This window comes from Cnephaeus nilssonii (genome assembly GCF_951640355.1).
Source record: "Cnephaeus nilssonii genome assembly, chromosome: X".
NCBI lineage: Eukaryota > Metazoa > Chordata > Mammalia > Chiroptera > Vespertilionidae > Cnephaeus > Cnephaeus nilssonii.
In genome coordinates, this window is record NC_137071.1 from 106,223,379 (window position 1) to 106,295,467 (window position 72,089).

A 72,089-nucleotide genomic window follows, 5' to 3' on the forward strand; every position below is an offset into this window, starting at 1 on the left:
AAAGGATATATGTACCCCTATGTTCATTGCAGCACAATTCATCATAGCTAAGATTTGGAAACAGCCTAAGTGCCCATCAGCAGATGAGTGGATTAGAAAACTGTGGTACATCTACACAATGGAATACTATGCTGCTATAAAGAAGAAGGAATTCTTACCATTTGCAATAGCATGGATGGAACTGGAGAGTATTATGCTAAGTGAAATAAGCCAGTCAGTGAAAGAAAAATACCACATGATCTCACTCATTTATGGATAATTAAGAACATTATAAACTGATGAACAAAAATAGATACAGAGGCAGAGAAGCATCGAACAGACTGTCAAATGACAGCAAGAAAGCTGGGGAGGGTTGGGGGGTGGGGGGAGGTAAGAGATCAACTGAAGGACTTTTATGCATATAAGCATAACAAATGGACGCAAGACACTGGGAGGGGGGGTGAGGGTATATGCCAGGGGGTAGGGGAGGCCGGGGAAAGGTCAATTCGGAAAAAAAAGGAAACATCTATACTACTATCTGTAATACTTTAAACAATAAAAAAGAAAAAAAAGAATCAATGTGAAGGACAGTGTTTAGAGTATGATACTTTCGTGTAACAAAGGGGGAGAGAAAATATATATCAGAAACACTAAAAAATATAGTAGAAATGGGGTGAAAGGGGAGAGAGAGTGGGACTTTTCAATATATATCCTTTTTGCACTTCTGATTTTTGAACCATGTATTACCTTATTAAATACTAGAGGCCTGGTGCACAAAATTCGTTCACGGGGGGGTGGGTGTTGTCCCTCAGCCCAGGCTGCACCCTCTCCAATCTGGGAACCCTTGAGGGGTGTCCACCGGGATCTGGCCTAAACGGGCGGTCGGACATCCCTCTCACAATACAAGACTGCTCGCTCCCAACCGCTCGCCTGCCTCTGCCTGATTGCCCCTAACCACTTCTGCCTGCCAGCCTGATCACCCCCTAACCACTCTACTGCCAGCCTGATCAATGCCTAACTGCTCCCCTGCCGGCCCGATTGCCCCTAACTGCCCTCCCCTGCCAGCCTGGTCACCCCTAACTGCCCTCCCCTGCTGGCCTGGTCACCCCTAACTGCCCTCCCCTGCAGGCCTGGTCCCCCCCAACTGCCCTTCCCTGCTGTCCTGGTCCGCCTCAACTGCCCTCCACTGCAGGCCTGGTCTCCCCCAACTGCCTTCCTCTGCCAGCCTGGTCACCCTGAACTGCCCACTACTGCCATCCCCTGCCAGCCATTTTGTGGTGGCCATATTGTGTCCACATGGGGGTGGCCATCTTGTGTCTTGGAGTGACAGTCAATTTGCATATTACTCTTTTATTAGATAGGATTGTATTATTAAACTAGTAAATAAAATAGGGAAAAAGGACAGGAAATTGATTACTCTGGAGGTGCAGAAATAGAGTGGATGTGTCAGAAGACTGATGTTTTGCATTATAAGCATTTTGTGTAAAATTTCAGTTTTTTAAACAATGTGTGTGCTATTTAGAATTAAGTGGATAAAACCAGAAGAATTAAAAAGAGTAATGGTTAAAAATGGTTACTTCTAGGAAGTAACATAGATGCCAATGTCTGAAAATAGAGAAGAGTGGGACAGAGGACTATTGCATGTCATTAAAGCCTGTATACTTTTCCTATGTTTAAACTTTGCTTGTGTTACTTTGATAAAAATTAAAATAGAACACCTTCCATCCCCTCAAATAGAAAGCAGCAAATGGAAGCTTTATTGATAAAAAAAAGAAAAAAGATCTACCATTCACAAAGAGGGACTATGTTTACTCTGTAAATTTTCCTACTCCAAACTCTAGTTCTGGGTTAAGATGATGTCTTTTTGACTAAAGCAATCAAAATGTAGCCTCTGCAACAGGAAAACAATGTCCAATTGTGGTAAAGATACAATTAATTTTAAAGAAATATACACATTGCCTGGCCGGTCTGGTTCAGTGGTTGAGCATCAACGTATGAACCAGGAGGTTATGGTTCAATTCCTGGTCAGGGCACATGCTCGGGTTGCGAGCTTGATCCCCAGTGTGAGGTGTGCAAATGGCAAATCAATCAATGATTCTCTCTCATCCCTGATGTTTATAGCTCTCTTCCTCTCCATTTCTCTCTGAAATTAATAAAAATATATTTTAAAAAATAAAAAAAGAAAAGAAATATATACATCAAAAACTATTCCATGTCAGTTCATATAGATTAACCTCATTTTTAAAGCTGCTGCATTTTTTAAGCTGCTGGAGATACCGTAATTAAACTGTTGTTTCCAGTGTTTTACTGTTACAAACAATGCTATAGTAAGCATCCATGCACATCACAAATTATTGAGCCCATGTGCAAAGGACAGATTCCTAGAAATGGAATTGGTGGGTCAAAGGGCATATTTTATTTTTTAGATTTTCTATAATGAATATGTATTAGTTTTATAACCAGAAAAATATAAACCTAAAATATTAACTGTAATGTGAAGGTCTTGTTTTTCTAGTATCTTGTAGTATGTACAATACAAGGTTTTAACTTTCAGATCCACGTGAGCCAAGGGAAGAGGGCATGGCCTGAAATAGATCATGGTGATTTCTCATGACTGGCTTATTGTAAACTATAGTCACTGCCACCTGAGATATACAGACATGTCTAGGAGGAAGCTGCTTAGTAGAAAACATTTCACTTTATTTTACTAGAATTTTATTTAATTTTAATTTTTTATTGTTTAAAATATTACATATATTAGTACATATATCTCCTTTCCCCCCCAATTGATGTTCCCCCAGCCTCCCCTAACCCCTGTCGCATGCCCTCATCCCACCGCACCCCCAGTGTCTTGTGTCCATTGGTGTGCTTATATGCATGCATACAAGTCCTTCGGTTGATCTCTTTCCCTCCCTCCCCAACACTCCCCAGCCTTCCCCCTGTAATTTGACAGTCTGTTCGGTGCTTTACTGCCTCTGTATCTATCTTTTTATTCATCAGGTTATAATGTTCTTTATTTTCCATAAATGAGTGAGATCATGTGGTATTTTTCTTTCATTGCCTGGCTTATTTCACTTAACATAATGCTCTTCAGGTCCATCCATGCTGCTGCAAATGGTAAGAATTTCTTCTTTTTTACCGCAGCATAGTATTCCATTGTGTAGATGTACCATGGTTTTCTAATCCACTCATCTGCTGATGGGCATTTAGGCTGTTTCCAAATCTTAGCTATGGTGAATTGTGCTGCAATGAACATAGGGGTGCATATATCCTTTCTGATTGGTGTTTCTAGTTTCTTGGGATATATTCCTAGAAGTGGTATTACTGGGTCAAATGGGAGTTCCATTTTTAGTTTTTTGAGGAAACTCCATACTATTCTCCACAGTGGCTGCACCAGTCTGCATTCCCACCAGCAGTGCACTAGGGTTCCTTTTTCTCAGCATCCTCGCCAGCACTTGTCGTTTGTTGATTTGTTGATGGTTGCTATTCTGACAGGTGTGAGATGGTACCGCATTGTCGTTTTGATTTGCATCTCTCAGATAATTAGTGACTTTGAGCATGTTTTCATATGTCTCTTGGCCTTCCTTCTGTCTTCTTTAGAAAGGTTTTATTTAGGTCCATTGCCCATTTTTTTATTGGATCATTTATCTTCCTTTTATTAAATTGTATAAGTTCCCTGTAGATGTTGGAGATTAAACCTTTATCAGTGATAACATTTGCAAATATGTTCTCTCATACAGTGGGCTTTCTTGTTGTTTTGTTGATGGTTTCTTTTGCTGTGCAAAAGCTTTTTATTTTGATGTAGTCCCATTTGTTTATTTTCTCTTTAGCTTCCATTGCCCTAGAAGCGGTATCGGTGAAGAAATTGCTGCGGCATATGTCTGAGATTTCTCTGCCTATGGATTCCTCCAGTATTTTTATGGTTCCCCATCTTACGTTTAAGTCCTGTATCCATTTTGAGTTTATTTTTGTGTATGGTGTAAGTTGGTGGTGTAGTTTCATTTTTTTGCACGTATCTGTCCAATTTTCCCAACACTATTTATTGAAGAGACTGTCTTGACTCCATTGAATGTTCATGCCTCCTTTGTCGAATATTAATTGAGCATAGTGGTTTGGGTCGATTTCTGGTTTCTCTATTCTATTCCATAGATCTATATGTCTGTTCTTGTGCCAGTACCAGGCAGTTTTGAAAACAATGGCTTTGTAATACAGCTTGATATCTGGTATTGAGATCCCACCTACATTGTTCTTTCTCAGGATTGCTGCAGCTATTTGGTTGTTTTTTTTTTATTCAAGATGAATTTTTGGAAAGTTCATTCTAGATCTGTGAAATATGCCATTGGTATTTTAATTGGGATTGCATTGAATCTATGGATTGCTTTGGGTAGTATGGACATTTTGATGATGTTGATTCTATCAATTCATGAACATGGTATGTTCTTCCATCTGTTTATGTTTTCCTCTATCTCTTTTTTTAGTGTCCTGTAGTTTTCTGCATATAGGTCTTTTACATCCTTAGCTACATTTATTCCTAGGTATCTTAATTTTTTTGGTGCGATGGTAAATGGGATTGCTTTTTTAGTCTCTCTTTCTGTAAGTTCATTGTTGGTGTATAGAAATGCCATAGATTTCTTGGCATTAATTTTGTATCCTGCTACATTGCTGAATTCATTTATTAAGTCTAATATTTTTTTATGGAGTCTTTAGGATTTTCTATGTACAGTATCATGTCATCTGCAAGTAAGGACAGTTTTACTTCTTCTTTTCCAATTTGGATGCCTTTCATTTCTTCTTATTGTCTTATCGCAATGGCTAGTACTTCCAGTACTATGTCGAACAGGAGTGGTGAGAGTGGGCATCCCTGTCTTGTTCCTGTTCTTAGGGGAAATGGTTTTAGTTTTTTCCCATTGAGTATGATGTTGGCTGTGGGTTTGTCATATATGGCTTTTATTATGTTGAGGTATGATCCTTCTATTCCCACGTTCCTGAGAGTTTTTATCAAGAAATGGTGTTGGATTTTGTCAAATGCTTTTTCTGCGTAAATTGATATGACTATGTGATTTTTATCTCAATTTCTTTATATGATGTACCATGTTTTTTGATTTGTGGATATTGTACCATCCTTGCATCCCTGGGATAAATCCTACTTGGTCATGGTGTATGATCTTTCTGATGTACTGCTGGATTCGATTTGTTAGAATTTTGTTGAGGATTTTGTCATCTATGTTCATGAGGGATATTGGCCTGTAATTATCTTTCATTGTGTTATCTTTATCTGGTTTTGGTATTAGGGTGATGCAGGCTTCATAGAAGGATCCTGGAAGTGTTCCTTCCTCTTGAATTTTTTGGAATAGTCTGAGGAGGATAGGGTTTTTGTTTGTTTGTTTGTTTGTTTTTTACACAGTTATTTCTTTTATTGACTTCTGAAAAATACTGAAAGCATAATATTCAATTTTAGCTCAATGACAACTGTTCTGCCATAATCTAAATACAATACAGTATTGCGATTAACACTAATCTTGAAGATTTCTTTGCATTTATTTTATCTGTTAATCCATTCTCAGCATCCTTTTTTCTTTTGCAAAAAACATAAGATGATTTATTGCCTAGAATCCTATGGAGTCTATTGTTTGAATCTTCAAATTCCAATACCTTCTCATTTTTTAAAAATTTCTTTATTGATTAAGGTGTCACATATTTGTCCTCATCCCCCCATTACCATGCCCCACCCCCCTGTTGTCCTTAACCATTGGTTAGGCTCGTATGCATGCACACAAGTCCTTTGGTTGATCTCTCCCCGCTACCCCCACCCTCCCCTACCCTCCCTCTGAGGCCCGACAGTCCGATCGATGCCTCCTTGTTTCTGGGTCTGTTCTTGTTCATCAGTCTATGTTGTTCATCATTTTTCCTAGATGAGTGAGATCATGTGTTACTAGAAATATACTTATAAGAACCGAATGTGAGATGAGCAATAATAGTTATGCTGACAGGCAAATGAATCAGTCTGTAGTAAGTTTCTTTCTGGACCAACAGTTCTTTTGAGACCCAATTTCAATGTCCACCAGTTCCTTATGTGTACATGTCGGCACTGACTTTTCAGCTCTGGATGGTGGACAAATGGTGGTAATGCAGGTCCGACTCCCTCTGGTATGGTCTCACCTGGACCCAGGGGCACGGCTTCATCGGGACTCAGGGGTGCGTGGCATCACCGGGACCTGGGACCCAGCATCACCCAGGCCCCGGGGCGCGTTGCCTCACCTGGACCCAGGGGCGCACGACCTCACCCGGACCCGGGACCCAGCTTCACCTGGACCCAGGGGCACGCGGCCTCTCCCGGAACCAGGGGCGCACGGCCTCACCCGGACCCGGGACCCAGCCTCACCCAGATCCAGGGGCGCATGGCCTTACCTGGACCCGGGATCCAACTACACCAGGACCCAGGGGCGCGTGGTCTCACCTGGACCCAGGGGCGCGTGGCCTCTCCCGGACCCAGGGGTGCGGCCTCACCCGGACCCTGGACCCAGCCTCACCTAGATCCAGGGGAGCACGGCCTCACCTGGACCCGGGATCCAGCTTCACCTGGACCCCGGGGCACGTGGCCTCACCCGGACCCCGGGGCGCACGTCCTCACCCGGACCCGGGATCCAGCTTCACCCGGACCCAGGGGGCGTGGCCTCACCTGGACCCGGGGGTGAACAGCCTCACCCGGCCCCGGTACCCAGCCTCACCCAGATCCAGGGGTGCATGGCCTCACCCGGACCCAGGATCCAGCTACACCCGGACCCAGGGGCGCGGCCTCACCCGCACCCAGGACCCGGCCTCACCTGGATCCAGGGGCGCACGGCCTCTCCCGGACCCGGGATCCAGCTTTACCCGGACGCAGGGGTGCACGGCCTCGCCCAGACCCGGGGGCGCGCGGCCTCACCTGGATGCGGGACCCAGCCTCACCCGGATCCAGGGGCGCACGGCCTCACCCGGACCCGGGATCCAGCTACACACGGACCCAGGGGCGCGTGGCCTCACCCAGACCCAGAGGCACGTGGCCTCTCCCGGACCCAGGGGCGCGGCCTCACCCGGACCCGGGACTCAGCCTCACCCAGATCCAGCGGCGCAGGGCCTCACCCGGACCCGGGATTCAGCTTCACCCGGACCCAGGGGCTCGTGGCCTCACCCGGACCCCGGGGCACATGGCCTCTCCCGGACCCAGGGACACATGGCATCACCCGGACCTGGGATCCAGCTTCACCCGGACCCAGGGGGGCACGGCCTCGCCCGGACCCGGGGGCGCGCGGCCTCACCCAGACCCCGGACCCAGCCTCACCCGGATCCAGGGGCGCACGGCCTCACCCGGACCTGGGATCCAGCTACACCCGGACCCAGGGGCGCGTGGCCTCACCCGGACCCAGGGGCGCGTGGCCTCTCCCAGACCCAGGGGCGCGGCCTCACCCGGACCCGGGACCCAGCAGGGCTTCGTCGTCTTGATCCCAATTCCTGTTGGTTCATTCCCTCTCAGCAATTCCTTTGGCCATTTTCTCAAAGCTCCGGGGCGGCTGCCGTGGAACTCTCTGGGCGGCGGGCTTGGCGAAGCTCCAGTGCGCCCGGTGTGTGGCAGCAGGCTGGTCCGAGGTCGCTGTGGTGGCACTCGGGTCTGCAGCAGCGACCAGTCGCCGGGCGAGCACACCTGGATCCGGGACCCAGCGGGGCCTCGTCTTCCTGATCCCAACTCCCATTGGTCAATTCCTTCTCAGCAATTCCTCCGGCCATTGTTCTGGATGGTGTCTGCTCTGTTTTCCAGTTGTTTCAAAATTGTTGTGGTAGGCAACAATCAGGTGTCTGCCCTATGCCGCCATCTTGGTCCTCCAGAAGATTCTTAAGTAACCTTATAAATGTGGTTCTGAACACTGTGTCGTCCATTAGTTTACTTTCCTTCATCCCTTCTATTCGTGACCTGCTTCGGTGTCTTCACCTTTTGGCTGCCTCCCTATAGCTCAGCTTCCCCAATCTCCCTAGGTGGTCGCTCTTGATACCCCCCTTTGTGGGCTGAGTGAAAAGTCTTGGTGTTGTTAAGCCTTGATTGCTGTTGGTACACTGGGAGGATTTGACCTCCAGTCCAATTGGCTGTGAGGATCAGCTGTGTCTATGCCGGGAGACAGTCTTATTCCCAATTCCTTCTCATTTTTGAATAGCTTCACTCCTACTAGTTGAAATACCTTATGGTTCATTAGAACTTGGCAAAGATGAACTCCTTTAAGACGAGAGAGATCATTACTACTTAGGCACATATTTTGCATAAGATGACTTACTACACCAACAACATCAGAACCAGTAAAACAGTCTTTGTATGTTCGAAAATGATGCCTCCTTCTTTTTATTTCCACTTGAGTCTGAAGGGAATGAATAATATCATCCCATAGCTGAGTAGCTTGAAAAGGACCAGAACATCCTGTCCTCCTTTTCTGGCAGAAGCCACTTCCACGGCTTACGAAACTCGGACCCGCTCCGCCCTGGGCCGGAAAGCTCACTCTGGCTGTCAAGGCTACGAAACCGCAGAGTTAAAGGAGCCGCCATTCGCTCTCGCGCCGGCCCCACCCCTGGCCCGAAGCCCCGCCCCTGGCCCCAGGAGGATAGGTTTTAGTTCTTCCTTGAATGTTTCGTAAAACTCTCCTGTGAAGCCATCTGGCCCCGGGCTTTTGTTTGCTGGAAGCTTTTTGATGACTGCTTCAATTTTTTCCATAGCCTATTGAGATGTTTAGATACTTCCTGATTGAGTTTTGGAAGGTTGTATTTTTCTAGGAATATGTTCATTTCCTCTAGGTTGTCTAGTTTGTTGGAATAGAGTTGTTCATAGTATTTTTTAACAATCCTTTGTATTTCTTTGGGGTCTGTTATTATTTTGCCTCTTTCTTTTCTGATTTTGTTTATTTGGGTCCTTCCTCTTTGCTTCTTGGTGAGCCTGGCTAGAGGTTCATCAATTTTGTTTATCCTTTCAAAGAACCATTGATCTTTTGTATTTTTTTTTTGTCTCTATGTCATTCATTTCTGCTCTGATCTTTATTATTTCCTTCCTTCTGCTCACTGGGCTTTTCTTGTTGCTCTCTTTCTAATTCTTTGAGTGGTAGAGTTAGATGATTTATTACCATTTTTTCTTGTTTTTTGAGGTAGGCCTGTAGAGCTATAAACTTCCCTCTGAGGACTGCTTTCCTTGTCCCATAGGTTTTGGATTCTTGTGTTTTTATTGTCATTAGTTTCCAGAATGTTTTTAATTTCTTCTTTGATCTCATTGGTAACCCAATCAATATTTAACAATATGCTATTCAGCTTCCAAGTGTTTGAGTGTTTTGGATTGTTTTTATTGTAGTTCATTTCTAATATTATGCCATTGTGGTCTGAGAAGATGCTTGGTATGATTTCAATCTTCTTGAATTTGGGGAGACTTTGCTTGTGACCCAATATGTGGTCTATTTTTGAAAATGTCCCATGTGCACTTGAGAAGAACGTATATTCTGCGGCTTTGGGGTGAAATGTTCTGAAGATGTCAATTAAGTCCACCTGATCTAGTGAGTCATTTAGGATTGCTGCTTTTTGCTGATTTTTTTGTCTAGAGGATTTATCCAGTGATGTAAGTGGTGTATTAAAGTCTGCTACTATGATTGTATTATTGTCGATCTCTCCCTTGATATCTTCCAGGAGTTTTTTTTATGTATTTGGGTGCTCCTGCATTGGGTGCATATATGTTTATCAGGGTTATAGCCTCTTGTTGTATCGATCCCTTTAGTGTTATGAAGTGGCCTTCCTTATCTCTTATTATGGCCTTTACTTTGAGGTCTATTTTGTCAGATATAAGTATTGCTACCCTAGCTTTTTTTATTTCTATTTGCCTGAAAGATATTTTTCCATCCCTTCACTTTCAGTCTGTGTGAGTCCCTTTATCTGAGGTAGGTCTCTTCTGGACAGCATATACACTGAGTGACCAGATTATTATGATCTCTGGATGCATAATAATCTGGCCACTCAGTATATATATATATATATATATATATATATATATATATATATATACATATTAGAGGCCCGGTGCATGAATTCGTGCATGGGTGGGGTCCGGCCAGACTGGCCAGGGGGAGGGGACAAGGGTGGTTGGGCAGCCTGCCTGCTGGTTGAACTTCTGGTAGAGGGGACAATTTGCATATTAGAATGTTATTATACAGGATATACACTGAGTGGCCAGTTTATTATGCGTTCAGAGATCATAATAATCTGGGCACTCAGTGTATATGGGTCATGTTTTTCATTCATTCAGCCACTTGATGTCTTTTGATTGGAGCATTTAGTCCATTTACGTTTAAAGTTATTATTGAAAGGTACTTGTTTGTAGCTATTTTTAGTTTTTGTGCCTGTGTTCTGTCTTGCCTTTTTTTGTCTTATTTGTACACCAGTCCCTTTAGCATTTCTTGCATTGATGGCTTGGTAGTGATAAACTCCCTTAGCCTTTTTTTTTGTCTGTGAAGCTCCTTATTTCCCATTCAATTTTGAATGATAGCCTTGCTGGATAGAGTATTCTTGGATTCAGTCCCTTGCTTTGCATCACTTTGTAAATTTCCTTCCATTCTTTTCTGGCCAGATGTGTTTCTGTTGAGAAATCATTTGATAATCTAATGGGAGATCCCTTGTAAGTAACTTTGTCTCTCTCTTGCAGCCTTTAAGATTTTCTCTTTGTCCTGAACATTTGCCATCATAATGATGATGTGTCTTGGTGTGGGTCTTTTTGGGTTCATCTTGTTTGGGACTCTGTGTGTGTGTGACTTTTTTCTTCCCCACATCAGGGAAGTTTTCTGACATTATTTCTTCAAATAGGATTTCTAATCCTTGTTCCTCTTACTGTTGTTCTGGCACCCCTATTATTCATATGTTGCTTCGTTTCATGTTGTCCCATAGCTCCCTTAGGCTCTCCTCCTGTCTTTTAATTTTTTTCTCCAATTCCAGTTCAGTTTTGGTGTGTTTTGCTTCCCTGTCTTTTATTTCGCTAATTCATTCTTCTACTTCTCCTAGTCTACTGTTGAAACTTTCCATGGTATTTTTTTTATTGCAGCTATATCACTCTTCATTTCTTCTTGACTCTTCCATAAGTTGTTGATTTTTTCATCCATCCAGTTTATGAACTGTGTGAACCTTGTTCTGAATTCTTTTTCTGACATATCGCATGCCTCTGTTTCACTTAGCTGCTTTCCTGGCAATGCCTCCTTTTCTTTTCTTTGAGGGTTTCTTTGTCTACCAATTTTTGGTGTCACTGACTGATCTAGATGTTGAGTCATGCAGGGGCTGCTCCTTGGGTGGCAGTGGCTCCTCGGGTTGCAGCTGCTCTTCAGGTAGTCGCAGAAGCGGCTGCTCCTTAGTTGGCAACAGCTCCTCTGGTGTGTGCTGTTCACAGCAGTGGTGTCTCCTCTGGCTGGTGGGGGAGGCTGCTCGCACAGCTGCTACTCCTTGGATGGGGGTGGGCTGATCACAAGGCTGCTGCTCTTTGGATAGGGGTGGGCTGCATGCAGCTGCTGTTCATTGGATGGGGACGGGCTTCTCACGTGGCTGCTGCTCCTCGGATGGGGGCGGACTGCTCACATGGCTGCTGCTCCTTGGATCGGGGCTGGATGCACGCTGCTGCTGTTCCTCAGGTGGGTCAGGTTGCTCATGAGGCTGCCGCTTCGTGGACAGGGGCAGGTTGCTTGCAGGGCTGCTGCTCCTTGGGCAGGACTGAGCTGCACGTGCAGCTGCTGCTCCTCACACAGGGGCAGGCCACTCACCCAGCTGCTGCTTGTCAGTTAGGTGCAGGCTGCATGTGGCTGCTGCTTCTCTGACCAGTGCCGGCTGCGCAGGGCTGCTGCTCCTCAGATGTGGGTGGTCTGCTCGTGTGGCTGCTGCTCCTTGGACCAGGGCAGGCTGCTCGGGTGGCTGCTGCTCCTCGAATGGGGGCGGGCTGCTCGTAGTGCTGCTGTTCCTTGTACGCAGTCGGGCTTCTCAAACAGCTGATGCTCCTCGGATGGGGGCAGGCTGCTCATATGGCTGCTGCTCCTCGGACAGGTGCAGGGTGTGGGCTGTGTGCAGCTGCTGCTCCTCAGATGGGGTTGGGCTGTGTGGGGCTGCCACTCCTTAATCATGGGCAGTCTGGTCATCCAGCTGCTGCTCCTTGGATGGGGTGGGCTGCTCGTGTGTTTGCTGCTCCTTGTATGGGGAAGCAGGCCACTCACACAGCTGCTGCTCCTTGGACAGGGGCAGGCCACATGCGGCTGTTGCTCTTAGGCCTGGGATGGGCTGCTCGTGGGGCTGCTGTTCCTTGGACAGGAGAGGGCTGCTCACGTGTCTGCTGCTCACGTGGTTGCAGTGCCCTTGGCTAAAGCATTGGGCCGGTCAGAGGAGACCACGCTTCAGAACTCACAGGAGCCTGTGCCTGGGGTTGCTGGAGACTCGTTGACCATGGTACCACAGCCAAGGTAGCAGGTCCCTGGCAGGGGTGGCTTTAGAGTCCCAGGTGTTTCCTGAGGGCACCCTGGGTAGAGGTGAGGCTGGGCTCCCAGTTACAGCAGCTCTCCCCTTCCAAAAGGCTAGGCCTCTGAGGATGAGCTGACCTCCCGGTACTGTTTACAATCATAGTAGCAGAGGCTGCCTAGTTAGGCGAGCCTGGTTAGCCTGCTCCTGAAGGTCCTGTGGGATCTAACTGTGCCTCACTCACACACATACACACACCCCACATGACCACATACTCCTCTTTTGCTCCCTCCCTCCCTCACTCTCTCTCCCTCACTGCTGCCTTCTTCCTGCCTCTGTAGTTATTGACCCATTTGTGGATGGAGTTTCCTCTCCACGTGTCTGGTTATTTGGCGCTCTCTCTAGCACCTGGCCATACAGGGTAAAATTCACCTCTACAAGACACAACACAAAGCATGAATGTACTCATGACACCAATAACCCCACTATAAGTGACCACCTGACAAAAGAAAATTAGGGGAGAGAAAAGAGAGCACAAATGATATCGAAGAGAGAGAAAAATATAAGAGAGAAAAGAAAAAGGAGAATATATATATATATATATATATATATATATATATATATATGAAAACACCACAGAACCAATAGATAAACAAACAAACAAAAAATACAAACATCAAACACCCAGCAAAGAGGGTGGCGACAGTATCTATAGAGGCCGAGCTTCTATACAGAAAATAAGGTTAAGATTTGGATGAATATGGGGAGGACCTCAGTTCAGTATAGAGGAAGTATAAAGGGGATGGGTGGTAAGACGAAAGAGAACGAGAAGAAAATAATAATAATAATAATAATAATAATAATAATAATAATAAATTTCCAAAAAAATTGATTTCAAAAATGGTATAAAAATTAAAAATAAAAAATAAAAATAAAATAGAGTGATGGAAAATAATGCTAAAAGAAATAGAAAATAAAGCAACAAAAAAACCAGGAAAACAAAGAATAAAGAAGCCAAAAAAAAGAGATAACAAAATAATAATAAAAAAATTAAAATTAAAATTAAAAAGTGAAGTGTCGTTCCTTTGGCTGGCTTAACATCCCAGTCTTCTGTACTGTACTGTTTCTCAGTTTCCTATTGCTGGGACTGAAGGTCTCTCTTTAGGTCCTTGCCTGTGGACTCTCAGAGACTATTCAGATTTTTTTAAATCCTTTGTACCATTCAGGGTGGAATCTAGGTGTGTCTGTATTGGTTGCCTGGAGACTGGAGGAAGGGGCTATCTCTTCAAGACAAAATGGCTGTCCAGGTCCTAGGCTCAGGTATGACTCAGCACCAGTCTTGCTGCCACTTCTCCTGGACCCCCTCCTCTCCCCAAATTCCACAAGTCCGCACCTTCTCCCGCACCTCAGCCACAGGTAAGTGTCTGTATCTGAAAGGTTCTATGAACTAGGTTCAGTGAAGAAGGCACAGGCCACAGAGAGGGGAAAGACTGCACCTCTGTGTGCTCCTCTCCTGCCGGCACTGCGTGGTCTGATCAGCCCTTCAGGCTGCCCCCTCTGGGCTCAGCCTTTCGTGACTGTGGACCCAGATCTAGAATCCCCTGCCATCCAGCAGTCCTGTGGACCTTCTTTCCACAGTCAGAAGCTGTGTCTGTCCCCAAGGACGTGGCTTGGTGCTGTGTGAATTCCCTCTGACCCTCTAGACTCAGAGGTCAATCTAGAAGGGAGTGTTCATCAGTATGTGACCATGCTGGCACTTTCATCTGGACTTCCAGCTTCCTGAAGTGCGAGAAGTAAACTAGTTGGTTATAAGCAACATAGTCTGTGGTATTTTGTTATAGCATCCTAAATGTACTAAGACAGGTACAAACTCAACCCACCCAAATGAATTGAAGCATACCAACCAAGGTTCAACACCCAATCAAAACAAGGCCCTTGGTTGGGAAAATCTGGCATCCTGATGCATGGATGGAGTCTTCTAGGTGAGAATCCAAGATCTTGACTTTCTAGATTTTGACTCTCTAGATTTCCCTGAACTTTCTGCATTAGTAGACATGGGCCACCCCATTCCTATTAAGAGCTAATACCTTTTCACCCTCATGCTGGAAGACCATGGAACAGCCTCTCCTCACAGGTAACTTGTGTTCCCTCTCAGGACTCACTCCTACCTCCTTTTCTGGGCATTAGTCTGAGGGTGGGGGATAAAAAACCCACAAAGATTAAGAGGCTTACCAGATTCATAAAATTTTTAGAGGTCCAGTGGTCAAGGGTATGCTGGGAAATTTCTTTTAAAATAAAAGACAACTTGTACATTGCACTTCTTGCTAAAAGAAGAAATCACAACACCTAGTGGGCTTTGTTGGTTTCTAGAGGGAGTATATCCCACAGTGAGGGACTCTATACCATCCCTAATACCAGACAACAGGGAAGGCTGCCAGCTATGACTGGGGCCCAGAGAAGTACAAATCTCTTCAACAGGTTCACGCTGTCATACAAGCTGCCTTGTGACCTGGCACATACAATATGACAGATCATACGTAATGGAGGTGTCAGTGGTGGGAAAACATGCAGTTTGGAATGTGTGGCAAAATCCTGTGGCAGAATCACAATGCAGGCTCATGGAGGTCTAGAGCAAGGCCATGCCATATGCAGAAGAGAAGCATATGCCTTTTGAAAAACAACTTGTGATAAGCTACTGGGCCATGGTGACCATGGGAAAACAAGTAACCATGCAACTAGAACTTCCCATCAGACCCATCTTATATAATAAAGAGGTAATATGAAAATTGACCCTCACACCCTCGCACAAGATGGCTGCCCCCATGTGGTCAAAGATGGCCACCACAAGATGGCCAGCAGGGGAGGGTAGTTGTGGGCAATCAGGCCAGCAGGGGAGGGCAGTTAGGGGTGACCAGGCCGGCAGGGGAGGGCAGTTGGGGGTGACCAGGCCTGCAGGGGAGGGCAGTTGGGGGTGACCGGGCTGGCAGGGGAGGGCAGTTGGGGGCGACCGGGCCTGCAGGGGAGGGAGGGAAGTTGGGGGGGGGGGTCCAGGCCTGCAGAGGAGGGCAGTTAGGGGTGACCAGGCCTGCAGGGGAGGGCAGTTAGGGGTGACCAGGCCTGCAGGGGAGGGCAGTTCGGGGCAACTGGGCCAGCAGGGGAGCAGTTAGGTGTCGATCAGGCTGGAAGGGGAGTGGTTAGGGGTGATTAGGCTGGCAGGCAGGTGAGCGGTTGGGAACCAGCAGTCCCGGATTGTGAGATCGGGCCTAAACCAGCAGTCAGACATCCCCTGAGGGGTCCCAGATTGGAGAAGGTGCAGGCTGGGCTGAGGGACACCCTCCCCACCCAGTGCATGAATTTCGTGCACCGGGACTCTAGTTAAATCATAAGGTCATGGGGACCCAGTGACAATCTATCAAAAGATGAAATGTAGAGTATCCAGAAGTGATTATGAACATGACTAAAGGGTACAAGAAAATTTCAAAATCTGGTAGCTCAGATGCCCACAGCATGCACCATTGTTGTATAAAGGCACCTCCCTCAGTTCATGCCTACAGCTCTTTGGGGACCCTATCAGACCAGAAGCAGGAGGGAAATGCTTGGTTTATGGATGGGTTGGGTCAATGTGAGGGTGCAAGTCAAAAATGGACAGTGGCTGAATTATAGCCTCACTTAGGAAATGGGGAACTTGAAAGATGATGCCAAGTGAAAATTCTCCCAATAGGCAGAACTTTGGGTGATGCACTTGGATGGAAAGAGAAGTGGTCCAAGGTTAAAATATTTATGAATTTATGGTCAGTGGTGAATGGCCTGGCTAGCTTATTAGGAGTTTGGAACAAAAAAGACTGGATGATCTGAGGCATGTGAATGGACATGTGAAAGTGGTCCTTTTTTTAAAAAAAAATCCTCACCTGAGAATATTTTCCCATTGATTTTTAGATAGAGTAGAAGAGAAAGGGAAAGACAGAGAGAAATATCGATGTGAGAGAAGCACATCGATTGGTTGTCTCCTGCACAAGCCCTGACCTGTCCCTGGGCTGGGGAGGAACCTGCAACTGAGGTACGTGCCCTTGACTGGAATTGAACCTGGGACCCTTCAGTCTGCAGGCCAACACTCTATCCACTGGGCCAAACCAACTAGGTCTGAAAGTGGTCTTTAAGCATGAAGATATTTTCATCACATGTTAACACACACCATAGAGCATATAGCTCAGAGTAGGCACTGAACAACTAAGTAGGCAAAATGACTTGGACAGTTGACATTGGCCAGTCTTTGTCATTGACCACCCCAATGATAACATAATGGGCATAGTGGCAGAGATCAATACTATGCATGGACCCAACAAGATGTAATGCCACTTACCAAGGCCAGTCAAGCTATTATTCTTCAGAATATTCAACCTGCCAAGTACAGAGACCAACACAGAGCCCACAATATGGCACCATTCCTCAAGGAGACCAATTAGCAACTTGATGGCAAGTTCAAAACATTATGCCTCTTTTATGGGTCAATGGTTCTTCTTATAGGAAGAGACACATATTTAAAGTATGGGTTTGGCTTTTTTACCTGCAGGGCCTCAGCCAGTACCTCTTTTTCAGGACTTAGGGAGTATTTGATCCACTAGCATGAGCTCCCATATAACATTATGTCATACCAGGAAGACCAACTTTTACAACAAGGGGTTGCAAGAGAGGGTCCAGTAGCATGGGATCCACTGGTCATATTACATAGCACACCATCCAGAAATTGCTGGTCTGATAGAGCATTATGATAGGCAGCGGAAAGCATAGCTTCAGAGAGAGAGATGAGTGAGAGAAAAATATTTAAAGATATAACTATAATCAAGAAATAGGACTGTAAGACCCACACAGATCCAAGAAGATCAATGGACTCCAAATACAAGGAACATGAAGAAAACTACATCAAGGCACATCATAATCAAATTACTTAAAAGTAGTAACAACAGCTAGGAAAAACATTATATGTAAAGGAACATTGCACATGAGAAAACTGAAGCCATATCTTTAAAATGCTCAAAGGGGGAAAATCAAGCACAAATTCTTTAACCAGAAAAAATATCATTCAAAAATTGAGGCAAATAGGATTTGAAAAAGATGGCGACCGGCAGGAAGGTAGGGAGAGAGAGAGTGTGAGTGAGGAACCCATAGAGGAGAGTGTAGACGTGTGTGGTGTGTGTGTGTGTGTGTATGAGCTAGGGTCAGTTAGATTCTGCAGGTCTTCCAAGGGGCCCCCTAACCGGGCAGTCCTAGACGGCGGAGCCCCACGCACAAAGCGGACACTTCTCGGTGGCTGGTGCGGACGCGGAGACCACGCCATCTTGAGAAACAGAGCTGCCTGAGACTCGGATCCTGGCTTCCGACACAAACCAGGACCCTGCAGCCACTGGGGACAGAGAACTGCTATCACAGCTTCAGACCAACAAACAACAAGAATCCAGACTTCCCGGCAGATTTCCGTGAGTCAAAGAGCCTATCCCCCTCCCCGCAGGCGCGGAAAGCGCCATAGTAACTGATAGACCCGCCCCTCGCCCAAGCTGCCGAGCTTTGCGCAGGGATGCGCTCCCCCGTAGGGAATTTGGCGCGCAAGGAACAGAAGCAGCTCCCCCTTGGGGAAATCTGTCAGTTCGCACAGAGGGCTCCCCTTCGGGGAATTTGGGGGAATTTGGCTTGCGGGTCACAGCTCCCCCTTCAGGGAATCTTAGAGCATGCACAGAGGGGCTTCCCTTTGGGGAATTTGGCGCGCAGGACGGACTCTGCCCCCCTTCCAGGACTCTGGGAGAGTGCACGGAGCCAGCTCACCTTCAGGATTTTAAGAATGTGCGCTCTAGCCGGTTTGGCACAGTAGAGAGAGCACACACAGGATGCAGCTTCACTTCAGGGAATTTGGCACGCCAGACACAGCTGCCTGGGATCCCTGACTCACAGCGCATTCACACTAAGAGCCAGCGACCCCAATTGTTGGTGCATGCACACACAGGGACCCTGATTCTCAACGAGAAACCGCACAAGGCAACAGAGACTTGGACACTCGAGTCTTGATGCAGACACAGGGAAACTCTGACTCCTGGCACATGCTAAGGATCTCATTTTCGGCACATACCAACAGTGTGGTGCAGACAGGGCCCCTGATTCTAAGTGTGCACATGAGACCACACGGAACACTGGGGACACTGACCCTGGGCAAGTCTGGTTCCCGCCAACCAAAGGCAGCCACACGTCCTAGTGTCAGAGCACTTCAGTGAAACTCAGGTGGTGCGAAGTCACCACAGCACCCGGCCCAGGTACATGCAAACGGAAGCTTGAGCTTTCTGGTAATAGCCAGAATGGGGAAACGAAATAAGTCACAGAGGAAAGAAAATGTGGAGTCGCCAAGAAAGGAAATTAGTGAAACTGAAGCTTGCAACATGACCGAAAAGGAGTTCAGAGTAATGGTCGTGGAATTTATACATCGGATGGATGAGAAGATCAACAACTTATGCAAGAATCAGGAAGAAATGAAAAGTGATATAGCTACAATCAAAAACACCATGGAAAGTTTCAACAGGTGACTACAAGAAGCAGAGGACCGAATTAGTGAGTTAGAAGATCAGGTATAGAAACAAGCTCAATCTGAACAGCAATTGGAGAAAAAAACTAAAAAGCAGGAGGAAAGCCTAAGGGAGCTTCAGGACAACATGAAACGAAGTAACATGTGTATAATAGGGCTGCCAGAAGGACAAGAAGAGCAGCAGGGATTAGAAAATCTATTTGAAGAAATAATGACAGAAAACTTCCCGGATATGGGAATGATAAAAGTTATGCAAGTACAGAGAGTCCCAAGCAGGATCAACCCCAAAAGACCCACACCAAGACATGTCATAATTTCAATGGCAAATATAAATGATAAAGAGAGAATCCTAAAGGCGGCAAGAGAGAGACAGAGAGTTACCTACAAAGGAACACCCATCAGATTGTCAAATGATTACTCAACAGAAACACAACAAGCTAGAAGTGAATGGAAGGAGGTATACAAAGTGTTGCAAAGCAAAGGACTGAACCCAAGAATACTATATCCAGCAAGACTATCAATCAAAATTGAAGGGGAAATCAGGAGCTTTGCAGACAAAAAAAGGCTCAGGGAGTTTATCACCACCAAACCAGCAATGCAAGAATTGCTAAAGGGAATACTGTAAAAAGAGGAAATAAACAGGTAAGAAGGAATACAGACACAAAAATAGATATGACTACAAAGAAATACCTTTCAGTAATAACTTTAAATGTAAACGGACTAAATGCTACAATCAAAAGACATCGAGTAGCTGAATGGATAAAAAAACACAACCCATATATATGCTGTCTACAAGAGACCCACCTCAGAACAAGAGACTCACACAGATTGAAAGTGAAGGGATGGAAAAATATCTTTCAGGCAAATGGAAATGAAAAAAAAGCTGGGGTAGCAATACTTATATCTGACAAAATAGACCTCAAAGTAAATGCCATAACAAGAGATAAGGAAGGCCACTTCATAATACTAAAGGGAGAAATCCAACAAGAAGAAATAATTCTGGTAAACATATACGCTCCCAATATAGGAGCACCCAAATACATAAAAAAACTACTGGAGGATATCAAGGGAGAGATTAATAGCAACACAATCATAGTAGGAGACTTTAATACCCCACTATCACCACTGGACAAATCCTCTAAACAAAAAATCAGCAAAGAAACAGCAATCCTAAATGACTCACTAGACCAGATGGAATTAATTGACATCTTCAGAACATTTCACCCCAAAGCCACAGAATATACATTCTTCTCAAGTGCACATGGGTCATTTTCAAAGATAGACCATATGCTGGGTCACAGGCAGAGTCTCTTCAAATTCAAGAAGATAGAAATTATATCAAGCATCTTCTCAGATCACAGTGGCATAAAACTGGAAATCAACTACAATAAATACAATCCAAAGAAATCAAACACATGGAGACTAAACAGCATGCTATTAAACAAGGACTGGGTCACCAGAGAGATCAGGGAAGAAATAAAAAACATCATGGCAACAAATGACAATGAAAACACAACAATCCAAAATCTATGGGACACAGCGAAAGCAGTCTTGAGAGGGAAGTTCATACCTCTACAAGCCTATTGCAAAAAACAAGAAACAATGGTAATAAATTACTTAACCCTACAACTCAAAGAGCTAGAAAAAGCGCAGCAAGAAAAGCCCAGTGTAACCAGAAGGAAGGAAATAACAAAGATCAGAGCGGAGATAAATGACATAGAGACCAAAGAAACAATACATAAGATCAACAAAACCAAGATCTGGTTCTTTGAAAGGATAAACAAGATTGATGGACCTCTAGCCAGGCTCACCAAGAAGCAAAGAGAGAGGACCCAAATAAACAAAATCAGAAATGAAAGAGGTGAAATAACAACAGACCCCGCTGAGATACAAAGGATTGTTACAAAATACTACGAACAACTCTATTCCAACAAACTGGACAACCTGGAGGAAATGGACATATTCCTAGAAAAATATAACCTTCCAAAAATCAATCAAGAAGAATCTAAACAGCTCAATAAGCCAATAACTATGGACGAAATTGAAGCAGTCATCAAAAAGCTTCCGGTAAACAAAAGCCTGGGGCCTGATGGCTTCACAGGAGAGTTTTACCAAACATTCAAGGAAGAACTAAAACCTATCCTCCTCAGACTATTCCAAAAAATTCAAGTGGAAGGAACACTTCCAAGCTCCTTCTATGAAGCCAGCATCACCCTAATACCAAAACTAGATAAAGACAACACAATGGCCGAAACCGGTTTGGCTCAGTGGATAGAGCGTTGGCCTGCGGACTCAAGGGTCCCAGGTTCGATTCCGGTCAAGGGCATGTACATTGGTTGCGGGCACATCCCCAGTAGTGGGTGTGCAAGAGGCAGCTGATCGATGTTTCTCTCTCATCGATGTTTCTAACTCTCTATCCCTCTCTCTTCCTCTCTGTAAAAAATTAATAAAATATATTAATATATATATATATATATAAAAGACAACACAATGAAAGAGAATTACAGACCAATATCCCTCATGAACATAGATGACAAAATCCTCAACAAAATTCTAGCAAATCGGCTCCAGCAGTACATCAGAAAGATCATACACCATGACCAAGTAGGATTTATCCCAGGAATGCAAGGATGGTACAATATCCACAAATCAATAAACGTGATACATCACATAAACAAATTGAAAGATAAAAATCACATAGTCATATCAATTGATGCAGAAAAAGCATTTGACAAAATCCAACATCCTTTCTTGATAAAAACTTTCAACAAGGTGTGAATAGAAGGCTCATACCTCAATATAATAAAAGCTATATATGATAAACCCACAGCAAACTTCATACTCAATGGACAAAAACTAAAAACATTTCCCCTAAGAACAGGAACAAGACAGGGATGCCCACTCTCACCACTCCTGTTTGACATAGCACTGGAAGTATTAGCCATTGCAATTAGACAAGAAGAAGAAATAAAAGGCATCCAAATTGGAAAAGAACAAGTAAAGCTGTCTTTATTTGCAGACGACATGATATTGTACATAAAAAATCCGAAAGACTCCGTCAAAAAACTAATAGACTTAATAAATGAATTCGGCAATGTAGCAGGATACAAAATTAACGCCAAGAAATCTATGGCCTTTCTATACACCAATAGTGAACTTACAGACAGAGAGACTAAAAAGGCAATCCCATTTACCATCGCACCAAAAAAAATTAAGACACCTAGGAATAAACTTAACTAAGGAGGTAAAAGACCTATACACGGAAAACTACAGGACACTGAAAAAAGAGATAGAGGAAGACGTAAACAGATGGAAGAACATACCATGTTCATGGATTGGTAGAATCAACATCATTAAAATGTCCATACTACCCAAAGCAATCTATAGATTCAATGCACTCCCCATTAAAATACCAACGGCATATTTCACAGACCTTGAAAGAACTCTCCAAAAATTCATCTGGAATAAAAAAAGACCCCGAATAGCCACAGCAATCCTGAGAAAGAAGAATAAAGTAGGAGGGATCTCAATACCAGATTTCAAGCTGTATTACAAAGCCACTGTTCTCAAAACAGCCTGGTACTGGCACAAGAACAGACATATAGATCAATGGAACAGAATAGAGAATCCAGATATTGACCCAAACCACTATGCTCAATTAATATTTGACAAAGGAGGCATGAACATACAATGGAGTCAAGGCAGTCTCTTCAATAAATGGTGTTGGGAAAATTGGACAGATACATGCAAAAAAATGAAGCTTGATCACCAACTTACGCCATACACAAAAATAAACTCAAAATGGATACAGGACTTAAACATAAGACGGGAAACCATAAAAATACTAGAGCAATCCACAGGCAGCAAAATCTCAGACATATGCCAAAAGAAATTCTTCACTGACACTGCCCCTAGGGCAATGGAAGCTAAAGAGAAAATTAACAAATGGGACTACATCAAAATAAAAAGCTTTTCACAGCAAAAGAAACCATCAACAAAACAACAAGAAGGCCCACTGCATGGGAGAACATATTTGCAAATGGCATCACTTATAAAGGTCTAATCTCCAACATCTACAGGCACCTTATACAACTTAATAAAAGGAAGATAAATGATTCAATAAAAAAATGGGCAACAGACCTAAATAGAATCTTTTCAAAAGAAGACAGAAGGAAGGCCAAGAGACACATGAAAACATGCTCAACGTCACTAATTATCCGAGAGATGCAAATTAAAACAACAATGCGGTACCATCTCACACCTGTCAGAATGGCTATCATCAACAAATCAACAAACAAGTGCTGGAGAGGATGCGGAGAAAAAGGAACCCTCGTGCACTGCTGGTGGGAATGCAGACTGGTGCAGCCACTGTGGAGAACAGTATGGAGTTTCCTCAAAAAACTGAAAATGGAACTCCCATTTGACCCAGTAATCCCACTCCTGGGAATATATCCGAAGAAACTAGAAACACCAATCAGAAAGGATATATGCACCCTTATGTTCATAGCAGCACAATTCATCATAGCTAAGATTTGGAAACAGCCTAGGTGCCCGTCAGCAGATTACTGGATCAGAAAACTGTGGTACATCTACACAATGGAATACTATGCTGCCATAAAAAGAAGGAATTCTCATCATTTGCAGCAACCTGGATGGAATTGGAGAACATTATGTTAAGTGAAATAAGTCAGTCAATGAAAGAAAAATACCACATGATCTCACTCATTTATGGATAATAAAGAACATTATAAACTTGAACAAAAAGATAGATACAGAGACAGTAAAGCATCAAACAGACTGTCAAATTACAGGGGGAAGGTTAGGGAGAGGTGAGGGAGATAAGAGATCAATCAAAGGACTTGTATGCATGCATATAAGCATAACCAATGGATGCAAAACTCTGGGGGGTTAGGGCATATATGGGAGTGGGGTGGGGGGGCAATGGTAAGATATGTACACATATAATACCTTAATAAAAAAATTGAAAAAAAAATTGAGGCAAATAGGCAATACTCTGGGAGAATGGAGTGGCATCTTCCAAGATGAAGTATAGGCACCAAATCAATGAATTGTATTCAGAATTGGAATACATACAATTCTTTGGAATCAGTTGGAAGAATACATAGTATGGGAATAAAAGGTGGAAGCAAGGGTGATTCCCATTACCATCACTCTCAAGAACTCACTGAGGGACTGCAGTAGGTTTGTAATGTGACAGTGTGCCCAGCCTGAACTACATTTCCCAGAATTTCTTTACCTGTCAGATGTTTTGCAGATTGGACAGGCCTTAATGAAGCAGGAGTCCAATGTATAATTTCTAGGTTGGAAATTCAGAGCAGGGGCACCAGGTGTAGTTGCAACTCATATACACTGAGTGACCAGATTATTATGCGTTCAGAGATCATAATAATCTGGCCACTCAGTGTATATTGTCACTTATCCACTGTCTTACCTCACTAGTGTGGGACAACAACTGGGTCTGTGGCTGCTGCTACACCTTCTCCTCAACACTGCTTCAGCTTCTAAAATTCCTAGATCAGGGCCAGGTGTGTGTACTTATAGGCAAAGAACACCAGCTTCTCCTGCAGGATAGCCACATCATCAACGTTGGAGATGAGAGACTGATACAGACTCCAATTCATGCTTCTGGTTTCTAGTTTGTCCTTGTTCCTCCCAACTTTACATCTATTGCCCCCTTCCAGCTACCCTGCAGACTTCAAGCTCCAGAATTAGATGTAAAGGTTACAGAGACTGTTTAACCAGCTCCCACAAATAAGGTGAAATCTTCGATGTCTATGTTGATCAACTGATAGATAATAAATAGATAGCTGTAGATGATATAAATATAAAAATAAAATATCTTAATGGTTCTACTTCTCTGATTGAATCCTGACTGAATCAAATTACTTAAAACCAGTAACAACAGCTAAGAAAAACATTATGTGTAAAGGAACACTGCACATGAGAAAACAGTGAGGCCACATCTTTAAAATGCTCAAAGGAACTTTGTGTTTACCATCCCTATAAATATAGAATTAGAGGACCTGGTCTCCAAAGGGGGCACATTTTCTTGCGGTCACAGCAAGAATCCAATTGAATTCTTTGCTACAGCTGCTGCCTGGGAACTTTGGGCTCCTTGTATCTAGGGACCAGCAGGCCAGAAGAGGGATCATTGACTTGGCAGGAGTAATTGACTCTGATTATCAGGAGGAGGCAAATAAGCAATACTCTGTTACACAATGGGGTAAGGAGAAACATGTGTGGAAATATGTTGCCACTTGGGCATATGTTAGTACTCCCTTGTCTAATGGTGACTATATGGGGACAGGTACAGCAACTCCAGCCTGAAAAGGGCATTATGATCAGGAGCTCAGTGTCTTCAGAGATGAAGGTCCAAGTCAGGCCATCCAGTAAGCTACTGAGGCCACCAGAGGGCAGTAGCAAAGGATGAGAATGACCTAGAATGGATAGTGAAGGAAGGAGGTGCTGTCAATTGCAGCCCAAGACCAGCTGCAGAGGCAGGGGCTGTAGGTAGTCCCATTAACAACACTCTTCTAAGTTTCTTCTCTGGAATAGAGGCCTGAAGGAATCCAGAAGGAGAGGTTCAAGGGATGGACAGTGGTAGACACAAAGATGCACCACCCAGGTATCCCTCAAGGAAGGACTTGCTGCCCAACAGAGAAAAGTAAGATCAGCAGAGTCTCCAACTATCAGTTCTTTAAGGGTCTGCCTTATCTGTCCCAGATTATACCCTTCCATAGGCAACACAAGTCTGGTGATTGAGTAAGGCAGGGGTATAAAGACCCAGCATTTTCCACCCAATGTGGGTCACTGATAGACAGTACTCTGGAGCTCCTTGCACAGTTGACAAGGCTTTGTCAGGTTTGCATAGCAACTTGGCTTCTCTCTCTGTTCAATCCTACTTCCTCTCCTTTTCCTTCAGAGGTGTTGGTCCCTAATAAACTTTTTACACCCAAAACTCCATCTCAATATCTTCTAACAGTGAACCCAACTGGGCAAACTCCACATCTCACTTTTTCTAGTACACCATTCTGCCTAGAACAAACATGGGAACTGGAGCCCTTTGCTCTCAGCAGTTTACTTATAGACATAGCTTAATTCATACCCAAAGGAAAAGATTTCAGTTAATTCATGTTTTAAGGGGTAAATGTCTTTATACTACATGCAAATGCATTTTTGTACTCATTAAAAACACATAAAAGTATTTAATGTACTTTAAAAGTTTGATTACCTCAAAACCAGATATACCCTGCAGGCTCTTTGTTGACATAACCCACATCTCTATGCATGCCAAAAGCAGCTCTCCAGATTTTCTTCAACCTTATTCTATGAAGGGGAGTTGTTATTTTGTAAAATCTCGAGTAAATTTGTAAATTTAAAGAAAACAATTTGTCCCATTAGTGAAGATATTTTCTTTCATAAAGATATCCTGAAATAGTTTGTTAAGAGTCATTCCAGTTATGGGTGAACATAATATTATTCCTTTATTGTAACATTGGAGAAACTTACCAGGGTATCAAGGAAAGAACAAGAGTGAAATATACAGGGTGGGGCAAAAGTGGGCTTAGAGTTCTGAATATGCAAAACATAGAGTTTATTCTTGTATTATTAATTAATTATTGTGTTATTTTCCATACAAACAACTGTAAACCTACTTTTCCCCATCCTATCCTATCTAATTAAGAGGGAATATGCTAATTGACCATCACACCCTCACAAAGATGGCGGTGCCCACAGCCAATAAGGAGGGAATATGCTAATTGACTGCCACCCCCTCAAAGATGGTGGCACCCACAGCCACAAGATGGCAATGCCCAGTTCCCTCAGCCCCGCTGGCGTGGCAGGCATCCAGGCCTGGCCCGAGGTGCAGGCAAGCCTCGGATGGCAGCTGCCCAGCCACACAGGGCTGACCCGAGGTGCAGGCAAGCCTCAGATGGTGGCTTCCCAGCTGCCCAGGGCCGCCCAAGGCTCAGGTAACCAGGGCTGGCCAAGGCTTGCGCTGCCAGCAGTGGCAGCAGCAGAGGTGTGATGGGGGTGTCGCCTTCCCCTGATTGCTGGGTCGCCTCCTGCCCCTGAGGGCTCCCAGACTGTGAGAGGGGGCAGGCCGGGCTGAGGGACCCCCCCTCTAGTGCATGAATTTTCATGCACCGGGCCTCTAGTGTACATATAATCATCAAGTATATTTAACACTTTCTATGCATCAAGGGGGTTAACAGCATTTTTTCTTAAAAAGTAATCAGATTTCAATGAAAATACTTTAGGAGACAAAGATTCCAAGGGGAATTTTATTACATAAAATGTCATTCATGGAAGTGTGTGACACATAATAAAGTTTTATAACCAGGCTTTAACCAATAGTCCAAATTCAGGCTAGGATACTAGTGATATAAGGGTTTCATATGTATCTCTTATCATGGTCTGGAATATAGTATATGACAACACCTATTGTGAAATCAACAGGCGTGGGCTGAAAGGCAAAAGAAATGCTTCAAGTATACCCTAGAACACACTCTCAGAGAACTATGTATGAATCCATTTCCCTGGGAATTGGCAACCTGAGCCCCCGAAATGTAGCAAATATAAACAAGTTGGGTATGATCAATGGTGAGAGAGGTGGCAGGGCAGAGACTGTGAAAAGTAGCGGGTCGCCAGCTGCATGGCTCCCTGTGCCAAGGGGAAATAGAAAATCTTACCTAATAATAGACAAATATGTAAATTGATTGTACCTTCGCTATGCCTACAGCCAATCAGAGTGAGTGAGTATGCAAATTAACCCACCAAAGATGGCGGTTGATTTGCATATGAAGGCAGGGCGGGCAGCACCATGGCCTGCTTCCGGGGTTACGGGTCCATTGGGGGCGGAGGAGGCCCTGCGGGCAGCGCCAGACACTGCCCACAAGGTACCAGTCCATTGGCTGGGAGGTGGTGGGGTGGGCAGCGCCAGACGGCACAGGAGGGGTCCGAGTTCATCGTAGGCCCCAGGAGGGGCAGAGGCCTGCCTATCCGCTCCCATAGGGCTTTGGGAACATCGCGGCCCCGGGGAGGCAAGGCCGGACCCACCTAGCCACTCCTGGGGGTCCCTGGGAAGATCGCAGGCCCGGGGAGGCGGAGGCAAGGCCTGACCTCCCTAGCTGCTCCCATGGGGCTTTGGGAACATCGCCGCCCTGGGGAGGCGAGGCCGGACCCACCTAGCCGCTCCTGGGGGTCCCTGGGAACATTGCAGGCATGAGGTTGCTGAGACACAGACATGGACCTCTGGCCACAGATTCATAGCTTCGCGGAGACCTAGGGCAGGGATCTGCCTCATCTGCAGAGAGACAGAGGTTCTGCAGTGGCCCCAAGACGTGGGTGGGCCCAGCCAGGGATCAAGGGGCATGGAAGGACTCCCGGGCAAAGGGGCAAGGACCCTCACCCGTGAGGCGGGGGTTGAGGGGTGGTGCCACCTCAGTGGTGGGGTGCTGCACTGAAGGGTACTGGACTGACTGATGTGATTCAGAGAAGCTCCCAGTGCTAACGGGCCTCGCTCAAGCGGCCTTCACACTTCAGAGGCAGTGACTCCTGCTCCTGCCTTGAACCAAAAGCAAGCCTGCGGTGCCCTGCCCCATGGCAGAGCATGCCTAGGCAGTGAGTGCGAAGCCTTCCACCTGCTCCAGAGAAGCGGGGGCAGTAAAGAATGGGGGGCAGGGGACGGGGAGAGGAAAGAATGTGGAGCATCCACAATGAAGAGGTGCTCGAGAAAGAGGCTCGGAAGCCTGACTGGAAAGTTTGTTCTGTTTGCCGGGCGGCTGCCCCTTAGGAAGCGCAAAGAGCATGGCTCTGAGGGCTTCCTGTGTGCTGAGTCAAGTTCCACAGCCAACTGGAATTGGCCTCAGTTTCCTGGTCTGTAAAATGGATGAAGCGTGTCCCAGTGCCTTCACTGAGCTTTGATGGCCAATTAATATACTATATAAAGAAAATGAGGGAAGAAGTGAGAAAGAAAAGGAAGGACGGACGAGCAACACAAAAGAAAGACTGAAAGGAACCTGTAACCCATTGTCACTTAAATAGGGAATATAGTCAATAGTGTTGTAATGATGGTATGATGCCAGGTGGGTACTAGAAATATCGGGGAACACTTTGTAAAGTATATGATTGTCTAACCACTATTCTGTAACTAATATAAAACCTGAAACCAATACAAAATAATATTGAATGTAAAGAAATGAAAATTGGAGTGAAAGTTTTATAAATTTCAAAGTTTAAATAAAAGCTGTAAAGGAAGGAAGGGGAGAATAAAAATAGTGTTTTTCATTTTACCACTTCATTAAAAAGACAGTTGTCTTTATAAGGTGCTTTTATACTTTTATACTTTACCAAGTCATTATCTCATTTTAATTTCCAGGCAACTTAAAGATAAGATAATTATTCCCTCCACTATTCAAAGAAAGGAAATCTTGGTGTCTGGTCCTAATGATTCAATCGTCAAGCCCTTATTGTAAAGCAGGGTTAGTAAAATTTTCTGTGCAGGGTCATATCTATACTAATAAAAGCCTTGGGGGTGATCAGGCCAGCAGGGGAGGGTATTTGGGGGCAATCAGGCCCGCAGAGGAGCAGTTAGGTGTCAATCAGGCCAGCAAGGGAGCAGTTGGGGGCAATCAGGCAGGCAGGTGAGCGGTTAGGAGCCAGCGGTCCCAGATTGTGAGAGGGATGTCCAACTGCAGGTTTAGGCCCGATCCCTGTAGAATCGGGCCTAAACCTGCAGTTGGACATCCCCCGAGGGGTCCCATATTGGATAGGGTGCAGGCTGGGCTGAGGGACACCCTCCCCAGTGCATGAATTTCGTGCACCGGGCCTCTAGTACTATATATAATAGACTCTTATCTCTATACCCTTTTCCTAGATGAGCTTTTCCCCACTGAAGTACTAGAGCAGAGCTTTCTCTCTCCTTCTGGTATTCTGCTGGCCAGGGCCAGGGGCCAACCTTACACCAATATGATTGGAGGGGGGCTGGGTAGGCTCTGACCCAAGAAAATGCCCTTATAGGATCTGACTTGAGGCCAGAAACTCCATATGACAAATTTATTACTTTGCTTAATGCTTCATATACTAATAAAATAAAAATATGCTTTTTGCAACTTGTTCCACCTTTTCAAACATATCACACAACACTGAAACATATGAGTGAGTTTAGTATATCCTCTCCAGAGGACACAATTTGAGATACAATGCAGGGTGTGGCAAAAGTAGGTTTATAGTTGTGAGTATGCGAAACACAGTTTATTCTTGTATTATTATCATTAATTATTGTATTATTTTCCATACGAACAAATGTAAAACTACTTTTGCCCTATCCTGTAGTATAGAGTTTGGTAAGAGTAATTAATAGCTGGGAGGAGATAGATGGATTTGGTCTATTTCCCCTTGTCAGTTATGTAATATTAATGATGATGATGTTGAAAACAATGGTGATATTTATTGACTATATGTGATCGCAGCTTATTCTCCCAACAAATAGTGTTTATTAACTCCATCCTACAAAATGAGGGAACTGAGCTACTGGGAATTATGCAACTTGCTCAAGATCACATGGCTAGTATGTAGATAATCAAAGGTTGTGCACTTAATCTGTTATACTGTGCTTTCTTGGAAAGAGAAGCAACTGTGGTATTTCTCTTTCATTCATTTTTTTGAAACCAGACTGCTCACAGTGAACTTAGCTGGATATTATGACCAAAATCTCTTAGGTCTTTTGTTTCCAAAATAAAAATAATGACAGCCAAAGGTACAGTGGCACCAGTAAAAAATTTTTCCTGCATTATGTTGTCTGGAACCTGGTCTTTATGTCATGAGAACTTCATTCTCTAATCTACATGCAAATGAGCAAAAAATTGGAATCACAGTAATTTTCAGAATAGAACCTCAAATGGAACTTTAAAAGTCAGGAAAATGTAACATCCCAGTGTTCTAATTCATTGCTGAAGCCAAGTAGACCTTCCACATTTACATTCCAGAAATGCCCCTGCCCCTGCCCCCATGCATGGCCTGGAAAAATCCTTCTTATCCTTCAAGGCTCAGCTCAAATGTCACCTCCTTTATGAAGTCCTTTCCAGTCCCACAGGCAGAATTAACTGATCTTCCTCTGTGCTCCCCCAGCAATGCTAGTATAGCATTTATCACATTCTTTCAGTTAGTCATATAAGTAAGATTATGGAGGTCAGAGACCTGTCTTATTCATAAATCCTTTAATCTGAATGTCCCCAGCCTAGCACATAACACATTTCATCAAATCTAAAATCCCACTGATTTTAAGATAGACCGTTATTTTATGAACCATTAGGAAAGAAAAAAAATCTGACAATTATACTATGACATGCCAACGATTTCAAGATGTGTCCCAAATTCAGGGATGTCAAAATATTTTTAAGTGTGTCTTAGAAGTTATTAACTATGGTAATAAATGATCAGCTAATGTTTCTAGAACAGGATTGTAAACCCAAGGTACAGCAGATATTTCTATAGCCATGTGACAGTCCATGCTTCCTAGTAAGTAAGGAACTGGTATTTGGTAGGGAATGGTATACAATTGCATTTCTGATTTCAAGTATTTTACCCAACAGATTAAAGGGATGAGTAGCCTAATGTGCCTTTCTTGTTAAAAATAAAAATACCTCCACATCCCCAATTCGATATACTAAAAGGGACAGTGACAATATATTCTGATCAAAATTGGGAGCCACCTAATGCAACAAGTGAGTGTGATTATGGAGACAATGGGAGAGAGTATTAGCATCTGCCTTGATTCTGGTTCTTTAAGCCACCACAACCCACTGCTGTTCCCATCTACATAGGACAAGGAACCACCTAGCTTTCTCCCAGCATATTGCAGCCCCGCTTTTAAAAATAAAAGCATCAAAACATATGAACCCCCCAGATCCAAACTGTTGGCTCTGTTACCTTGGCTTCCATTTCGCCTTAGCTGTCTGGATTTGGTGATTGTCTATTATATCCTTGGCTAGGATCTGGACCTAGGTTTCTATAGGGTGGGCCTTGCTGGGGCTCAATATCCCAGGCTATCTCAACAAGAATCTATTTTCCACCTTGCTGGTGTGACTCAGTTGGTTGAACATCATACTATGAACCAGGAGGTCATGGTTCGATTCCAGGTCTTGGCGCATGCTTGGGTTACAGGTTTGATCCCCAGTAGGGGGTGTGCAGGATACAGCTGATTGATGTTTCTTTTTTTAAAAAATATATTTTTTTTATTGATTTCAGAGAGGAAGGAAGAGGGAGAGAGAGAGATAGAAACATCAATGATGAGAGAGAATCATTGATTGGCTGCCTCCTCATGCCCCACAATGGGGATCAAGCCCGCAACCCAGGCATGTGCCCTGACCGGGAATGGAACCGTGACCTCCTGGTTCATAGGAGCTCAACCACTGAGCCACGCCAGCTGGACACTGATTAATGTTTCTATCTCTCCCTCTCCCTTTTGCTCTCTGAAATCAATAGAAACATATAATTTAAAAAAGAATCTATTTTCCAGTTCCTTCCTGATAATACAACTCCACTCACCCTGGAACTGGGCCAAGCCATGCATTTATCTTTTCTGGATCTCCCTCCACCACACTCTTTCCCCACCCCTCAAACACACATTAGCACACATACACACTCACACAAGATAAACCAAGTTGTCACTTAAGACTTGAAATGGTGGTCAGTTGATAGAAATTCTCCTGGAGTAAAAGCTCCTTTTTAAAAATTAAAATATACTAAGAGGACTGAGCCCAGTAGTTTAATTACTACAATTTGTGCAATATTTTAACATCTAAGAAGCTCTGCACACTAGCAGTCAGAGACTGAGAGTCTTTCTGGGGTATGGACAAAGGGACAACTTTAAGGAGGTGATGCGGAAGACAGTTGAATAGGTCAAAAGAGTTCCTAGTTTACTTTTGTACCTAGCCCCTTGGTGAGAAGCCAGTGGCCACCAAAAACCTGAAAGTCATCTTTCCCTTTGAGTGGGCTGCCAGTACCTGGGTTATCAGAACTAACTCAGAAAGTGCCAAAGATGATTATCTTCCAATTTAGTCCAGTCTTCCCATGCTAGGCAATCTCTGCTCAGTGTTAAGGTCAGTGTAGTTTGTCTCCATTCAGTGCCTTCTCCAACCTTAACAAGTAAAAATGAAGCAAGATAAAGGAGAAGTAAGCAGCTCATTTACTCCCTCTCCTGATTTAGTAACGGCACAGTATTTGGAAATGTTCAAACTATAAAGAAGACACTTTCTATGTTTATTTGAAAGGGGGTGTTAGAAATGTAGGTCCCCCAAAGTACTAGAACTGAGTGCATCCAATGCCATAGGAGTTTTACTTCTTCACAGGTACAGTTACACTTGAGAATAAAATCACAAAACATTAGAAGCAAAAAGAATCTGGATGACAGTACTACTCCCTCATTTTAAAGATGAGGACTTTTAGGACTTTAAAATCCCCAGTCTGGGGATTTCTCATATGGGAAGATACTTAAACCCTTACAATTGTATTCCACTCTCATAGTCTGTAATTACAGTGGGTTCATTGGACTTAAAAATTGCATACAAATAGAGTTCCAATTACCAAAAAAAATCATGAAGGTTGATACAAACAAATACCAAGAATCAACTGCCCATTGTTTTCACCAAAGGATTGAGGCAGTACATGTTTATTCTCTAAAAGTGTAAAATAAATTGTCATTGCTCAGGCCCCTTAGAGGGCTGGACTCCTGTATAAATCAAACCAGCTCACTAGCAGCTTACATAGCTAACACCCAGCACCTTTCACCCCAGCTGGTGATGTAAGCTGGGCAGGGAGCTTATAAACCCCACCCCCACCTGGGTAGAACTTTGGAACAACTGTGTAAACAACGCCCCTTGGTGGTCAACATAAGAAAATGCAAAAGCCAATGCTGACAAATCAGGGCTCTAGTAAAGGTCACAGCCCTGTCTCTAAGTCGTTTTCTAGTCTATGGGAACCTTTGCTGGGTCAAGGGAGAAAGCATGGGGAAAACAGCAGGGGAGAGAAAAAATCTGCATTTTTTCTGGAGATGTTTATATGTGCCTAATTAAGATTAGATCTCAAAGAAAGCAGATACATTTTTGTATCCCATTGAGTCTGAACAGGCAGCTATAAGAGCCACAGACACATGTTATGCTTATATACATAAACATGATTTTTATTGTTAACATCAATGAACACAGATTAAAGAATATTCACATGCCAAGGACATAATGCTCACAAGATCACAAAAGGGCTAATGATTTGTGTTCATATATGTTCTGGTGAATCACTACAGGTCTGAGTGAAATAATATTAAAAAGATTTCTGACGCTTCATTTCCATTTGGACATCTGCAATAACGTCATTAGAAAGAGAAAGCAGATGCTTTGAAGTTGATATATATACTTTTTACAGATGTATGGATTCACCAAAAATGAAAATTACATCCCATTAAACACATTTTAAGAAGTATACAAAGAAAGCACAAGAAACACGGATTTGGCTCAATGGTTTGCCTAATTAAAGGCTTTTTAATTTTTTAAGTTTTAAAAACAATCCCCTGTAAAGTTGTCAAGGGTACTTGATGTTACAGAAGAAAAGTGTTTTCTAAGCAACTCCAGGGCTCTGTTATTCCTCGCTTGCAGGGTCTTCTCAATTCTTAGTTCATTCTTGATGGCATCGAGCTCTCCATGGATCTTTTCCATTTCTAATTCATAATACAATTTTATTTCTTCTTTTAGGAGTGCATTTCCAACTTCAGTCTGATGTTTTAACTTCCTCACAGCTTCTTTTAAATCTCTGTTCTCTAGGCTCAACTTGTGGATGACTTCTCTGGCTTGCTGGAGCTCTTCAGTTAAGTTTTTGACATTTGTTGCTTTTTCAGATAGGTCATTTCTTAAAGCTTGAAGTTCCCAGTCTTTCTTCAAAGTTTCTGTCGCTGTTTCTTGAAAATTTAGGGCTTTGGGGGAGACTTCCTTTTTGGCGTTCAAAAGTTCTTTTTCAGCATTTTCAAATTCCTCTTCTATTTTTCTGCATTTCATACTGAGTTCTTCTAGTTCTTCATTCAAAACATTCAGGCTAAAATTTGGAGACTTTCCTTCAGTATATTTCTTCTTGTTGTCTTGTTGCCATAGAATTGGATATTCCATTGTATTCCAGATGCAGTAGTCTTCTGTGCTATTAAAGCTTTCTTCAGTTGTAACATCCAAATTAGATGATTCACAGGAGACAGAGTTTGTATCTGCTTCATTCTTTGAAATGTTCATCTTTCTCTCTCTTAAATTTGGTTCTTGTTCTTTTTCATTTGGTTGGGAAATAAATTCTTTCCTCTGAAATTTATTCTCTTCTTGAAACTTTCTACTAGACATGTTGTAAATTCCTTCCATTCTCTTGGCCTTCTCTAAAGTCATTTGTTCAGGAAGAGATTCAGGCTGTAAAACCTCATTTAGAACATCATGAGCACTAAAAGAAGGAGCAAACATATTCTCTTTCCAGTGTTTTCTCCTATCATCCACTTCTTCAAGCACTTCTTCCAATTCCTGGAAAATAATTTTAATCAAAGCACATTATATACACTGGCAGCTAGTGTAGTGAAAAGAACTAAGAATGCTGGCTCATGGTTGGAGGAACCTAAATATTGGAAGACTGGTTCTCCTTAAAACTCACAAAGTGGCCTGGGCCTCAGTTCCCTCATTTGTAAACTGAAAGGCCTATATTAGCTAAGTTCTACAGATCCTCCCAGCTTTAAAATTCTCTGATGCTATGAAATATAACCAATAAAATTGACACATTTGGCCATTAATTATAGGTAGAGAAAATAATTCTATAAAAGACAACCACACACATGAAAACAAATTGCTTCAAAAAGAGTAAAAGTGATTAAAAATTAATAGGCTTAATTTTATACCTGTGCTTCCAATTTCCCTGATTTTTCTCCAGTTCTTTTGGGTTGGACTACTGTTTATTCATTCTTTAAAGTGACTAAAACATCAGGTCTTAATGCAATGTGAGCTGCTTTTGGTAAAGTATATCATTCAGACTTCCTCATGACTAACTCTGCCAAATGCTCTTCTGTCTTGACCTGTAAATTCCTGCTATTCCAGTCTTGGGCTTTGCTTTTAAGCATGACTGCAAAGTGTACAGAATTCTATCCATTTTGACAGCAATTTCATGATGAGAATCGAATGTCAACAACTGAAAATATTAATGCCACCAAATGTGTTTTTCTCAAGATATTGACTCCAAGTGTAGTTTTTAAGTGAAACCTTAGCATGCTAAATCATAAATGCATCAAAATTAGAGGATATTTATTTTGTTTCTTTAGTATTCAAAGGGAATCCTTAACATACAACTCTCCTAAAGCATGGAAGTATTTAATTGGTTACTACTTCTTAGAGAAGGGAGAAAGAAGGAACAAGGCAACACACTGAAGGGCCACTGGCATCTGAAGCCAACAAACTAATAACTTAGTTACTGCTAAGAGTCAAAAAAAGGAGGAAGGGGTCACTTCATTCATTTTATACATTAATCTTCTGTAATATATTTGTGGTATCACCAATGAGAAAGATCAAATTATGCCTGCATCTATTTTTCCCATGCACACAAATGTAATTTTATCTTGGTAACAAAAAATGGCAACTGTTGTATTTATTTTTAAATTAATATTCTCTTTAATATTATTAAAAATTCTAAGTGTTATAATAGTAAATTATTTAACACATAATTTATATTTATATAATATTTCGTATTATGTAAAGATAATAGCATTTGTTATTTGTAGAATTTTGGAAAATATAGAAAAGGAATTCCCTCATAATCCCATGGCCCTGAGATAACCACTTTTTGATATATTATCTCTAATATTTTCTTTTTAGCAAGAATAGTTTAAATTTTCTTTTTTTCTTTTTATATATATATTTCTTTATTGATTTCAGAGAGGAAGGGAGAAGGAGAGAGAGATAGAAACATCAATGATGAGAGAGAATCATTGATCGGCTGCCTCCCACACACCCGCTAGTGGGGATCAAGCCCGCAACCCAGGCATGTGCCCTTGGCCGGAATCGAACCTGGGACCCTTCAGTCCGCAGGCCGACGCTCTATCCACTGAGCCAAGCCGGCCAGGGCTAAATTTTAATAGATGTCCTTGCTACCAACAATGATACTTCATATCTACATGTACTGAACATGCCTGACCCTCAAGGGTACATCTCCACTGTCAACTCACTTGGCTTTGAGGAAAGGGAAAGGTGCAAATATTCAGTAAAGGTGTTAAAATGATGGGTTTAAAAGCTATAAGCCAAGCTATATTAAAGTTTAGTCAGTCAGACTACAATAATAATCTGCGACTTCAAATTTATGGTATAGATTTGCCATTGGAAGCATCACCTCCTTTCTCTTGAAATAGTTCTGATTTTAATTATTCTACTAGTCACCATCCAGAAGTACCTATGACCTATCTGTTCTTAAAGAGGAAAGATAATCATATAATGCTGGTTTCTCTCCTCTTAGTATTATGAATGCAAATGAGTAGAGATTATTACAACAATCATAAAGGAAAGAAACAGAAGAAAAAGATAAGATGGTGATGCTAATTGCCAGCCACATTTTACATTTTTTATGTTTCATTTACAATTTATTTTTTAAAATATTTTTATTGATTTCAGAGAGGAAGGGAGAGAGAGATAGAAACATCAATGATGAGAGAGAATCATTGATTAGCTGCCTTCTGCACATCCCCCACTGGGGGATTAAGCCTGCAACCCAGACATGTGTCCTGACCAGAATTGAACCCCTGACCTCCTGGTTCACAGGTTGATGCTCAACCACTGAGCCATGCCAGCTGAACTATTTTTTAATTGAATTTATTGGGGTGACATTTGTTAATAAAATTATATAGATTTCAGGTATACAATTTTACAATACATCATCTGTAGCCAGTCACATTTTTTTAGCAGTCAAATTTTCACTAGACAATCCTGTAAAAGATAAAAATGCTTCTAATCATGTAGCAATGGGAGAGAGAATACTATTCCTCCTATTGAATTCTGGATGAAAAGCATTAATGAGATTGATCAGGAAGGAGATGTGCAGAGGGGCAAGTAAGCCGAGGCCACTTTATAACTGCAGATAGCAATAATGACAAAACTGATATAAATATTTAGGTAGAGATAAAAGTTAAAATAGAAAACTCTTTTTATTCATTTGTACTTGAAAAAGCAACATCTCCAACCCTATCATAAATATGTAAATTTCACTACCTTTCTTTCTGAACTTCTGTACAATTTCCTGATATAGACAATGCTTTTCACAGAACTGGGGAGAATAGACTTATTTTATAACTAAGGCTCAGAGAAGTTAAGTGACTTGACCAAGGCTACATCACCTGTAATGATAAAACTGAAACCCTGTCTCCCAGGTCTGTACTTGTTCTAAAATTCCCCTTTATTATTCTGCTAGGTTTCATTCCACAAACTGAAAGAAAACAACCCAGTATTTTCAGAGCTTAGGTATTTTTTAAAGGGCCACAAAAGGACAGAGGAAAAATAAAGGGGGGTGGTGGTGGTAAGGATTATGGCATGTCACATATCAAAGGGCAGAAAGAGAAAGGTTTGAAACGCCTTTGGAATTCCCCTCACATGGCTTATACAGGGCAGGGTCAGGGGTCTCTGAGCTTCTTTTCTTTTCTTTTCTTTTCTTTTCTTTTCTTTTCTTTTCTTTCCTTTCCTTTCCTTTCCTTTCCTTTTCTTTTCTTTTCTTTTCTTTTCTTTTCTTTTCTTTTCTTTTCTTTTCTTTTCTTTCTCCTTCCTTCCTTCCTTCCTTCCTTCCTTCCTTCCTTCCTTCCTTCCTTCCTTCCTTCCTTCCTTCCTTCCTTTTTCTATTTCCTTGGCAAGATATCCTTTAATGGCTTGTTCCCCAATCTACTCAGAATATGGCAAAGCCCACACTGGGGATAAAAGCTGCCAGTCTCATTTTCTCTTTGCAAATTGCACTGTTTATTTTATTTTATTTTATTTTATTTTATTTTATTTTATTTTATTTTATTTTATTTTATTTTATTTTTATGTAGAACAAGTATGACATTAGTATTCTCTGGCAAGGAAAAGGAATAGGCATTGAAGCAATGACACTCCTCTACCCTTGAGTGGTAGCCATTTTGCTCACAATAAACTTGATTAGGTAATTTTTTGCAGCATAAGGCAAATCAAACCAGAATCCTTATTGAAAGTACAAGCATGCCTTTTTAGTGCATCAATTATGAACATTTACTATTATACTTATTATTACTCAACACTATGTTGGATTCTGAAGGGTAGGGGAAGGAGGTCCAAGAGAAATAAAAGATGTAAAGAAATAAGCCAGAACAAGGAAAATTATATAGTCACATGACAAAAATAACATTAGTGGTCCCATAAGACAGTGATCCCCCAGAAGTCCTTGGGCTTAAACTGTCAATGCCTGGGTGTCCATAATATAGCTACATCTATTTATTTGTGTCTGGCATAAATTAATAATGAACTCTTGATGGTTCTAGTTAGTATCTACCTGAAAACATCACCATTCATCCTCCGGTGACTTTTATCCTCTGGCAAGATAGTAGGTCATTTTGGTGGAGTAAGGGGTCTATTAACTCATAAAAGTAGTTTATATTCACCTAAAAATTTTGAGAAGCACTGATAATATAAATAGAAAATAATGTAATGTGATATCTTACATAATAAAAAGGTAATATTTAAATTACCATCACTCCGCTATGTCCACAATTGGGCCAGCGGGAGACACAGGGGGCGGGACTCGGGGTGGCTGGGGTGGTGATTGGGCCGGCAGGACGCTGAGCTCGCGTTGCCAGCGGTGACGCGAGCTCAGCGTCTGCGCCATGGCTGTGCTGCGGCACAGACAGGCCTCTGGGGCAGCGAGCCGGTTTTGGAGGTTTGGAGGTTTGGGGGGGGGGGGGGGCAGCGGGCGGGTAGGCAGCGCGGCTCCCCGGGGAGGAGTCTGGCGGCAGTTGGGCCGCAGGAGCACGTGGCGGCGGCCCCAGCCTTCCTGGGCGGGAGGCAAAGGCAAGACCCCAGCCTGGGCTCCGGCAGCAGGAGGACCACGCCCCCGCCCTGCCTCGCCCTAGGGGCCCAGGGACTTCGGAGCTGCCGACCAGCGGACAGACAGCTTACACGTGCATGATTAAATCATGCACTGGGCTTCTAGTAACATAATAATTGTTCAGAGCTAAGCAAAGAGTAAACATTTATTATGGATCTTTGGGCAAACCATTCCATAAAAATCTTAGGTGAATGCATATATATCCTTAAATAGTTCCAGAAAATAATATACTGCTGTTTATTGTGAAAGGGAAACGCAAAAAAACACACAAACCTGTTTCATTTTCAAGGTATGGGTCCCTGAGTAATATACTCATATTAAGGTGGATAAGTGATCAAATATGTGCAATCTATTTGTTTTCTAAAATATTCATATTTTAAATCACATGCTTTAGAAAAAATTTGATGACATAAAAATCAAATATAATTTTTTTCTGTTGCCTTATCTCATTTACATTAGAATTTGATTTCAAAATTTCAGGACCACCTCTTTTGCATAAATCTAGATGTGTCTGCAAAAAGAGATTATTCTTCTAGGCAGGAGTATGCAGGGACTGGGAAATAGTTCTGGAAAACCTCCAGAAGCTTTTCCCCACATCACAAGAGTACTTCATTACAAACTTTGTAAATTGGGAATGATGGTTGGAAAAGGTCATCTCCAACTTGTGATGGGCAAACTTCTGTAACTGCCCTCAGTTACTCAGCCCCAATCAACTAGATTAAAAGCCACTTGGCTTTTAATCACAGCCCAGTGGCAGTAAGGGGAAGACAAAGGGCCCTTCTTAGCTCAAGGAACTGTCCCCCATTATTCTTGGAGGTTTTCAGTTCTCCCAACTCTTAGAAAAACTGCTTGGTGAAAATGGGGGAGGAGGTGGGTGAAGTCTGCTACAAAGAAAATCACTGGCCTTGCTTTTTTGCTCAATTGTCCAACCTGTTCTCACTTAAAAGCAGTAGTTCTCAACCTTTTATTCTGCTTCCACTGTTCCTAGGCACAAAACACTGCCATCATTAGCCTCTTTCCTTATTTGAAAAGATTCTGACCTGCCCCATCTAGGGGAGCTTTGCCATTCCCCACACTATTGAGAATTACTAACTTGCAGAAAAGTATTCAATACTAAAATTAGAACCCAAAGGAACTATCTGAAGTCAAGGTGGGTAAACATGTTTTACCATGCAGAATCATGGAGAAGGGAAAGGAAGATCTTGAGAAAGGAATTGAGTGTGGACTATGGTGGAAAAAATAAGATGAAGGAGTCAGTTACCTTGGCTCCCACACTTTAGATCTATGTGAAAACTTACCTCAATTTTTTTAGCTGTAAAATAGGGACGATATACTTATTTCACAGATGGTTAAAAGAAATTAATGAAAATGAAAGTGGAAGTAATTTTAAAGCACACTGTAAAAAATGGTTCTTATTCTGTTTTCAGGTTTGCCTTACCCTCCTTAAGAACATGAACCAGCCAGTTAAATAACTCAATCCTTTTCCAAAGATGTGTGCTTCAAAGTTGCCAGCCTGAGGTCATCAGACCTCAGAAAAGGCCAGTTTGAAAAATATATATAGGTAGTATTATGGCATGTAGAGGGGAACATAAACTCAAATCTTACATTAATTTAACCTGCATCCTCAGGGAAGAATTAGAACAAAACCCTGCAAGTTGTTTATGCCTCCAAATTCTGAAGCTAAATTATTTCTAAGCAGAAATAATAAAGATACATATATCTTTGTTTTTTACAAAGATATATGTATTTTAAAATATATTTTTATTGATTTCAGAGAGGAAGGGAGGGGGATAGAGAGATAGAAACATCAATGATGAGAATCATTGATTGGCTGCCTCCTGCATGCCCCCTACTGGGGTGATCAAGCCCGAAACCCCAGGATGTGCCCTTGGCCAGAATCGAACCTGGGACCCTTTAGTCCACAGGCCGATGCTCTATCCACTGAGCCAAACCAGCTAGGGCAATATTTGTGTTTTTATCAGCAGTTACTTTACCAAGAACTTTCCAAATGCTCCAGTGGTTTTCAGAGTCACCAATAAGTTCTTAGAAATATTACAATTGGAGTATCAGCTTGAAGATCAGCAAGGATGATGCTGCACTCTGAGTTTTTCCTGTGCTTCTACAGCATTTCATACAAAATTTTGTGTTACCAATATACTGTGATCTCCTGGTATCTTATTCATCTTTGTATCCCTACCTGTTACCTGACCCATAGTAGCCATCAATAAATATTTGTTGAATAATTGATCCTTAATATTTTTCCTGAAAATTCTATAATGCTTTGATTCTAATTGAGTTTTTGTCAATACTTACAGTGTGTCTTGTGGCTTATGAAGTGTTTTGGATGACATTTTAGGAAAAGGATTTTTATTTTCCCATCAAAGTGTATTTGGCTTAGCTAAACATCTCCAGGACACTTTTCTTTTGTGTTTTTATAAGGCTTTCTTGATAGTGTAATTGATAATGCAGATCAATGATCTAGTTACAAGGTTGAAGCTCTGTGCTTCTAAACACACATAACAAGATATGAGCCAGCACAACTGTACTTACACTTCCTGATGTACAGGATGTTCTATTTGATGCCATCATTCTCCAGTTTGAGCTGAAAAATAAAATCCCACCATAATAATTAGAAAACATAATTAACCAGAATGCCAAAATCCCTGTTTATATCTGTTTGGCCCATCTAAAATGTGATGCCAGACACTTTGAAGAAAGTTTTCTTTTTAACTTTCAACCTACTTTCCCAACTATGAGGCCACTATCTTCCTTTCCCAAGTAATGCAAATACCAAATGGGACAAGATTGATGGTGGCATCATAGTCAAACATAGTAGTATCTCCTCACCTTCAACACCTATTGAACAAATGAGCCACAGCTGGTGGCTGCAGTAGCAGCAGCATGCTTGTTATTAATGAGCATGCCAAGAACCACATTAGCAAAGGGCTGGAGTGTAGGTCTTGCTACCCTCCCTCAGGGCACAGTTAATTTGAAAAAACATTTAAAAGGGCAGTTATCCTGATTTGTGCCTTAATCTTTCAGAGTCCTAATATATGAGCCAAGTGTCCACTTCACGGGACAAATTGTCTTCTCTGTTGCTTGGTAGATATTGAGAACTAAGTGAAGTGCCATTTAAAACTGGGCCTTGTGGACAATTCTTTGTCAGTAGTGTGAAATGATTCTTTCTAGAAGAAAAGAGACGAGTTCCCTCAATTCTGAAGGCTGAGTACTTTATTAGCATGGAAGTCACATTCTTGCTATAAAGCTATATCTAGGCATTCATAATTGGGGGGGGGGGGTTTCTCTGTAAATGGTCAACTGAAACTCCTGCCATCACTGCTTTCAGTGGAGAGAAGGTGGCTCGGGCAGGGCGCTACCAGACCACAATCGCAGGTGACACCATCCCTATAGTCTGGCTGACACGAGACAGGGCTGGGAGGGGCAGCTGGCGGGGCTCAACCCCACTCCTCCTTCCATACCTCGACTCCAACGCCCTGTTTCCTTCCCTCCCAAACGCTCCCTACCTCCTGGCCTGGGTCTCTAAAGAGAGAGGACACCTGCGGTGGGGGACGTCCTCTACAGAGAGGCCAGCCCGAGAAGAGGGACAAGCCGGGCTCCTCCCGGCTTTCCTGCGCGCAGACTTACCTGGTGGCGTGGGTGGGGTCCGGTGGTTCCGGTCCCCACTTCTCTGAAGCGGGCCACCACCAGCCGGCAGCGCCCCTTAGTTCAGAGCTGGCCACCGAGCCCAGGCTGGGCCGGCGCCTGGCAGAGCCACCGCAGTGCAGCTCCAGCTCGGGCCGCGCCGTTGCCTAGCAACCGTCCGGCTTGATTTAAAAGAACCAGGGAGCTGGCTGGTGCTCCTAACCGGGCAGAGCACTGCGCATGCCCGGTGCGGTGGTTCTCCTGGCGGCTTTTTCCTGCAGGAAACAGGAGCTCAAATCTCAAGAGAGCCAGCCAGTCAGGGTGGGAAGGGGCGAGAAACTGCGAGGCTGCCCCACCCACAGTGGGCTTATCACAGAGGCTCTGGATGACTCACAAAGGCACCTGGACACTGTCGTTGTCAGGGAAACAGGGAGTGATGTAGGGCTAGTCCCTAGGCCTGCAGGTCAGTAATCTGACGTTGATGAGAGTTAGCTCTGGAAGATGGCCTAGATTTGGTTCAGGGTCCCTAACAATGTGGCAGTTGCATACCACCCCACAACCTCACATACACCTCTAACACTCAGCACAATGGTCTGGCCAGAATTTCTGCCTCTGGTCAAGGCTTCAAGGAACAGTATCATGAGAGCATTGCCCCCTGGTTGTGCCCCTATGGGAAGTTGAGTTTGCATCTCAGATAGACCATGGTTTCCTTATTTATGACTCAGGAATTTCTCTAAACTGCTCTTGCACCTGTATGAATTTCACAACTACTGGGGGCAACTAGTTCTACACTAATGGCAGGTAAAATAAGTTCCTTTTGTCAGTCCCCAAACTACTCTCTTTGAACTTCAAAAGTTGCTCACAACTTCCAGAATTTGGTGGGGATCAAGTCCATGTTCTTCATTATGTTGTTGCATAATTAATGATTAGGCTGGTTGCCCAATGCTGATTCTTCCATCAACAAATTGATCACACTTTAGTTATAGTATGATTTGGATTCAGTCAGGGCCTGACCAAAAGATGGACCTGGCAAAGGTAGTGGGGCCTGGAATAGAGTGGAACTGGGGTGTTCAAAATAGTAATAATAGTGACTTAGGAAATTTAGTATTTTCTAGGAAGCATGAGGGTGAAAGTAAACATTAGCTCTAGAATCTCCAGTGAAAGAAGGTTGAAGTACATTTAAAAAGTGACAGTCTAGCCCTAGCTGGTTTGGCTCAGTGGATAGAGCGTTGGTCAGCTGACTGAAGGGTCCCGGGTTTGATTCCTGTCAAGGGCACGTACCTAGGTTGCAGACTCAATCCCTGGCCCTGGTCAGGGTGCGTTTGGGAGGCAACCAATCGATGTGTCTTTCTCACATCAATGTTTCTCTCTCTGTCTCTCCCCCTTCCTTCCACTCTCTCTAAAAATCAATGGAAAAATATCCTTAGGTGAGGTTTAACAAAAAATAATAATAAAAATTTTAAAAAAGCAAAAAAGTGGCAGTCTAATTTAGCAAGGCCAAGCAAGGTAGTGACTTAGACACAATACTAGGATACATTTCAAAACTTTAAAACTTCTTAGTAACTGAATATAACGTGTTTGAGAGCTGGCAAGGTTGCATTCAAGTGCCCTGAGGCCTAGTTCTCATTCTCCTTTATCCTCCTTAGAGAACCAATGTCAACAAATGTTGGAGGTGGGAATAGGCCTAATGTCAATGTATCTTTTCTTATGGACCCCATCAGAATTAGTTTGGGGATTCTGAAAAAACTTCTTTCCTTGATATTAAGTCTACAAATTGCCTTGTATTTATCATTTCTGTTTTTTAAAGGGTCCCATAGCTTGCTTGACATAAGATACCTTATTAGTGTAATAAAATAAACTTTCTTTTTGGGGAATATAATACTTTATTCACTAACACGGGCTGAAGATTTGTATTGATTTCTAGAGAGAGTGGAAGGGAGGGGGTGGGGAGAGAGAGAAAAAAAACATTGACATGAGAGAGACACATTGGTTGTTTGCCTTTGGCACACACCCCTACTGAGGCTGGGGAACCTGCAACCAAGGTATATGGCCTTGACCAGGAATTGAACCCGGCGACCTTTTAGATCACGGGCCAACGCTCCAACCACTGAACCTAACCCCCCAGGGCTAAAATAAACTTTCTTAATTGCTTTGTGCCTCAATTTCCTAATTTGTACAATGAGGGTAATAATTGTACCTAACTCATAGGAGTATTGTGAGAATTCAGTGAATTAATATATATATTTAAATACATTTTTATTTATTTCAGAGAAAGAGGGAGAGGGAGAGATAGAAACATCAATGATGAGAGAGAATCATCTATCAGCTATCTCCTGCATGCCCTACACTGGGTGTGGAACCCGCAACCCAGGCATGTGCCCATGGGAATCAAACTGTGACCTTCTGGTTCATAGATAGATGCTCAACCACTGAGCCACACAGGCCAAGTTGAATTAATATTCTTAAAAACCTCAGAGCAATGCCAGACACATAGAAAATGCTATGTAAACATTTGTTGTCATTATTGTTATCTCATCTTATAAATCCATTACCCTCCTAAAATATAAATATAAACATACTGATGGTGATAACTCAGGCTGTGCTCTGGGAATTGGAGTCTAAAATCTTGAGACCTAGAATTCCAAACCTTTATTTCAGGTTCGCATTAGGCAAACCCACCTCACTCCCATATCCCTGAAAAAAAATGCACAAAGGGTTACTTTGGTCTTGCTGTAATTCTATTTTTAAATATGGTGGGTCACTCTTTCAATGCATTGAAAGTATCAAATGGCAGAGAATCACCAACAGCAAGGACAGAATTTTGTTATTCAAAGCCATTATAGACTTGTAGATAGGTTTTCAAATATGGCTGTCAAACCTCAAAGGGAAGGCAGGTGTGGGGGGGTAAGAGATCAACCAAAGGACGTGTATGCATACATATAAGCATAATCAATGGACACAGACAGTAGAGGGGGTGAGGGCATGTGCTGGGGGGTGGGAGTGGCCAGGGAGAGGTCAGTGGGGGAAAAAGGAGACATATGTAATACTTTAAACAATAAAGAATTTAAATTAAAAACAAAGTCAGAAAACAGTTTACTGATGGTTTGGCTTTGGGTGGTGGACACACAATGCAATATATAGAAAAAGAAAAGAAAACAGTTTACTGTCCTCTGAATCCTTCATCAAATGAACAAGGCGCTTGATAATAATAGAATCATACAATCATACAATAGAGCTCAACCTTCTTGTTTTACCAAGAAGGATACTGAGACCCAGTGAAGTAATTTGATTTATCCTTTGATCACACAGTAAAAGAAGCTTCTTTTGATTTCCCTGTACACACACACACACACACACACACACACACACACACACACACACACATATTACATGTTGATAAATATTTAAATTATTCACCGAGTTAATAATAGTAATAGTAATAGTTAACATTTTACACACCCCACATCCTATACGTCAGCAGATTCTGTGGGCTGTGCCTTCATAATGTATCTAGAATCTGGTGGCTTCTCACCATCTCTACCATTACCACTCTGATCTTGGGCCCCATTATCTCTTGACTGGAATGGACTACTGCAATAGCCTTCTAACTGCTTCTACCCTTGCCTTAGTTTCCTAGGGCTGCCATATCAAAGTATCATAAATGGGTGGCTTAAAACAACAGACACTTATTCTTTCACAGTTCTAAAGTCTAGAAGACTCAAATCAAAGAGTCAGCAGGGTTGAGCCCTGACAGGTGTTGCTGGGTGGTTAGAGTGTAGGCTCGTCCACTTAAATCGAGGGTTCGATTCCCAGTCAAGGGCACGTACCTAGGTTGCAGGCTCGATCCCCAGCCCTGATCTCTCATATTGATGTCTCTCTCTCTCTCTCTCTCTCTCTCTCTCTCTCTCTCTCTCTCTTTCAGCAGGGTTGATTCTTTCTGAAGATTATGAAGGACAATCTGTCTCTCCTAAACTCTGGTGGCTGCTAGCAATCTCTGGCCTTCCTTGGTTTGTACATGTATCATCATTCCATTCTCATTATGTGTGTGTGTCTTCACATAGCTGTCTTCCCTCTGTCTATGTCTTTGTGCCCAAATTCCCTTCTTCTTATAAAGGCATCAGTTATTGTATTAAGACCAACTTAATCCAATATGACCTCATCTTACCTTGATTACATCTGCAAAGTCCTTATTTCTAATAAGGGTATATTCATAGGTGTGGGGGTAAGGATTTGAATATATCTTTTGCAGGAACACAGTTCAATTCACAACACCTACCCACCATCTATTCTCAACACAAATCCAGAGAGAACATTATGACTTGCAGTAAAACACAAAATACTTACAATATCCTACAAAGCCCTCCCCCCACACAATAATACCTTCCTGACCTCCTCTCCTGCCATGTTGTGCCTTGATGATCCCACTCCAGCAGCACTGGCTTCTTGTTCGGAGAACACTCAGGCACCTTCCACCACGAGGAACTTTGCTCTACCTGGTCCCTCTGCCTTGAATGCTTTTCAAAAGATACAAGATATCCACATATCTTACTTCCTTATCTTCTTCCAGTCTTCGTTCAAATATTATATTCTCTGTGAGGCCTACCCTGGCCCTTCTATTTAATACTGTCAACTTTTAACCTATGCAGTATTCCTACTACTCCTGACTATACTATTTTAAAATATAGTACTTCTTTACTTTATTAAATTGATTTTAGAGAGAGAGGAAGAAAGAGGAAGAGAGAGAGAGAGGAAAACATTGATGTGATAGAGAAACATTGATAGGCTGCCTCCTGCATGCACCCTGACCTGGGACTGAACCCGCAACCTGGGCGTGTGTCCTGGCCGGGAATCAAACTGGTGATCCTTCATTGCACGAGATGGGACAATGCTCAACCAACTGAGCCACACAGGCTGGGGTGCACTTATTTTCTAACACACTATATTATATTGTTTTTATTCTGTTCTCTCCACCCTTACCCTTTCCAGGCTGTTCCAAGTAGGCAGGGATCATTGACTTTTTTCACTGATACATCCTGAGCACCAAGCACAGTGCCTGACACATGGTAGGCACTGAGCAAATATTTGTTGAATGGATGGATGAATGAATGAATGAATGGAGCACATACCATCTTCAGGGAATGTTTCCTTTAACCTTCACAACAATCTTATGATGTAGATATTATTAGTATCTATGTTTTACATATGAGAAAACTGAGGCACACAAGGGTTCAGTTGCCTAAGGCCACACAGTTAGTAATTGGTGGATCTGGGGTTTGAACTCAGGCAGATTTGGCTTTTAACAACTATGTAGTACTGGCGTATAAAGGGCACCTAACCCTAGTGCCTGGGAGACTCTATATCCAGCTTTCCCTTGTTCTGACATTCACAGTTTTCCAATGTCAAGCAATGAATAGTAATAGTTTTTAAACTACTGACATATCACCCTGGCCTGTTTGGCTCAGTGGATAGAAAGTCGGCCTGAGGACTAAAGGGTCCCAGGTTCGATTCTGGTCAAGGGCACGTACCTTGGTTGCAGGTTCCCTGGCCCTGGTCAGGTTGCGTACAGGAGGCAACCAATCGATGTGTCTCTCTTACATCGGTGTTTCTCTTGGCCTCTACTTCTCCCTTCCACTCCTTCTAAAAATGAATGGGAAAATATCCTTGGGTGAAGATTAACCAAGGAAGGAAGGAAGGAAGGAAGGAAGGAAGGAAGGAAGGAAGGAAGGAAGGAAGGAAGGAAGGAAGGACTGTTCTTGCTATATAAGAAGTGCTTAATAAGTCCTAGCCGTTCGTAGTAGCAGGAGAATATAATAAATTGTTAAACAGGTAAAACTCATCTCTGGTGTCAGAAGTTAGAATAATGGTTACTACAGGCTAGATAGTGACTGGGAAAGGGCACCAGGCTGGCCTCTGGGGTGTATTCTGTTTCTTGATCTGGGTACTGGCTACATGAATGCATTTTCTTTGTGAAAAATCATGGAGATGTACACTTAAGATTTGCATATATTTTCTGTTTGTGTACCTCAATAAAATTTTTATTTGAAAACAACTTAATCTAACCTCATATCACTTTCTCATAATTTTCCATTCCTTTTCTTAAATTTCTTCCAACTCTAATTTATTCAAGTAATGATTTCTGACCACCTCAATGTGCCTGACATTTGGCTAAGTGATAGACGTATTCAGGTAAACAAATGTGAATTTTGCAATTATGTAACTATTTACAAAATAAAGGTGGTCCCTGATGAAGAATTGCTCAATCAGATGGGAAAGGGGTTTGAGTCAAGAAGTCTTAAGCTCATTGGAAGTTGAATCATCTGAGCTGGGTCTTGAAAGTTGAATAGTAGTTCTCCAGGCAGACAAAGGAGGTAAAAGCAGAGGAAATAGTATGTGCACAGGCACAGAAGCATGAAAGAGAATGACAGGTTGGAACACAAAAAATTAATTAGATATACTGGATCTTAAAGCACAAGGCAGTAGGAGGGAAAAGCTGGAGTAAGAGTAAGGTTCAGAGAAAAGGATAATACTTATAGGTGAAAGTGACTTTGGTTAAACAAATTAAAATATTTTAAAATCCAAATAGGTACATTCATATAGTTAATATACCTTACCAAATCATTCCGTTTGATTCAGGAAATATTTACTGATTTATCTGCAACATGGTGGGTAAATGTGCTAAACACAGAGCACTCGAAAATTAGATCAGTGAACCCTGAGCCAAAGAAACATGGAGAAAACCAAAGCACATAAACCAACACACATGTACCAAGGCACATGATAATAAAATTGCTTAAAACCAGTGGTAGAGAAAATCTTGAGAGAGAGAGAGAGAGAGAGAGAGAGAGAGAGAGAGAGAATTTACATACAGAAGACAGGAGATTTCTCATCAGAAAAATGCAAGCCAGCCCTGGCTTCTGTGGCTCAGTTGGTTGAGTGTCATCCCATGCTCTAAAGGTTGGTTGGGGCACATACCCAGGTACCAGGTTGGGGTGCCTGCAGGAGGCAACAGATATCGATATTTCTCTATCTCTCTCCCTCTCCTTCCTCTCTCTCTAAAAATCAATAAAACCATTAAAAAATCTAAGGTCTCTTCTTATTAAAAAGAAAATAAAGAAAAATGCAAGTCAGAAGGCAATGCAACATCTTGAAAGTAGTGAAAGAAAAAAAAGTCAACCTAGTAAATATATCTTTCAAAACAGAGGTAAAATACTTTTTCAGATATACAAAAGCTGAAAGAATCTCCAGAAGACCTGAACTCCAAGAAATGTTAAAGGAAGTCCTACAGTGCTGTTACAGTATGAAAATCTGAATCTACACAAAGGAATGCAGAGCACTGGAAATAGTAAATACGTGGGTAGGTAAAAAGACTTTTTTCTTATAACTTAAATCTCTTAAAGACAGTTGCCAACTCTAAAAGTTCAAGATTCAAATTAAACTAGGAGAAAATGTAATTGTGATAACAAAATGCCTACAGTATAGAAATTTATTTTTGAAAAAATAAAATATTGTGTTTTCTCTGAAATAATTAGGAATTCAAAATATGTTACTTATTGGTCTAATTAAAAAAGAGAATTGATTCTGTGTTCTCAACCAAAACTTTTAATACAATAACCAGTTAAAATTTTAATTGATATCTTAAGATAACTATAAAAAGTATATAGTCTTTAAATCATATACTTGTTGGTTTTTCCAGGTTAAAATTTCAGGCTACAGAGAGTTTCATTTAAAAATCTTTGTCTTTTTTTTTTTTTTTTTTTTTTTTTTTACAACAAGCAACCTACAGGGCTGCTGCTTGAAGCTGACTGATAGTGCCAGTTCATGTCACATCAAACAACTTCCCTTAAGGTCATGGTGACTACTAGTATGGATCAGATTTAATATTTTAATAATGATCTATAATTTATCCTGTAAATATTAGTGGAAGAGATTTCAAAATTTTAAAATTTATCCTTTTTATTAAATTTAGAATTATATGTGCCCCTGGATCCGGGTGAGGCCGGGTCCCGGGTCCGGGTGAGGCCGTGGGCCCCTGGATCTGGGAGAGCCTGGGTCCCGGGTCCAGGGGAGGCCATGGGCCCCTGGATCCGGGTGAGGCTGGGCCCCGGGTCCGGGTGAGGCCGTGGGCCCCTGGATCCCGGTGAGGCCACGCGACCCTGGGTCTGGGAGAGGCCACGCGCCCCTGGGTCCGGGTGAGGCCACGTGCCCCTGGGTCCGGGGGAAGCTAGATCCCGGGTCCGGGCGAGGCCGTGTGCCCCTGGATCCGGGTGAGGCTGGGTCCCAGGCCCAGGAGAGGCCACGCGCCCCTGGGTCCGGGTGAGGCCATGCGCCCCTGGGTCCAGGTGAAGCTGAATCCTGGGTCTGGGCGAGGCCGTGTGGCCCTGGATCCGGGTGAGGCTGGGTCCTGGGTCCGGGCGAGGCCGTGGGCCCCTGGATCTGGGTGAGGCCACGCGACCCTGGGTCTGGGAGAGGCCACGCGCCCCTGGGTCCGGGGGAAGCTAGATCCCGGGTCCGGGCGAGGCTGTGTGCCCCTGGATCTGGGTGAGGCTGGCTCCCAGGCCCGGGAGAGGCCACGCGCCCCTGGGTCCGGCTGAGGCCATGTGCCCCTGGGTCCAGGTGAAGCTGAATCCTGGGTCTGGGCGAGGCCGTGGGCCCCTGGATCTGGGTGAGCCTGGGTCCCGGGTCCGGGTGAGGCCGTGGGCCCCTGGATCCGGGTGAGCCTGGGTCCCGGGTCCGGGTGAGGCCGTGGGCCCCTGGATCCGGGTGAGCCTGGGTCCCGGGTCCGGGTGAAGCCGTGGGCCCCTGGATCCGGGTGAGGCCACGTGACCCTGGGTCTGGGAGAGGCCACGCGCCCCTGGGTTCGGGTGAGGCCACGTGCCCCTGGGTCCGGGGGAAGCTAGATCCCGGGTCCAGGCGAGGCCGTGTGCCCCTGGATCCGGGTGAGGCTGGGTCCCAGGCCCGGGAGAGGCCACGCACCCCTGGGTCCGGGTGAGGCCATGCACCCCTGGGTCCAGGTGAAGCTGAATCATGGGTCTGGGCGAGGCCGTGTGCCCCTGGATCCAGGTGAGGCTGGGTCCCGGGTCCGGGTGAGGCCGTGGGCCCCTGGATCCGGGTGAGCCTGGGTCCCGGGTCCAGGTGAGGCCGTGGGCCCCTGGATCCGGGTGAGGCTGGGTCCCGGGTCCGGGTGAGGCCGTGGGCCCCTGGATCCGGGTGAGCCTGGGTCCCGGGTCCGGGTGAGGCCGTGGGCCCCTGGATCCAGGTGAGCCTGGGTCCCGGGTCCGGGCGAGGCCGTGCGCCCCTGGATCCGGGTGAGGCTGGGTCCCAGGCCCGGGAGAGGCCATGCGCCCATGGGTCCGGGTGAGGCCATGCGCCCCTGGGTCCAGGTGAAGTTGAATCATGGGTCTGGGCGAGGCCGTGTGCCCCTGGATCTGGGTGAGGCTGGGTCCCGGGTCCGGGCGAGGCCGTGGGCCCCTGGATCCGGGTGAGGCCACGCGACCCTGGGTCTGGGAGAGGCCACGCGCCCCTGGGTCTGGGTGAGGCCATGCGCCACTGGGTCCAGGTGAAGCTGAATCCTGGGTCTGGGCGAAGCCGTGTGCCCCTGCATCCGGGTGAGGCTGGGTCGCGGGTCCGGGTGAGGCCGTGGGTCCCTGGATCCGGGTGAGCCTGGGTTCCGGGTCCGGGTGAGGCCGTGGCCCCCTGGATCTGGGTGAGGCTGGGTCCCGGGTCCGGGTGAGGCCGTGGGCCCCTGGATCCGGGTGAGCCTGGGTCCCGGGTCCGGGTGAGGCCGTGGGCCCCTGGATCCAGGTGAGGCTGGGTCCCGAGTCCGGGCGAGGCCGTGGGCCCCTGGATCCGGGTGAGACCATGCGACCCTGGGTCTTGGAGAGGCCACGCGCCCCTGGGTCCAGGTGAGGCCACGTGCCCCTGGGTCCGGGGGAAGCTAGATCCTGGGTCCGGGCGAGGCCATGTGCCCCTGGATCTGGGTGAGGCTGGGTCCCGGGCCCGGGTGAGGCCGTGGGCCCCTGGATCCGGGTGAGGCCACGCGACTCTGGGTCTGGGAGAGGCCACGCGCCCCTGGGTCTGGGTAAGGCCACGCACCCCTGGGTCCAGGTGAAGCTGTATCCCGGGTCCGGGTGAGGCCGTGTGCCCCTGGATCCAGGTGAGCCTGGGTCCCGGGTCCGGGTGAGGCCGTGGGCCCCTGGATCCGGGTGAGGCTGGGTCCCGGGTCCGGGTGAGGCCGTGGGCCCCTGGATCCAGGTGAGCCTGGGTCCCGGGTCCGGGTGAGGCCGTGGGCCCCTGGATCCGGGTGAGGCTGGGTCCCGGGTCCGGGTGAGGCGTGGGCCCCTGGATCCGGGTGAGGCCATGCGACCCTGGGTCTTGGAGAGGCCACGCGCCCCTGGGTCCAGGTGAGGCCACGTGCCCCTGGGTCCGGGGGAAGCTAGATCCCGGGTCCGGACGAGGCCATGTGCCCCTGGATCTGGGTGAGGCTGGGTCCCGGGCCTGGGTGAGGCCATGCGCCCCTGGGTCCGCGTAAGGCCACGCACCCCTGGGTCCAGGTGAAGCTGGATCCCGGGTCCGGGTGAGGCCGCGTGCCCCTGGATCCAGGTGAGGCTGGGTCCCGGGTCCGGGCGAGGCTGTGGGCCCCTGGATACGGGTGAGGCCACGCGACCCTGGGTCCGGGTGAGGCCATGCACCCCTGGGTCCGGGTGAAGCTAGATCCCGGGTCTGGGTGAGGCCGTGGGCCCCTGGATCCGGGTGAAGCCGTGCCCCTGGGTCCGGCCGAGACCAAACCAGAGGGAGTCGGACCTGCATTACCACCATTTGTCCACGATCCAGAGCTGAGGGGTCAGTGCCGACATGTACTCATAAGGAACTGGTGGACATTGATATTGGGTCTCAAAAGAACTGTTGGTCCAGAAAGAAACTCACTACAGACTGATTCATTTGCCTGTCAGCATGGCTATTATTGCTCGTCTCACATTCAATTCTTGTGGGTGTATCTCTGGTGACACATGATTTCGCTCATCTAGGGGAAATGATGAACAGCATAGACTGATGAACAAGAACAGAACCAGAAACAAGGAGGCATCGATCGGACTGTCGGGCCTCAGAGGGAGGATGGGGGTAGGTGGGGGGAGGGGGGAGAGATCAACCGAGGGTCTTGTGTGCATGCATATGAGCCTAACCAATGGTTGAGTTCAACAGGGGGTTGGGGCATCCGTGGGGAGGGGTGTGGGATGGGAATGGGGGGATGAGGACAAATATGTGACACCTTAATCAGTAAAGAAATTAAAAAAATAAAAAATAAATAAAAAAAATAAATTTAGAATTATATTTTTAAAGAGTATCCCCTTAGGCTTATTTGCATATACAGAGGGATCATGGAAGGTCTCAGTAACTTTCTTAGAAGACTTAATCAAATTGCTTACAAAAATATTGGCTTCTTATATAACTTAATCTTATAATCAATAAGACTTTGAGTATATTTTAAAAAGCTCATTTATTAAGTAATCTAAGTAGGTATCTTTATTTAAAAAGCAAAGCAAAGTAAATTTAGTAAACTTTTACATCTGATTCACAAGGCACAAACACTGCCCAACCTCCAGCCTATTTAAAAATGCAGGCAGCTAGAGGCTTTTGTTAATAAAATTCCATCTTAAAATTCTGCTGTTGGATTTTAAGAAATATCTAGTTAATTCATTTTGCCCTTTTTTAGAGGCCAAAACCTTCATAACATTTAAAATATATATAAATAAGTAAAATATAGTTATTAAATTTTATTTGATAAAGTTTTCCACATGATCTCAAGTATATTAATTTGGCTAAATTTCCTTTAAGAAGAGAGCAAACCTTTGAAAACATTTCAGGGCCCATGAAATGTCTTAAAATTATCTCTTGGCTATAGCCTGAAAATTATTTTGGAAGTAGATAAAGAAAGGTTTCCTTCAAACATCTAAAGAACTGTAATTAAAAGTCAATATATTTGGCCTCATAAACTAAAGTAAATAATTTGTGTTTTTGTCTCCCTGATGAAGTTTGTGTAAAGTTACTCAAAGAATAATTGCTGAAATTTAACTAATGTCATTTACTGTCCATAACCTAGGACAAGTAAAGTTAAAAAATAAACCTTATTTCAGATTAATTTAAATTGGCTAATTGAAATAAGTGAATATTCAAGAGAACTTAATTGTACTAGGCAGGAAACTGTTCCTGAAGTATTAACTAAAATTTTTATTGATGGTTCATCTCATAGTAAAATTGCTTAACATGCAATGAATCCAAAGCAGTTGTATTTCTATACAGAAAAATTAAAAGTTATCAAGACTGGCCGAAACCGGTTTGGCTCAGTGGCTAGAGCGTCGGCCTGTGGACTGACAGGTCCCAGGTTCGATTCCGGTCAAGGGCATGTACCTTGGTTGCGGGCACATCCCCAGTAGGGGGTGTGCAGGAGGCAGCTGGTCGATGTTTCTCTCTCATCGATGTTTCTAGCTCTCTATCCCTCTCCCTTCCTCTCTGTAAGAAATCAATAAAATATATTTAAAAAAAAGACTTCTGTTTTAAAAAAAAGTTATCAAGACTGCATTATAAAATTTCCAAAAGCTTCCTAATATTTAAATAAAAAAAAGGGGGGGGGGTAGTGGAAAAATATCCAGTAAGAAAAAATATCCTGTAAGAAAATTACATCAAGCCTTAATTGCTTTAAAATTTTACTTTGAAAATTAATTTTCTTTGTAATGCTGATAATAAGACACCCATGTAACCATGGTGTCAAAATAAGCCAAAGGAAAATCGTTTGGGCAAAAATGAAAAAGGATCCCAAATCTAATTAATAGAAAAGATTCCTTTATTAACCTTTGGTCGAGAATATGTTTGTATATTTCCAGAAAACTCCAAGCCTATGTGGATTCCTGCAACAATGGATCCCAGAGAGGAATTGACAGGACTACTCCAGCCACAAAAATAGCAGTGGCCCCCAAGGACAGAGGAGAAACAGTCCAGAAATGAAGATGGTGAAGATGCCTTGCCATGCTAGCAGTCAGCAGCTGTGCATCACTGCAGGTTGCCCAGGACCAAACCAGAGAAGGTCAGACCTGCATTGCCACCATTTGTCCACCATCCAGAACTAGCATGTCATTGCTGACATGTACACATAAAGAATTGTTGGCCCAAAAAGAAACTGACTGCAGGCTAATTCCTTTAATGCCTGACAGCAATTTAAAGGAACTTGATAGAACTCTATCCTTTCCATTGAATTTAAAAATCTTAAAACATACATTCTTGTTAAATTTAAAAAATAAAAAAGGGTGAGGTGCTGGAAGCCAATTCCAGCATGTCATAATTACAAGAGTTTCATCAAAGGTTGATGAAACTTGGGGGCTCAACAAGGGCTGAGTCACATTAAGTAATCACCTGTTGGTGATGGCAACCACGGCACTCTTTTTTCAGCCTGATTTTAAAAAGTACCTTTTGATATTCCAATTTCTTTATAATTTTGCCTTCTAATCAAAATCTTCCCCATTATAATCTGACTTAAACACAAAGTATAACTCACACACTTGCATATATGCAGGTTTCCGAAGCTGACATGGGCTCTACACACAGTTAATCTTACCACCATCGCTGGTGTTGTTTCCGCTCAGGTGAATCCTTCTTTCTCCAGAAGTGCGCCATTAATGTTGGTGTTGCAAGGGTTCAGGAATCCCCAGTTCGGGTTGCCATTAATGCTGGGGTTCTTGTTCCAGCATTAAGAAGGGTTCAGCAATCTGGAGAAAAGCTGTGCATAAATTAAGTAAGAGTCCAAAGACAAAAGATAATTTTGAAAGGCATTGGGGATCAGAGGAGCTTCAGCTAAAGGAGCTGAAGTTCCAAGTTCTTAGTTCTTTGTAGTTCTTCATTTTTCTTGTTTCAGGACCTCTGCTTTTTATTAACACAATTTGTCCTAAGGCAAGGTGGAGATAATACACTTCAAAGGGTAGGGTTTACAGAATCATTGTCAGATTGGGGAATAGCCTACAGCTGTTCAGGTGTTTGGCCAACAGGAGACAATAACATGTAGATTAATATGCCCTGAGCTGTCTGGCAGCAAACAGTCATCCTATTCAGGTTTGGGGGAAGTGCCTTTTCAGCTGTTCCAAGAGATGATTATATATGTGACTCAGCCCTTGTTGAGCCCCCAAGTTTCATCAACCTTTTGATGAAATTCTTGTAATTATGACATGCTGGAATTGGCTTCCGGCAGACAGTCAAGTTTAAAGCAAAAATGATGAATATTTTTTGGGTTTCTAACACATGTAAAACATATGCCCAAAATAGCATAAATGTTGGAAGGGAAGAAATGGAAGCATAATATTGCAAGGTTCTATATTATGTGTGTCATATATCTCTTGACCATAGAATCTAATTAGTAAAGCATGTATACAGATAGTTCTCACTTTGCTTGGTTGCAATATGCACAAACTTCAGTTACCACTGTTAGGTTAAATAACACCAATTATTGCATAAAGTACAAAGTTAATGCTAGCTCATCAGTACACATATAAGTACTTAAATAACAGATGTGCATCATGATCAATTACCAATCACATCACTTCTTTAACAGTTTGTTGGCAATTGGTCACTTCACAGTTGTTATTCCGCTTATACACAGACAGCAAAGTGTGTACTTTTGTTGATTTCATGAAACCCAGTGTTAAATTCAAGAGACATCTTAAAAAATGAATAAGAAGCCAGGCCAGAGTGGCTTAGTTGGTTGGAGCATCATCCTATGCACTGAAAGGTCAAGAGTTTGATTCCAGTCATGGCACATGCCCAAGTTTTGGGTTCCATTCCCATTTGGAGCACATACCAAAAGCAACCCATCAATGTATCAATGTCTCTCTTTCTCTCTCTCTCTTTCTCTCTCCCTCGCTCTGCATGTCCTTGGGTGAGGATTAAAAAAATTTCCCTGGCTGGTGTTTCTAAGTAGTTAGAGCATCAGCCCGTGCACCAGACTCTCGGATTTGATTTCTGGTCAAGGGTTGAGGGTTCACTCCCCGCCCCTGGTTGGGGCACTTTCAGGAGGCAACCAGTTGATGTGAATGTGTCTCACATTGATCTCTCTCTCTCTCTCTCTCTCTCTCTCTCTCTCTCTCTCTCTCCCTCTCTCCCTCCCATTCATTCTCTCTGAAGATCAATGGGAAAAATATCCAGTGAGGATTAACAACAACAACAAAGAATAAAAAAAGAGAGAATTGGCCAACAATTCTTTTGCACGTGGACACCCAGCAGCCCCAGAACCATTTGTTAAAGAGATTATTCTTTCTTCATTGAATGTATTGGAACTCTTATAAAAAATCAATTTACTGTAAATTTTAGAGTATATTTTTGCACTTTCAGTTCTATTTCATTGATCTATATGTCTATCTTTGTATCAGTGCCACACTGTCTTGATTACTATAGCTCTATGGTAAGTTTTGAAGATGGGAAATGTGAGTACTTCAACTTTGTTCTTCTTTTTCGAGGTTGTTTTGGATATTTTGATCTCCTTGATTTTCCATATTAATTTTAGGGTCAACTTATCAATTTCTGCAAAGAAGCTAGCTAAGATTTTGTAGGAATTGTCTTGAATCTATAAATCAAGTTGGGTTGTATACTATTTTATGGTATATACTTTCTCCACTTTTTTCCTTTCAACATTTTTTGCTCCATTGTGTTTTTAATATTTCTTAGTAAATAATTTAACTGACAATCTTTGTTCATTTTAACTACTTAATATTTGGGTTAAATCTACCACCTTATTTTTGTGTTATAAGTCCCTCTTTCCCATGTTCCTTTTCCTTCTTTCTCACCTTTTCTTATTCCACAGTTTCTTTCCCAATTTTAAGCCTATGCCCTCTAATTTTACTTTTAAATGGTCATCCCTCACACTGCAATATGAAAACTTATAAAAATTTGAAACTAACCAATACACTTTTCCCAGACAACATAAGAAACTTAAAATGCTAGATTAATTTACTGCTCCCTCTCAATGTGTGTTAATATTGTATTTCAATTCTATATATTCATATACTTCAACCCTCTAAGACTTATTTACATTTATACAGTTAATATTTATTTAGGTTTATCTATTTATTTTTCACATGCTTTGCTCTTCTCTCCTATCTGCATCTCTGATATCTGAGATAACTTTTATTCTACCTTTGGGATGTCCTTTATTGAAATTCTACTGGTGGCATGTTCTCTATATTTCACTCTCTTCCTTGAAATGTGCTTTTGCAAGCCATATACAATTATAAGTTGGTAGTTGTTTTCTGTTCGCACATTAAAGCTATCATTCAATTGTCTATTGGCTCCAATGTTGCTGTTGGGAATTAGCTGTCAGAGTCTAGCGTTTTTCCTTTCTTTGAAAGTAATCTGTCTTTTCTCTTTGGCTGCTCTACTGTGGTGTCTCTTCTCAGTTCTGAAAGCTTTCAACTATTCCTTCTGTCTCATTTACTTCTATAACTCTAATTTACACCTGAGTCGATAACTCTAAATTCCAAGTTTCTTTCTTGTTTGCTTTCTTTTATCTTTTTTAAATGTTTTTTATTGATTTCAGAGAAAGAGAAAGGGAAAGGGAGAGAGAGATAGAAACATCGATGTGAGAAAAATACCAACATCAAGTGGCTGCCTTCTGCATGCCTCCTGCTTTAGATCAAGCCTGAAACCTGGGCATCTGCCCTGACCCAGAGTGGATCCAGCGATCTCCTGGTACATGGGTCGATGCTTAACCACCGAGCCACACTGGCTGGGCTATTTTATCTTTCTTCAGAAAAAAAAAAACTTTATTATAACATGTACTAGATGTTATATTATACAACTTGATTTGAATCTCACCAAACAGTAGCAAAACCTGGCTAGAAAATCATTTTATACCCTCTTTCATATACAGTAGTGCTCCCTTATCTACAGTTTCACTTTTGCAGTTTCAGCTACCCATGGTTTACTGTGTTCCTAAACTATTAAATGGGAAATTCCAGAAATAAATGATTCATAGATTTTAAATTGCCTGCCATTATGAATAGCATAATGAAGTCCCTCACCATTCAGCCCCATCCTACCTGGGATATCAATCATCCCTTTGTCCAGCTTATCCATGGTGTATATGCTATCCACCCATTAGTCACTTAGTAGCTGTCTTGCTTATCAGATCGACTGTCATGGTATCACAGTGTTTGTGTTCAAGTAACACTTATTTTACTTAATAATGGCCTTAAAGTGCAAGAGTAATGATGCAGGCAATTCGAATATACCAAAGAGATGCCATAAATTGCTGTCTTTAAATGAAAAATTGAAAGTTCTCAACTTAATAAGAAAAAAATCATGTTGAGGTTGCTAAGATCTATAGTAAGAATGGAACTTTTATCTGTGAAATTGCATAATTTATAAATTAAACTTTATTATAGGTATGTTTGTATAGGAAAAAAATAGTATAAATAGGATTCAGTACTATCTGTGTTGTCAGGCACTTACTGAGGGTCTTGGAACTTGTGCTCCAGGGATAAGGGAGACTACTATATTTTGTCGCTTTGCCTCTCTGTGCTTATTTTAAAATAATTTATTTTTAAATTGAGATATTATTGACATATAACTTTATATTAGTTTCAGGTGTACAACATAATGATTTTATATTTGTATATAGTGCATATAGTGCAAAATGATCACCACCATAAGTTTAGTTACCATCCATCATTACCACAGTTATAGAATTTTTCTTATAATAATTTTTAAGATCTATTCTCTTATGAATAACTTTTTCTGAAATGTCTTCCAATTCACGAATTCTCCGATTAATTGTGTTTAATTTGCTGTTAATCTCTTCAATTGATTGAGTTCTTAATTTCAATCATGATTTTTTTTTTACTTCTAGAAGATCATTGAATAAATTTTCAAGTATGGTAATTTTTAAGAATTTTTTATTCTACACACACATATTTATTTCTTTAAACATAATAAGCATACTAGTAGTTCTACATATCCTGTGTTTAATGATCCCAGTATCTAAATTACTTCAGGATGTGGATCTGTTGTCTCTTACTTTTGCCAGTTCTCACTTGTGGTGGTAATTCAATTGCTTGTTTGATTATTAACTCTTTTGTGTGAGCTGCTCACGTTCCTTATAAAATAATTTGAATAAATTATTTGAGATCTAGGACAAAGGTGAATTTCTTCAGAAAGGATATATGTTTGCATTGCTTTTGCTAAGTGTTTTGAACATTCCCTTAACAGACCAGCACAGAATCACTTAAAATTTTTTTTATCCTCACCCAAGGATATGTTATTTTGTTGTTGTTAGTTTGTTTTAAATTCTCACCTGAGGATTTGTATACAGAGAGGGAGAGAGGAGAGGGAGAAGAAGAGGGAGAGGGAGAGGGAGAGAGGAGAGGGAGGGAGGGAGAGAGGGAGGGAGAGAGAGAGAGAGAGAGAGAGAGAGAGAGAGAGAGAGAGAGAGAGAGGTTGCCTCTCATACTCCCCTTGACCAGGGATAGAACACAAAACCTATGTGTGTGTCCTGACTGGGAATCAAACTTGCAACCTTCTGGTGTAATGGACAACCAACTGAGCCACCTAGCCAGGGCTCACTTTTTTTTTAAAAAAAAATATATTTTATTGATTTTTTACAGAGAGGAAGAGAGAGGGATAGAGAATTAGAAACATCGATCAGCTGCCTCTTGCACATCCCCTGGGGGTGTGCCCGCAACCAAGGTACATGCCCTTGACCGGAATCGAACATGGGACCCTTGAGTACCCAGGCCGACGCTCTATCCACTGAGCCAAACTGGTTTCGGCTAGCCAGGGCTCACTTTAAATTTATGACTAGAGATTTCTTAAATCACTCAGGCAGTGGGAATTGGGACTGCATGATGAGAAACTGTAGGCCAAATTTTTCCTCCCCGTCCTGCTTAGCACCACAAAGGAAATACTCCTTTGTAGTCCCTGGGGAAAACTGGTGCAAAATCAAGTTAATTTCTCCTTCACTGAGGGTTTATTCATTTGGGGTAACAATTAAATGGGGAAAAGACTTTTATTAGACTTTCCACTTTTAATTGGCTGCAGGACTTGTGACTTGTTTTGGGTGGCTTTTGCAAAGTTGAAATCCTCAAATTCCCCCAATTCTACAATGGTCTTCAGGACAAAGCTGATGTCATTACTTTGCTTGTTTTTGTTCTCACAGTCTCTTAGGAGTTATCTTGATAATTCCTTACCTTACAAATCTTCAAGGCTTTTATCTTTTAAATTATTTTAATTGATTTTTAGAGGGAGAGGAAGGGAGTGGGAGAGAGAGATAAATATCAATGTGAGAGTGGAACATCATTTGGCTGCCTGCTGCACGCCCCCCATTGGGGATTGAGCCCACAACTCAGACATGTGCCCTGACTGGGAATTGAATCAGCAACCTTTTGGTGCATGGGAGGATGCCCAACCAACAAAGCCACACTGGCCACAGCAAAAATATGGAATGCTTCACAAACTTGTGTTTAATCCTTGTGCAGAGATCTTGCTAATCTTCTCTGTATTGTTCCAATTTTACTATATGTGTTGCCAAAGCAAACACCCTTCGAGGCTTTTAAATATATGTTTTCTTATCTGTTAAGCATTACTTTTTGTGTTCAGCAGTAATGACATTCCAGAAACAGAAAGCCTATACTCCCTCTTTGGTCTACTTCAACATAGCTGCTGGATCCACTAAAACTCCTTTACAAAGGTCCGAAAAGATGGCTAAGTTGCCATATTGATTAGACATACTTTTCATTCCTATCTAATTCAACCTCTTGGCAGTTTCTGACACACCTGATTATTCCTTTTCTCCTGGAACCAGTTTCTGGCTTTTACAACACCTCGCTTTTCTATACAACTCTTTTTTTTTTCCCCAATTTTTTTTTTATTAAGGTATTATATGTGTACATATCTTACCATTGCCCCCCCCCACCAGAGTTTTGCGTCCATTGGTTATGTTTATATGCATGCATACAAGTCGTTTGATTGATCTCTTATCTTCCCCACCTCTCCCTAACCTTCCTGCTGTAATTTGACAGACTGTTTGATGCTTTACTGCCTCTGTATCTATCTTTTTGTTCAAGTTTATAATGTTCTTTATTATCCATAAATGAGTGAGATCATGTGGTATCTTTCTTTCATTGACTGGCTTATTTCACTCAACATAATGTTCTACAATTCCATCCAGGTTGCTGCAAATGGTAAGAATTCCTTCTTTTTTATGGCAGCATAATATTCCATTGTGTAGATGTACCATTGTTTTCTGATCCAGTCATCTGCTGATGGGCACTTAGGCTGTTTCCAGATCTTAGCTATTGTAAATTGTGCTGCTATGAACATAGGGGTGCATATATCCTTTCTTATTAGTGTTCCCAGTTTCTTAGGATATATTCCTAGGAGTGGGATTACTGGGTCAAATGGGAGTTCCATTTTCAGTTTTTTGAGGAAACTCCATACTGTTCTCCACAGTGGCTGCACCAGTCTGCATTCCCACCAGCAGTGCACGAGGGTTCCTTTTTCTCCGCATCCTCGCCAACACTTGTCGTTTGTTGATTTGTTGATGATAGCCATTCTGACAGGTGTGAGATGGTACCTCATTGTTGTTTTGATTTGCATCTCTCGGATAATTAGTGACGTTGAGCATGTTTTCATGTGTCTCTTGGCCTTCCTCTGTCTTCTTTGGAAAAGATTCTATTTAGGTCCGTTGCCCATTTTTTGATTGGATCCTTTATCTTCCTTTTATTAAGTTGTATAAGCTGCCTGTAGATGTTGGAGATTAAACCTTTATCAGTGATGCCATTTGCAAATATGTTCTCCCATGCAGTGGGCTTTCTTGTTGTTTTGTTGATAGTTTCTTTTGCTGTAAAAAATCTTTTTATTTTGATGTAGTCCCATTTGTTTATTTTCTCTTTAGCTTCCATTGCCCTAGGGGCAGTATCGGTGAAGAAGTTCTTTTGGCATAAGTCTGAGATTTTGCTGCCTGTGGATTGCTCTAGTATTTTTATGGTTTCCCGCCTTATGTTTAAGTCCTGTATCCATTTTGAGTTTATTTTTGTGTATGGCGTAAGTTGGTGATCAAGCTTCATTTTTTTGCATGTATCTGTCCAATTTTCCCAACACCATTTATTGAAGAGACTGTCTTTATTCCATTGTATGTTCATGCCTCCTTTGTCAAATATTAATTGAGCATAGTGGTTTGGGTCAATATCTGGATTCTCTATTCTGTTCCATTGATCTATATGTCTGTTCTTGTGCCAGTACCAGGCTGTTTTGAGAACAGTGGCTTTGTAATACAGCTTGAAATCTGGTATTGAGATCCCTCCTACTTTATTCTTCTTTCTCAGGATTGCTGTGGCTATTCGGGGTCTTTTTTTATTCCAGATGAATTTTTGGAGAGTTCTTTCTAGGTCTGTGAAATATGCTGTTGGTATTTTGATGGGGAGTGCATTGAATCTGTAGATAGCTTTGGGTAGTATGGACATTTTAATGATGTTGATTCTACCAATCCATGAACATGGTATGTTCTTCCATCTGTTTACGTCTTCCTCTATCTCTTTTTTCAGTGTCCTGTAGTTTTCCACATATAGGTCTTTTACCTCCTTAGTTAAGTTTATTCCTAGGTATCTTGATTTTTTTGGTGTGATGGTAAATGGGATTGCCTTTTTAGTCTCTCTGTCTGTAAGTTCACTATTGGTGTATAGAAAGGCCATAGACTTCTTGGCGTTAATTTTGTATCCTGCTACATTGCCGAATTCATTTATTAAGTCTATTAGTTTTTTGACGGAGTCTTTCGGATTTTTTATGTACAATATCATGTCGTCTGCAAATAAAGACAGCTTTACTTGTTCTTTTCCAATTTGGATGCCTTTTATTTCTTCTTCTTGTCTAATTGCAATGGCTAATACTTCCAGTACTATGTCAAACAGGAGTGGTGAGAGTGGGCATCCCTGTCTTGTTCCTGTTCTTAGGGGAAATGTTTTTAGTTTTTGTCCATTGAGTATGATGTTTGCTGTGGGTTTATCATATATAGCTTTTATTATGTTGAGGTATGAGCCTTCTATTCCCACCTGGTTGAGAGTTTTTATCAAGAAATGGTGTTGGATTTTGTCAAATGCTTTTTCTGCATCAATTGATATGACTATGTGATTTTTATCTCTCAATTTGTTTATGTGATGTATGACGTTTATTGATTTGCGGATATTGTACCATCCTTGCATTCCTGGGATAAATCCTACTTGGTCATGATGTATGATCTTTCTGATGTACTGCTGGAGCCGATTTGCTAGAATTTTGTTGAGGATTTTGGAATCTATGTTCATGAGGGATATTGGTCTGTAATTCTCTTTCATTGTGTTGTCTTTATCTGGTTTTGGTATTAGGGTGATGCTGGCTTCATAGAAGGAGCCTGGAAGTGTTCCTTCCTCTTGAATTTTTTGGAATAGTCTGAGGAGGATAGGTTTTAGTTCTTCCTTGAATGTTAGGTAAAACTCTCCTGTGAATCCATCAGGCCCCAGGCTTTTGTTTGCCGGAAGCTTTTTGATGACTGCTTCAATTTCGTCCATAGTTATTGGCCTATTGAGCTGTTTAGATTCTTCTTGATTGGTTTTTGGAAGGTTATATTTTTCTAGGAATATGTCCATTTCCTCCAGGTTGTCCAGTTTGTTGGAATAGAGTTGTTCGTAGTATTTTGTAACAATCCTTTATCTCAGTGGGGTCTGTTGTTATTTCACCTCTTTCATTTCTGATTTTGTTTTTTTGGGTCCTCTCTCTTTGCTTCTTGGTGAGCCTGGCTAGAGGTCCATCAATCTTGTTTATCCTTTCGAAGAACCAGCTCTTGTTGATCTTTGGTATTGTTTCTTTGGTCTCTGTGTCATTTATCTCCGCTCTGATCTTTGTTATTTCCTTCCTTCTGGTTACACTGGGCTTTTCTTGCTGCTCTTTTTCTAGCTCTTTGAGTTGTAGGGTTAGGTAATTTATTACCATTGTTTCTTGTTTTTTTGCAATAGGCTTGTAGAGCTATGAACTTCCCTCTCAAGACTGCTTTCGCTGTGTCCCATAGATTTTGGATTGTTGTGTTTTCATTGTCATTTGTTGCCATGATGTTTTTTATTTCTTCCTTGATCTCTCTGGTGACCCAGTCCTTGTTTAATAACATGCTGTTCAGTCTCCATGTGTTTGATTTCTTTGGATTGTATTTATTGTAGTTGATTTCCAGTTTTATGCCACTGTGATCTGAGAAGATGCTTGATATAATTTCTATCTTCTTGAATTTGAAGAGACTTTGCCTGTAACCCAGCATATGGTCTATCTTTGAAAATGACCCATGTGCAGTTGAGAAGAATGTATATTCTGTGGCTTTGGGGTGAAATGTTCTGAAGATGTCAATTAATTCCATCTGGTCTAGTGAGTCATATAGGATTGCTGTTTCTTTGTTGATTTTTTGTTTAGAGGATTTGTCCAATGGTGATAGTGGGCTATTAAAGTCTCCTACTATGATTGTATTGCTATTAATCTCTCCCTTGATATCCTCCAGTAGTTTTTTATGTATTTGGGTGCTCTTATATTGGGTGTGTATATGTTTACCAGAATTATTTCTTCTTGTTGGATTTCTCCCTTTAGTATTATGAAGTGGCCTTCCTTATCTCTTGTTATGGCATTTACTTTGAGGTCTATTTTGTCAGATATAAGTATTGCTACCCAAGCTTTTTTTTTCATTTCCATTTGCCTGAAAGATATTTTTCCATCCCTTCACTTTCAATCTGTGTGAGTCTCTTGTTCTGAGGTGGGTCTCTTGTAGACAGCATATATATATGGGTCATGTTTTTTTATCCATTCAGCCACTCGATGTCTTTTGATTGGAGCATTTAGTTCATTTACATTTAAAGTTATTACTGAAAGGTATTTGTTTGTAGTCATATCTATTTTTGTGTCTGTATTCCTTCTTACCTGTTTATTTCTTCTTTTTATAGTATTCCCTTTAGCATTTCTTGCATTGCTGGTTTGGTGGTGATAAACTCCCTGAGCCTTTTTTTGTCTGCAAAGCTCCTGATTTCCCCTTCAATTTTGATTGATAGTCTTGCTGGATATAGTATTCTTGGATTCAGTCCTTTGCTTTGCAACACTTTGTATACCTCCTTCCATTCACTTCTAGCTTGTTGTGTTTCTGTTGAGTAATCATTTGACAATCTGATGGGTGTTCCTTTGTAGGTAACTTTCTGTCTCTCTCTTGCCACCTTTAAGATTCTCTCTTTATCATTTATATTTGCCATTGAAATTATGGCATGTCTTGGTGTGGGTCTTTTGGGGTTGATCCAGCTTGGGACTCTCTGTACTTGCGTAACTTTTATCTTTCCCATATCCGGGAAGTTTTCTGTCATTATTTCTTCAAATAGATTTTCTAATCCCTGCTGCTCTTCTTGTCCTTCTGGCAGCCCTATTATACGCATGTTACTTCGTTTCATATTGTCCCGAAGCTCCCTTAGGCTTTCCTCCTGCTTTTTAATTTTTTTCTCCAATTGCTGTTCAGCTTGAGCTTGTTTCTGTTCCTGTTCTTCTAACTCACTACTTCGGTCCTCTGCTTCTTGTAGTCTACTGTTGAAACTTTCCATGGTGTTTTTGATTGTAGCTATATCACTTTTCATTTCTTCCTGATTCTTGCATAAGTTGTTGATCTTCTCATCCATCCGATGTATAAATTCCATGACCATTACTCTGAACTCCTTTTCGGTCATGTTGCAAGCTTCAGTTTCACTAATTTCCTTTCTTGGCGACTCCACATTTTCTTTCCTCTGTGAGTTATTTCGTTTCCCCATTCTGGCTATCACCAGAAAGCTCAAGCTTCCGTTTGCGTGTACCTGGGCCGTGTGCTGTGGGGACTTCGCTCCACCCGAGTTTCACTGAAGTGCTCTGACACTAGGACGTGTGGCTGCCTTTGGTTGGTGGGAACCAGAGTTGCCCAAGGTCAGTGTCCCCAGTGTTCCGTGTGGTCTCGTGTGCACACTTAGAATCAGGGGCCCTGTCTGCACCACACTGTTGGTATGTGCCGAAAATGAGATCCTTAGCATGTGCCAGGAGTCAGAGTTTCCCTGTGTCTGCACCAAGAATCGAGTGTCAGAGTCTCTGTTGCCTTATGCGGTTTCTTGTTGAGAATCAGGGTCCCTGTGTGTGCATGCACCAACAATTGGGGTCGCTGGCTTTTAGTGTGAATGCGCTGTGAGTCAGGGAACCCAGGCAGCTGTGTCCGGCGTGCCAAATTCCCTGAAGTGGAGCTGCGTCCTGTGTGTGCTCTCTCTACTGAGCCAAACAGGCTAGGGCGCACACTCTCAATTTCCTGAAGGTGAGCTGCCTCCGTGCACTCTCCCAGATTTCCCGAAGGGGGGAGGAGTCCGTCCTGCGCGCCAAATTCCCCAAAGGGAAGCCCCTCTGTGCACGCTCTAAGATTCCCCGAAGGGGAGCTGTGACCCGCAAGCCAAATTCCCCCAAATTCCCCGAAGGGGAGCCCTCTGTGCGCCCTGACAGATTTCCCTAAGGAGGAGTGCGTCCCTGCGCAAAGCTCTGCAGCTTGGGCCAGGGGCAGGTCTATCAGTTACTATGGCGCTATCCGCGCGTGCCTGCAGGCGCTCTGCAGCTTGGGTGAGGGGCGGGTTTATCAGTTACTATGGTGCTATCCACGCGCCTGCGGGGAGTGGGATAGGCTCTTTGACTCACGGAATTCTGCCGAGAAGTGTGGATTCTTGTTGTTTGTTGGTCTGAAGCTGTGATAGAAGTTCTCTGTGCCCAGTAGCTGCAGGGTCCTGGTTTGTGTCAGAAGCCAGGATCCGAGTCTCAGGCAGCTCTGTTTCTCAAGATGGCATGGTCTCCGCTTCCGCACCAGCCGCCGAGAAGTGTCCGCTTTGTGCGTGGGGCTCTGCCGTCTAGGACTGCCTGGTTAGGGAGCCCCTTGGAAGACCTGCAGAATCTAACTGACCCTAGCTCATACACACTCACACACCACACACGTCTACACTCTCCTCTATGGGTTCCTCACTCACACTCTCTCTCTCCCTACCTTCCTGCAGGTCGCCATCTTTTTTCTTGCCTCTGTACAACTCTTCAATGACCATTCCTCAGGGCTCAGATCTGGGTCTTCTGTTTCTACATGTCTTCTGCCCCCATTCTGCCTTAAGCTTACTAACATCTCTTTCTTAACATTACTTTAATAGCCTCCTCATTGGATGTCCTCTGCCAACTCTTCTTTCCAACCAATTCATTCACCCCACAGCAACAAGAGTAATTTAAAAAAAATGAAAATTAGATCATGTCATTTTGCCTGGGTCAAACCCTTTAAAGTACTGCATTTGAACCTTAGATAAATTACAAACTATTTAACATTGTCCATAAAACAGTATGATCTAACTCCTGCCTATATAACCATAACTAGTGGCCTGGTGCACGAAAATCGTGCATGGGGGGTGTTCCTCAGCCCGGCCTGCACCCTCTCTAATTTGGGACCCCTCGAAGGATGTCCTACTGCCAGTTTACAGGGATCGGGCCTCAACCGGCAGTTGGACATTCCTCTCACAATCCGGGACTGCTGGATCCAGCCACTCACCTGCCTGCCTGCCTGCCTGATTGCCCCTAACCACTCTGCCTGCTCACCCCCAACTGCCCCCTGCAACTGGCCTGCTCACCCCCAACTGCTCCCTGCCACTGGCCTGCTCACCCCCAAATGCCCCCCACTAGCCTGATCATCCCCAACTGCCCCCTCGTGCCAGCCTGCTCACCCCCAACTGCCCCCCTTGCTGGCCTGCTTGCCCCCACCTTCCCTCCACATTGACCTGCTCACCCTCAACTGCCCCCCTGCTGGTCTGCTCACTCCAAACTGCCTCCCCCGCTGTCCTGCTCACCCCCAACTGGCCCCCCTGCTGGTCTGCTTACCCCTAATGGCCCCTGCCGTCCCATCCTGGCCTGATCACCCCCTGGCAACCCAAGGTCCCAGCCCCTCCCTTTTTTCTTTCTTTTTTTTTCAGTGTCTCCTTGAGCAGAGGCCAGGGCTGGCTGGAAGCAAGTATCTTCTATAATTGAAACTTTGTAGCCTTGAGCGGAGGCCAGGGCCGGCCAGGGTGGGCAGGAAGCTTGGCTTCCTCCATTGCTAGGGCAACTCAAGCCTCCTGCTTGCTCCAGCTGTGTGGCCAGCCGCCATCTTGTTTGGGTTAATTTGCATAGTCGCTCCTGATTGGCTGGTGGGCGTGGCTTGTGGGCATAGCCGAATGATGGTTAATTTGCATGTTTCTCTTTTATTAGTGTAGATTGTCCTCTTATATAATACTACAGACAAACTGACCTTTTTTCAGTTACTCAACATGTTATTCTTTCCCACCTTAGATCCTTGACATGCTGTTTCTTCTTCCTGGAATATTGTTTCTGTGCTTTTTGCATGGTTTACTCCTACTTATATTTCATATCTCACTTTAACTGTTACTTTCTCTGACCAACTAATCCAGTGGCATCCTGTACTTTTCCTTTAGAAAATGTGTCATAATTTGTGATTAAACATTTATTGCAAATTTATTTACTTAAGTTCTTTCTCCACAATTATCTTTAAATGCCAGGAACGTAGAAGCCCTATTTGCTATTTTATCTCTTTAAGGAAACCTACTTGAAATTACAGTTATAATTAGAAATTACATGTTGATCACAGACTGAGAACCAAGGGATATGAGTTATATGACAATAATACTCATAGAGATCAGGCTAAAAATAAGACATATCTGAGAATAGACCCATAATGCTTAAATCCTTATAGCCTAGAGTACTTTACCTTGATTAATATTTAATGAGTAAAACCAGCACTTTCCTCAATAACTTAATACATGGCTTATTATTATTATTACTAGAGGCCCAGTGCATGATTGAATCATGCACGTGTAGGGTCCCCTACACGCTTTCGCTTTTCACGGTGGAGCTGGGTGCCTGTCCGCTGGTGCACCAGGCCTTTCAGAAGCCTCCGCCAAGCTGGAGGCTTCTGAAAGGCATGGTGCCAGAGCAGACAGTCACCCAGCTCCCCCACTTTTGATGGTCCGCGGCCGCTGAGGGGGGCTACCCTGCTGTTGAGTGGTGCAGGGGGCGGGATTCCTGCCCCCTGCACCTCTCAATGGCCGCTGAGGGGGGCTGAGTCCCGCCCCCTGCGCCTCTCAACAGCAGGGTAGCCCCCCTCAGTGGCAGCGGATCCGTGCCTCTCAATGGCCGGATAGGTCACCCCGAGTCCCGCCCCCCAGCCTCCCGCCGCCCAATTGTGGGCGTAGTGGAGTGATGG

General features: G+C 43.1%; 2 protein-coding genes across 2 annotated transcripts; both read right to left on the bottom strand.

Annotated features, from left to right (window-relative positions):
* Nucleotides 1-5,463: 5,463 nt before the first annotated feature.
* LOC307095406 (DEP domain-containing protein 4-like) lies at nt 5,464-31,987 on the bottom strand (the record flags this gene model as incomplete). The annotated part of the gene is given in 4 exon segments (XM_079764609.1): nt 5,464-5,631; nt 8,190-8,474; nt 8,476-8,589; nt 31,976-31,987. Coding segments are annotated over 4 exon segments (579 nt in total).
* A 2,609-nt stretch (nt 31,988-34,596) lies between these two features.
* CCDC160 (coiled-coil domain containing 160) lies at nt 34,597-43,992 on the bottom strand (the record flags this gene model as incomplete). The annotated part of the gene is made up of 3 exons (XM_079764321.1): nt 43,790-43,992; nt 42,695-42,746; nt 34,597-35,589 (listed from the first exon to the last, which is right to left on the bottom strand). The coding sequence occupies exons 2-3, from the start codon at nt 42,731-42,733 to the stop codon at nt 34,597-34,599; spliced, it is 1,032 nt and encodes a 343-aa protein (XP_079620447.1). The 5' UTR covers nt 42,734-42,746; nt 43,790-43,992.
* Nucleotides 43,993-72,089: the final 28,097 nt, after the last annotated feature.